Source organism: Dysidea avara, chromosome 4 (genome assembly GCF_963678975.1).
Source record: "Dysidea avara chromosome 4, odDysAvar1.4, whole genome shotgun sequence".
NCBI classification, from domain to species: Eukaryota; Metazoa; Porifera; class Demospongiae; order Dictyoceratida; family Dysideidae; genus Dysidea; species Dysidea avara.
In genome coordinates this window covers 22,291,212-22,363,300 of record NC_089275.1, presented here as the reverse complement: position 1 = coordinate 22,363,300, position 72,089 = coordinate 22,291,212, and the positions used below count along the sequence as shown (strand labels likewise).

At 37.4% G+C, this 72,089-nt stretch overlaps 4 protein-coding genes and 1 long non-coding RNA gene across 5 annotated transcripts; 2 read left to right on the top strand and 3 right to left on the bottom strand.

Moving 5' to 3' along the window:
- Positions 1–9,175: 9,175 nt before the first annotated feature.
- Positions 9,176–11,273, top strand: LOC136254484 (uncharacterized). The gene is made up of 2 exons (XM_066047184.1): positions 9,176–9,277; positions 9,969–11,273. Exon 2 carries the CDS (start codon positions 10,023–10,025, stop codon positions 11,115–11,117), a length of 1,095 nt encoding a protein of 364 aa, XP_065903256.1. The 5' UTR covers positions 9,176–9,277; positions 9,969–10,022; the 3' UTR covers positions 11,118–11,273.
- A 19,460-nt stretch (positions 11,274–30,733) lies between these two features.
- On the bottom strand, positions 30,734–31,466 carry LOC136253143 (NPC intracellular cholesterol transporter 2 homolog a-like). Its single transcript, XM_066045764.1, has 4 exons — positions 31,332–31,466; positions 31,166–31,279; positions 30,948–31,111; positions 30,734–30,894 (listed from the first exon to the last, which is right to left on the bottom strand). The coding sequence occupies exons 1-4, from the start codon at positions 31,405–31,407 to the stop codon at positions 30,811–30,813; spliced, it is 438 nt and encodes a 145-aa protein (XP_065901836.1). The 5' UTR covers positions 31,408–31,466; the 3' UTR covers positions 30,734–30,810.
- A 1,573-nt stretch (positions 31,467–33,039) lies between these two features.
- Positions 33,040–33,776, bottom strand: LOC136253670 (uncharacterized). Its single transcript, XM_066046330.1, has one exon. The coding sequence runs from the start codon at positions 33,712–33,714 to the stop codon at positions 33,040–33,042; it is 675 nt and encodes a 224-aa protein (XP_065902402.1). The 5' UTR covers positions 33,715–33,776.
- Positions 33,777–42,451: 8,675 nt separating this feature from the next.
- Positions 42,452–43,258, bottom strand: LOC136253669 (fibrinogen-like protein A). The gene has a single exon (XM_066046328.1). It carries the CDS (start codon positions 43,256–43,258, stop codon positions 42,515–42,517), a length of 744 nt encoding a protein of 247 aa, XP_065902400.1. The 3' UTR covers positions 42,452–42,514.
- Positions 43,259–52,239: 8,981 nt separating this feature from the next.
- Positions 52,240–53,504, top strand: LOC136253474 (uncharacterized). The gene is made up of 2 exons (XR_010700155.1): positions 52,240–52,481; positions 52,888–53,504. It is a non-coding gene; the product is annotated as an uncharacterized lncRNA (long non-coding RNA).
- The last annotated feature ends 18,585 nt before the right edge of the window (positions 53,505–72,089 follow it).

Here is a 72,089-nt window from a genome sequence, read left to right as displayed (position 1 = left end):
CTTGACCTATAATACCAGCATCTACCTTATGACTTTAGAAGCTCTTCAGGTGCCATGGTGTCTAATGTTGGAACAGCTGGCTCATAATCATTACTCCTATACTGGCCACTGGGGTACAAGACATGCTCTGTAAAAGGATCCAGTTCTGGGTTTGTAGATAGGCACGGAGAAAATGTTGTGCAGCTGCACCTTTTGTGTTTCTGGTTTGATCAGCCCAGCTGCTGCCTTTTGTGTGAACACGTTGTATCAAATGGAGCTAAAGCACTACCTGGTGTATGGTTAAAGTACTGGAAAATTGAAATACTAGTGCTCCTGATCACCGAATCCTTACTAGTTTGTACATCAAGGAAGGTGTCCATGTGTTAATCAATGTTCCCAGCACAAAAGCTGTTGAATAGAGTGGTTTTCCCTTGGATAGAAATGGCAGAAACAGTATCACAATCAGTGAAGACATGACAATAGAATAGGTAGCACTTCTGTCTTTCAGACAGAGATTATTGGATTCTTGGATCCTCCTGAAATCATAACAACCCTTTAATGTGGTAGTAAAGAAGAGTAGATGATTGGTGCATGAGCTATGGTGCATCAGCATTATTAGCACATCAGCATCTTCCGCCTGCACCTGAACATAATAAGAAGTATTGACTAATGTTGGAGAATAACAGCACAGCGACTACCCATGGGGTTTATTGACCTCAATAATTGACCTCAATAGAGCGGTTTCATGCATGTGAAATAACTACATATTGCACCAACTGTCGCCATGTTGGCGCAATACATAATTATCTCACATGCATGAAACTGCTCTATAGGGTCATCCTTACACCCAGTCAGTGTGGCCTTCACAAATTAAGTGTCAACATTATTGTTGCACAGCTCTACAGTGATCATAATATTATGTTTCTGGAATGCTGAAGAGAGGAGATCGATGATTTCTCTTGTTATGAGCGTTGTCCAGGAACTTTGCCCTTGGTGTCAAATGTATCATATTTGGTAAGATCTGGACATCACAGCAGGAGTTCTTTGTATGTCGGATGTGGTCATGTGAGCTGCTGTGTATCATCAAAGTGATATTCTGAGAGTATCTGCCAAGATACTGTATCATGTGTATGTAGCTCAGGCTACTGTAGCAAGTGGGTCAGTCAACACCTTCAGGCTAGTGTTGGAAAAATTGCTTTGCTTGCCCTGTTCATTTTATGATCTTTGTTACTGAACAAGGACAAAGGAAGGGAAGTCAGTTCATAATATAAGCTTGTCTCAACTGTTACATCTCATTAGGCTATAATTATCAGTTGGTTGAAGAACCTAAAGTGAATTTTCTTCTGGTAAGCTTTCTGTGTGATAATATATAGGGCCCATACCTTGAACTTCACTTCCATGCATGGTTGAGGTTATTGACTGCATCCTTCTACATCTCCCTCCCCACTTCAGCCATTCTCTCAGCATTGACTCCATCATCTGCAGTGCTTGTGAATCCTGTTGAGAACCTGCCCATCTCATTCATGATCAGAGAGATCATTCTTCTCAAGCCATGTGTACTAATAATAATAATGCTTAACAGAATAGTAATTCTGAGGGTCTACCAGCAACCTACAGTGATAGCCTAACATACATTAAATAATAACTATACACTAACATCTACATACTTAGTTACAAGTGGTTAAAACTGTTAGATGCAGGATTCTTGGAACAACGGGAACAGGGACAAAGGTAATGGAACAACAAGGAGAATTGTCAAAGTTAGCTAAGAAATGATTCCATAAAAATTTCTTCAATTTCTGTTTTATTACAGCTAGTGATTGTGTATGATCAATTATTGACAGAGAGTTCCATAGTCTAGGTAGGCGAAAAAATAGGAGTTCATAGCGGCATTGGTATGGGCTGTCTTGTGGTGTAGTTTGGTGCCAGAAGATCTAGTAGAACCAGTATTGAAGTCAGGATATCGAAATTATCTGTAGGAGTTTTAAGTGATTTGATGAAAAAAAGGATGTCAGATATTTTGTAAATATACATCAATGGCAACATACCTAGTTGGGTCAATCTAGTCCTGTAGTCTGAAGTGTAATCAGAGAGTATGAATTTAGTAACGCGCCTTTGTACCTTCTCAAATTAATTTTATGTCTTTCAACAAATAAGGTCTCCACAATGTGGAGCAGTATAACAGTTTAAATCTCACTAATGATATGTATAGGGATTTTCTAGCCTGAAGATAATGCAAATCCTTGAATACTCTACGTATGTAACAGTCCAAGTGACTTGTAGGCTTTAGAGGAAATCATTTCATAATGCTTTCTCCATGACAATGAGTTAGTGAAAATAATCCTTAGGTCTTTGCAACTGGGTGATTCATTGATTATGTGGTCATTTACAATGTACTGAGAGTTGAATTTACAATGGAAGATCATGAATACATATTTAGAGAGGTTAAATTACAGATGATTGTTAATAGTCCAATTAAATAAGACGTTAAGGTCTTCTTGAAGCTGCTGTATGTCCAGTATGGAAATGATTTGCCAAAAGCATATGGTATCATCTGCAAATTCAAATAGTTGAGATATGATGGTAGATGGCAGATTATTTATAAAGATCAGGAAAAGCAAGGACCCAGAATGCTTCCCTGGGGAACACCAGAGATTACAGGTAGGCAATCTGACAGGCGGTTTTCACACTGGGATCTGTTACTTAAATAGCTGTTAAACCAATTCCATAGAGTGCCTGTGTTTCCTATGTTCCATAATTTAAGCAAGCACAATTAAGCAGCCTACACATAATTATATTATTAAACTGTCAATATTGCTACCAGATTCAATTTCAAATTCCACAATTTTCTGGAAAATACCCCCCTAGATTTAATTTGCATATAGCAAAAGTTTGGAAACCAGCCACCAAAATTCCTGGGGCCGCCCTTGTGTGTTATGCAAAATAAATTCATGTTATCATATTTGTATAATGTTTTGACTGTAAGTCATGACATCTGTATCAGTGGATTTATGGTTTCTATACCAGTGAGACTACTATCACTTACAGATTACTTTATGTTTCTCTATGTCAGTGTTATGCTGTCTGTTTCTACTAGATAGTACTAGTTTCATCCCAGGGGCACTTATATGCATTATAATTAATGCACTATTGCATAAAATATAGCAATTTGCTGAGTTTTGATTCATTAAAATATTGAAAGTCTCTCAGTGGCTGGGGGCTGCACTCCCAGACGCCTGCTTCTGGTAATATACTGCTGTTCGGGAACCCTCCTTCAAAAAATCCTGGCTATGGCCCTGTCACCTCTAATACAACGATATCTAAGGGGTGGTAAGTTGAAACTACGTAATCTGTCAACATATGGCAAATCTTTCACTACCTTAGTGGCTCTTAGATTCTTTAAACACTGTTGGTTGTAGGTCCCCAAACAGTATTCTGTACTCTAGTACAGGGTGGACAATGATTTGTACAGTTGGAGCAGCATGTTAGTGTTTAAGTACTCAAATAACTTGTTAATTAGAGCTACAGGGTAGTACTCAATTGACTTTAGCAGCTAATGTACTAGTGTTCATATCGAACTTAGAAGTGGAGTCAATAATAATTCCTAAATCTTTGACAGATTCGGTAGGTGTGATTTCACTGCCATCAATGTAATACTTTCAAAGTGTGTGGGACCTAAAATTAATGCAGAAGGTAACACCTTCCCTTGGAATAGGAGGCATGTGTCTCATAACTGTACTGAGCATCTACTCTAAATCAGTTAAATCTGTGTTAAAGTTATTACTCATAAGAATTTTCACGTGTAAAGGTCACCACTTTGGTCACTACTCAGACGTCTGTATTGGAGTGATCATAGTGGTAAGTGGTAATGATTATAGTGTTAGTCTCTCAGATCCTGTAGTTGTGGGAGAAGATAGGTAGCTCTTCATTGCACCTTCTCTATCCTTCTCATATAGCTCATTTAAATAGCCTTTCACAAATCTAGTCTGAGGTGTTTATAGCTATCACGTGTCATGGTCAGTTGATATGCCACCTACAGTATTACATGACCCCAGAACACCCAATACAAGCATTTCTGCGAATTGGGCTTATTCTGGCATCATTGTGGTCACAGAGTTGCTCTACACATATCACACCAGGAAAGTTGCTAAACAGACAAAAGGTAGGCATGAAGCTAATTAATTTCATTTCTACTAATCATACAGCTATAGTTAGCTAGATGAAATGAAATGTTTGTTCTCAGTTTTGCCCTTGGTTTTGCCATTGGACAAAGTATAGTAAATGTCCACAAACTTATGACTAAACAAACTATTTTAACTAGAATGAGTATAGTTGTATAGCAATGGACACACTCAAGATACTGTTACATTAACAATCCCATTATGATATGAACTTTTATATATAAACTGATGTGAACTATTTAGTGCAAATATACATAGCTAAAGAACACTCTTTTCTGCAGCTGCGCATCTACCACCCAATCATTTGATGGGGAGTTAGCATCCTCAAGAGATGGCACAGTCTTCAGGAATACAGACTTAGTGGTAAAGGAAGGATCATATCATAATGGGAAATTTATGTAATGCCAACACTGATGTTCATTTTACACTTGTCTACTAGCCCAGACCAAGTGTAATGCGAACATTGACGTGTACATTGACATATAACTATTACATTAGCTATACAGTTTCAGATTCTCTGGTTATTATGTAATCACTTGACATGTATATGTACTTAAATGTGTAGCAATTTATGCATGAGTCAACTGAGCCATGTTGAATGCATTATAAATTGTGGGCTCTATATTCATACCCTGCTACATGCAGTTAGGGCAGACTTACTTACATATTTATGATTATGTAATGGAGTCATGCATATGTAGTTATTAAAGGTAATAATTATACATTTAATAGTTTAATACAGTTTAGCACTTTCTGTGTAATGTCAGCTCGCTGTAGCTAAACTGCAGTCCATCACAAATTATAGCCATATCACCATCTATATGTTAATCATCATGTAAATTTAACAAATGTGTACTTGTGCATATAAGCTTAGATTTTACGTAACTATGTCAACTTCTTTTGTCGCAATCCTACCAGAACCTCCACCAGCAACAAGTTTCAACACAATTTTACATCATCCAGCAAACAAAGCAACTTCTACTTCAACAGATTACCAAGAACCTACAACAGTCTACTGCAATGGCGGATCCAGGATGGGGCATTTGGGGCAAATGCCCCCCCCTCTCCACCTTGTGGAGGAGCCAGCCATGCTTCTGATTAAAACAGCTAGTAAATTTTATGTCAGGCCAACCGAGATCAGTTTAAAACTTATGAAAATATGCACATTTTACTAGCATTTCTTACAAATTCACCCTGAGACCAAAGCGAACCGAAGTCAAACTAACTGTAAAATAGTCACTCAGCACCTTCGTGCGTAATAAGCGCCTCTAAAAATAATTATCGTGTTGCTGTTATTTAAGACATTCAGAGCCTTTTAAACAGTTTCAGTTAAGACTTCACAACCATCTGAAAAGGCCAAAATGGCAAATATCAACAGTGAGACACCACTAAGAGGTGATTATTTGCTGCTTAAAAAAAGCAGCACTGAACTATAGAGAATATGGTTCTCCCCATGCATGCAACCACCTACAACTTACCCTATTTGTGCCCCTCCCCTAGCCAGCTCCTGGATCCGCCCCTGTACTGGTACTTGACTTAAGTCAACCTTTTTCTGCCATTAAATCACAGTTACTCAAGATCTTCTGGCAGCATTTTACAAATAATTTTGACTCTGACAATCCTCACAGCCTGCACTTTGTTTGCCCTTGTAGTACCTGCTCCAAGTCTCCCCGCACACCAAACTTCAGCAGTAATTAGTAATTTTTTTTTCTCGCTCTCTCTTTTAAAATAAGTACTTATGTAAGTAAGTTTATTATTAAATACTCTTGTATTTGTTTTATTATAGGATTGTTTAAGCACATATCAAACGTAAAATGTATGTAATAACTCTAGCCAGCTAGCTTAACTTTGATTGTAATTTTATACATTCAATTGTAAATGTAAGTTGTACGTATACATTTTCTGGCTGTGGGCATTAGTTGCCCATAGACCTTTAATGCAGGCCTTGTCTACATTAAAAAGCAATTTAAAAATAAATAAATAAAATACGGTGCAATGGACATTCACTCAATATAATAAATATGTTACTACTAATAATTGTATAGTTTCCCACACGTAGTGTAAACTAAACATCATTATTCGTATTACATAATCATCATTATAATATCCAACATGTCTTGATATTATGTAATTTCAGTTCAAATATTTATCAGTATCTGGTGTTTGTATGTGTGGGGCCTACATCTTGTTGATTGTGATGATGTAATTCACAAATATCACACCAAATGAGAGCATATAAGCTTCTATATAAATGTTCTCAGCAATGAAAAATGATAATTTGTAGCCCATATCATTAGTACAGTTTATATAGCACAATTGTTATCAAGTAAAGCAGCACTTGAACATAATAGACATTACCAATTATCAGGGTGTTGATGGAGCCAACCCAAAGCCTTTAAGGAAAACAGAATTATTGGATGATTTGACAGCATTGAATTAAAAGCTGAACTGGCATATACATGCAGTAGTGTGTACATGCAACCAACACACATTATATGCTAGGGTTCTGTAAATATGGTCTGAAACAACCTGGTATCTATAATTCCTACAACTAGCTAGCTATATATAGTTACTACCGTAACAGTGATGATGCATACATAACTATAACACATAAACAAGACTTAGTATGCTATTGCAATTTGAATTTTAAATTTCCTTAATCGCTTTGATCACATAAATGCAAAATGCTGTAGGTATGCAGTATTTGGGTATAAACTTGTGGAGAGTAATTAAGCAATTGAACATGAATTTAATTCTTAATTTCTGTATTATATTCAATTAACTTATGGCTGCATACTTGTACGGTACAGAAGATAATATACACATTGACTATACATGATGAATCCATGAACTTGTTTAACATTTTACACATGATGCAATTAATGCAGGAAATGAAGTTTCATATTACATACTATGTAGTTCTGTGTATTGTGATCTCAATACATATCAAGTTAAGATTGTATAGGTAATTTCTTCTCAGTACAGAGCTAGGTCCACCTATATATAGAAATGCACTTCACTGCTCCACATTCACACTTTCAACATGTTCCTATCCCTGATAACAAGTTTGTTGCTTGGAGTTTGTCTTGCAGCTAATGGATGTCCACTGGATCCTATCAACTGTACAATTCCTTATGATGACATCAATAACAATGCTGCTGTGATAATTGATGCTACACAATATTGCCATGTTGATAACTGTACAGTAAAGATCATAAAGACTGGAGATGAACTGAATATTACATATTATAATGATCAATATCATCTGGACTGTACAACCACTACATTGCAGCTACTGGAGGTCAATGATAACACCAGCAGTTATTGTGAACAAGAATATGACAACACTAAACCAAGTTTGTTTCTCATAGTTGCAAATTATGCACTTCTCACGATAGGGTTTGCTGTAAACATATTGACATTAACTGTGATAATAAAACAGAAGAAGTATTCAACACTTCCATTTCATTTGCTCCTGGTGTCTACAATATTGTGGATGGCAATGCAGTTTGTTTTATTTATCAATACACTCACTGTGTATACGATACAGGCCCCAAATGGAGTATGCATAGCAGTTTTACTAATTCTTAATGGCTTGCTTCAGGGTGCAAACTTTATTGAAACTGAAATTGTCCTTACAATATTCTACACATTTTACCGCTGCTACAAACTGCATTCTGTACTATCTGAGGAAGCTACACGGAAACTATTTTGGAGGTCAATAGGTGTGATGGTTTGTGTCATTATTATTTTCAATACCAGTAGAGTTTTGATTATCATACTTCAGGATGCAAGCTATGTGACTGCAGCTGGATATTGTATAGCACATACTGATATGATGGGGGTTACTCCCTTTACACAATACATTAGTATAGCATTATATACCAGTACAGTTATTGTTCAAGTTATTTTCACGGTTTGTAGTGGTATTTTGCTCCACACTTTATCAAAGAACCACACAAGCTAATAGCAGTCATAAATGTAATTTGTTAAAGATTACCGTAATTTTGTCATCAGTCAGTTTGGCAAGTGGAGTGGTTTACAGTTTAGCAGTAAATTTGCTTGGAGAGTATAGCATTTTACTTGGTACTTTTGCGTGCACTTGCGAAAGAAGTATTATTTTTTGCATGTTGCTAAAGAAAGATGATATGAAAAAATATTGTAAATGTATTTAACATGTATACTTGTACTGTATGGTTACTTATTGAAATATTACAATATAATGTGTAGCAGTAGCTAATTAAAAATATGCAATCTCTGACACCAAAACAATGCTATATATCTAGAAGCAGTGTGACAATGTACAGTTGAAACTTCCATTTTATTTATATTTAGTGTACTGAACAAAACCAGAAATTAGAGGTCATTGGCCTACTGCTGAAAAATGAAATTGACATACAGTGTTGCATTGGAAATACGTCTCAAATAGCGCTATACAATGTCCGCTTTGTAGTGAAGGCAATGAAACATGTATAAATAGAGTCTTAACGACCCATTTGGTAGGATTGACGTCCGTTTCTACATGTTCTACATGTAGCAATACTGACTCAATACCAGATATTTGAGGTCATGGGCCTACTGCTTAAAAATGAAATTGACATACGGTGTTGGATTGGAAATACATCTCAAATAGCGCTATACAATGTCCGCTTTGTAGTGAAGGTAATGAAATATGTATAAATAGAGGACTAACGACCCATTTGGTAGGATTAACGTCCGTTTCTACATGTTCTACGTGTGGCAATACTGACTATGGTTCAGTAGCTAGGCACAAATGTATGGGTTTAACATACAATACACTCACTCACCCTACGAAGTAGGTTGAATCCGTTAGTTTTCAACTCATCATTAAGATGTAGGTTTAAATCAACGCTAAATACAGCCATCTTCTTGTGGTTCTAGGCCGTCTATAAACGTCCAGCGATGCGCCCAATTAGAAAGTGCTTCTCTGACGTATAGACTACGTCATTCATCATTAATAGGCAAATCCAGCACTGACCTTACTTAGAAAGCTCAATACAACTACTTATAGGTGTTCTGTTATCCCCTACAAGTAAACTTCGCCAAAGTAGTAGCTAGCTGAAACTGGTGCCAAATGAGATAGTCTACTTTTCAAGGTATAAATCGAGCTAGAAAAATGCCTGTAATAAAATCAGCAGACTATGATGTGTGTTGTTTAAAACTAAGAGGTTTTGAGCACATACACTGTGCAAAACCTAGAGCATGCGTTAGCATGCTCTCATTTAGGGGAGTCTGGCATGGGGGCATGCCCCCACTGGGTAGGAAATTTTTTGAGAATTCACCCATCTGAGGTTAAATCTGGTGTAAATTTGGAGCAAAAATTGCTTGACTAGTTACACTAGCAATAACAACAAAGAATAACGACTGAAGTATGATGTGATAGATCTGTATATAGACTGGATTAGAGTCACTATAAATGTAACTATATCTACGCATGACTCATCTTGGGCTAGCAACACATTGTTTTTCTTTATTAGTTTAGAACTTAAGAGAACATTGTTAAATATTGCTGTTGTGTTGTTTGTTGCATCTCTGGTTTACAAAATTACTGAGTTGTGTTTAGTTTTAGTTCCATATACAAAGCAAATTCATTTAGCACTGATGCACCTGCTGTGTTAATATTAGCCATGACAGACACTATATATGTATGCATGGTCAGCAAAACCAAAATTTATTTGCTCAATGTCTAAATATGGTATTGTTTCTGCATGTAATAATATTTAATTGTATCATCTAACTGTAAACTAAAATATTGATTACACTATTGCGTATGTCACATGTCAACAGCTGAATTGAAACCTCATAATATCCATATCCCTGATCCACATTCACACTTTCAACATGTTCCTGACAACAAGTTTGTTATTTGGAGCACTCCTTGCAGCTAATGGATGTCCACTGGATTTTATCAACTGTACAATTCCTTATGATGACTTCAATATCAGTACTATTGATGCCACACAATATTGTCATGTTGATAACTGTACAATAAAGATCACAAAGACTGGAGATGAACTGAATATCGCATATCATAATGATCAATATCATCTGGGCTGTACAACCACTACACTGCAGCTACTGGAGGTCAATGATAAATTATGCAGACAAAGAAATGAAACTAAAACAAGAACACTATTGCAAATACTGAATTCTGTTCTTAGGATAGTTGCATTCACCATCCATATTTCAATATTAATTGCTGTTGTTAAGCAAAAGATGTGCTCCTCACTTCCATTTTGTTTACTTTTGGCAGCAACTGTTGTATGGATAATTTTTTGTGCTGTAACAACTATTCACTCCTTCATGAAATACATCTTAAAGGTTCCCAATGCTGTTTGCATCACCACTCTTTTTCTGGCTATAAGTCTTGGTCACTGTGCAATAGTCATTGAATTTCAATTGTTTCTTGCAATGTTGTACACATTTTACAGATGCTATAAACTTAGTCCGCTACTGTCTGAGGAAACCAAAAAGAAGTTTTTCTGGAGATCTGTGACTGCGGCAATTTGTGTAGTTGTAGTTATCAACAGTAGCAGAGTGGTTGTAGTATTTCAGGAGGCAAATTACTTGACTTATGATGGTTATTGTATTGCTGCAATAGGAACTGTCTCTGAAGTGACACCATTCATGCTGTGCATTAATATAATTTTGCCGATCTTTGTGCTTATTGCTGAAATTGTGGTACTGATCTGTATTGGACTTTTACTCCTTGTCCTTATAAGAAATAAGAGTTATACTGAGAGCACAAACAGCCACAAGTATATGAAAGACATGATTAGAATTCTAATAATTTTGGTATCTTCAAGTGTACTGTCCATGATTGTATCCTATGTAGTAGCTGCAGCATTCATTCCAGACTATCACTTTACTATTGGCACTTCTGTTATGATATGTGAAAGATGTGTTATTCTGTTCAGCCTATTAAAATGTGGATAAATGATAAAACATTGTGGGTGCTCATAATGCACCCACGATATATGGTTACTGCAACTAATGGATACACACATTAACCATATTGCATAATTATACATGTTAATATAAGGAACTGCATGTAGATAGTGAAATTCATCTGTGTTTCATCACACCTAATATTATACATAATTATACAGTGGACCCTTGGTTATCTGAATCCCACAATCTACACATTAAAATACTCTAATGAAACTTACTCTGTACTCAAAATACTCTAACAGAACAATCATTTCCAATTGCTGACAAACGAGGGTACAGATAAATGAGGGTTGTATAATTGCATGAGAATATACTGTAGTCTATACCTATTGTTATAATATGGCACATATACATTGTCCTGTTATTTGCATGCATACACTTATAATATGTTCACACTTGATAAATAATTATAACACAGCTAATGAGAAATCAAAGGTGATGCAATGACAGGGGTGAATCCAGGAAACACGTAAGTCACATTACCTTAGAACTAACAGAGTCCATTCAGGCATTCACAGTATTCTATAAAATTACATACAGTGCTATACAGTGCACTAAAATATATATGGTATATACTGTATGTGAGTGTTTTGGCCATGTTATTGTTTTGTGTTTAGCACAGACCACTGCTGTAGTATGGGGGAGGGAGAGCCTGCACTGTCTAACTGCCAGTATGGCCTGGACAAATACACTGCTGCAAGTTCATATGCACACCTCTACCCTGCTTAATGCTTCTAATGATGACTGATAGCTGATGATTGGCATTGATAAGGTCAAGCCTTTCTTCTCAGCCCGAGGTGTTACTTTCAGCTGTGCCTTTGCTTTATGTACTCCAGTTAGACACTTTCCCCTATACAAATATCATGAACTCTTGCTATTACATATTGTTGTTTTGATTACTAGACACCTGGCATGCACTGGCAGGCGAGTCACCCAAATGGCACCTGTGCTTCGCCTACACTCACCCTCAGCCCTGTGGTCCTTGGGCTAGAGCTCATGTGTATACATCCAGCAAAGTACTTGTTCCTTTGGTATAACTGGCATACTATATAATATTTGCTTTGTAGTAAAGCCAAGGATCTGTTGATAACTTACACCAACAGCCATAGGCACAAATTACATTTAAAGTTACAACATACTAACTACTTATAGGAACTCCTTACCACTTCACACACTTTTGCACTGCTTCTCATGAACTGCTGAATAAAATTTTGTCCAATCAGCTTAGGTCATCACATGTTTAAAAAATTGAGTTTAAAGTGGAAATAACTGTACGTCCACAAGATTCTGCAATATATGCCTAAGCAAATAAGCTATGCAAAAATGTCTCGGTAACTTTTGTGCATATAATATATTATACATTCTTTTTACAGTCAAAAGGATTTAGATTCCTACAAGTGTGTGGTAGATGATGCTTTTTCGTTAGCTTTTCTCATAATTGCTTGTAAAACTCATTCTAAAGTAGCAATAAAAATGCTCTGTACTCTTTGCCGCTTTACCATAAGTGAATTAACACTTAAAATGTTGTAAATGTATGATATTCTCCTGTCTTGACATTTTTTTGTTTGTGGAAATCAGTAGATCAGTAACCCCTATACTCAATTTTCAAAATATCTGAAATTGGTTTAGTGTCCAATTGTGTGTGCATATCTTCTACAAATTTCATGGTCATAGTACGTACATTCTATACTGAGTTAACAGAATTTTAAAATTCATGATAAAATTTTGCACTATAGGAATATGCAGTAAGGAATGTTGGAGAATGTGTTAGCTCTATACACCCAGTATACAAATAAAATGGAAATTTCTTATTAACTGTACTTGTATATTCTGTCACATTGCTTCTAGATATATTGATGTCAGAGTTAACATACGTATTTTAACTACTGCTACACATTTATATTTCAATACATGACCATACAGTGATACAAGCATAAAGTACATGTTAAATACATTTACAGAACTTTTTGATATCATCTTTGTTTAGCAACATGCACAGAATAACACTTCTTTCGCAAATTCCCACACAGGTGCCAAGTAAAGTGCTATACTCTCCAAGCAAATATACTGCTAAAGTGTAAACCATTCTACTTGCCAAACTGACTGATGACAAAATCACTGCAATTTTTAGCAAGCATTTATGACTGCTATCAGTTTGTGTGGAGTTGTTGTTCTTTGATAAAATGTGGAGCAAAATACCACTACAAACTGAGAAGACCATCTGAACAATAACTGTATTGGTATATAATGCTATACCAATGTATTGTATGAAAGGAGTGACTCTATACACATCAGAGAGTGTTACACAATTTCCAGCAGGAGACACATAGCTTGCTTCCTGAAGTACGATGATCAAAACTCTGCTGATATTGAAAATGATAATGACACCAACCATCACAGCTATTGATCTCCTAAACAGTTTCCGTGTAGCTTCCTCAGATAGTACAGAATACAATTTATAGCAGCGGTAAAATGTGTAGAATATTGTAAAGACAATTTCAGTTTCAATAATATTTGCACCCTGAAGCAAGCTTGTGAACATTATCAAAATAGTAATGCAAAATCCATTTGGAGCCTGCGTTGTATGCCTTATGAGTATATTGATATATATAATTAGATGCATTGCTATCCACAATATTGTAGACACCAGAAGCAAACGAAATGGAAGTGATGAGTACTTCTTCTGCTTTATTATCACAATTAATATCAATATGTTTAAAACAAACCCTATTGTGAGAAGTGCATAATTTGCAACTATGAGAAACAAACTTAGTTTATTATCGTCATATTCTTGTTCACAATAACTGGTGGTGTTATCATTGACCTCCAGTAGCTGCAGTGTAGTGGTTGTACAGCCCAGATGATATTGATCATTATGATATGCAATATTCAGTTCATCTCCAGTCTTTATGATCTTTACTGTACAGTTATCAACATGACAATATTGTGTAGCATTAAGTATCACAACAGTACTGATATTGAGGTCATCATAAGGAATTGTACAGTTGATAGGATCCAGTGGACATTCATTAGCTGCAATGCAAACTCCAAGCAACAAACTTGTTATCAGGGATAGGAACATGTTGAAAGTGTGAATGTGGAGCAGTGAAGTGCATTTTCTATTTATAGGTGCACCTAGCTCTGTACTAGAAGAAATTACCTTTACAATCTTAACTTGATATGTATTTGAGATCACTATATACACAGAACTACATAGCACGTAATATGAAACTTCATTTCCTGCATTAATTGCATCATGTGTAAAATGTTAAACAGGTTCATGGATTCGTTATGTATAGTCAATGTGCATATTATCTTCTGTACTGTACAAGTATAAATAGATATACAGAAATTAAGAATTAAATTCATGTTCAATTGCTTAGTTACTCTCCACAAGTTTATACCCAAATACTGCATACCTACAGCATTTTGCATTTATGTGATTAAGGCGATTAAGCAAATTTAAAATTCAAATTGAAATATATAGCATACTTGTTTATGTGTTATAGTTATGTATGCATCATCACTGTTACAGTAGTAACTATATAGCTAGCTAGTTGTAGGAATTATAGATACTGGTTTGTTTCACACCATATTTACAGAACCCTATTGTATTAGCATATAATGTGTGTTGGTTGCGTGTACACACTAGTGTAAGTTCCGCTTCAGCTTTTAATTCAATTCTGTCAAATCATCCAATAATCCTGTTTTCCTTAAAGGCTTTGCATTGGCTCCATCAGTGCCCTGGTAATTGGTAATGTCTATTATATTCAAGTGCTGCTTTACTTGATAACAATTGTGCTTTATAAAATGCACTAATGATTAGGCCTGCGCCTATTATGCCGGCATAATCTTGAGAATAATAGGTCACCAATTTTTTTTTTATTTATTAATGCTTTACAGCACAAGTGCTGAAGGTCTGTAGGGCACCTGGTCCTACAGCCAGCTCAAAGACTTTAGCTACATAAGGTGTGTTTGAAAAGTTGGAGAAAGGAGAAAAAATCCATGACTGGACCTAGGTAGCCTCGAACCTGCAGCCATCCGATTTACGCTCGAACGCTTACAGGAGTCTACCAGGTGGTCAGGATGTTTTCTCCTTGTTATTTTCATGTAATTATATCCATAGGAATTCTAGAGAGTAACTCAATATTTCTAAGTTCGTGAGAATAATTCCGGAATAATAGGATGGTTACACGCATAATTTTAGAATAATCGGACGACCACGGGAATGATCAGTGGAATTAGGGGGCGTGTCTCTTCTTGATTACCTAGAAGAAAGAGGTAAGGTACTACAAATGATACAAAGCTGACGGAGTGCTGGCTGAAAGGAGCTGAAAAGCCTCTAAAAGATCGATATACTCTAATAGAACACTCAAATACTCTAATAGAGCAGTCAGATAGTTTCATGTTAACAATCTACAGCCAGCATCATGGATTTAACTGCATGATTATCTGCAATTCTGAAATTGTAAATCTTATACCAGTGTATCTTCTTCAAGTCTTTGAGCATTATTATCTACCTAACTTAGTAGCTATAGAGTAGTTACAGCATATTATTATAATACACTAATAATTAAATACACTTGAATTATTACTGTAGATAGCTATTCTAACCCTGCTGTAACTATTATGGATAGAAAAATGATGTATAAGGTGGAATGCTTCATATATGGCTATTAATAATTCGGACAAAACTACTTATAGCAGCATCTTGAAAACTAAGTGACTAGCCACAGATATATACTGAATGAGAATAATTATGGAATAATAGGCTGGATACAAGAATAGGAGAATTTTTTTGGGAAATTCTGGAAAGAATAATAGGTAAAATTTTGAGCATAATAGGCTCAGGCCTACTAATGATATGTGCTACAAATTATCATTTCTCATTGCTGAGAGCATATAATATGTATATATTGAGAAACTTATATGCTCCCTGATATTTGTGAATCACATCATCACATTCAAGAAATTTTCACAAGCTGTAGGCCCCACACATACGCTGAATTTAAATATTTAAACTGAAATTACATATCAAGACATGTTGGATATTATAATGACGATTATGTAATACGAATAATGATGTTTGGTTTACACTTTGTCTGGGGAACTATACAATTATTAGTAGTAACATATTTATTATATTGAGTGAATGTCCATTGCACCGTATGTCAACCTACATGGCACCTATTGTGTAAAATCTAAGCTTATATGCACAAGTGCACATTTGTTAATTCTACATGGTAAATAATAACATAGAGATGGTAATATTGCTATATCTTGCGATAGACAGCAGTTTAGCTACAGCAAGCTGACATTACACAGTAAGTGTTAAACTGCATTAAACTATTACATGCAATTATTACCTTTAATAACTGCATGACTCCATTACATAATCATAAATATGTAAGTAAGTCTGCCCTAACTGCATGTAGCAGGATATGAATGTAGAGCCCACAATTTATAATGCATTCAACATGGCCCAGTTGACTCATGCATGAATTGCTGCAGATGTTAGTACACATACATGTCAAGTGATTACATAATAACTAGAGAATCAATAATCTGAAACTGTATAGCTAATGTAATAGTTACATGTCAATGTACACGTCAATGTACACGTCAATGTACACGTCAATGTACACGTCAATGTACACGTCAATGTTCACATTACACTTTGTCTGGGCTAGTAGACAAGTGTAAACTGAACATCAGTATTGACATTACATAACAATCCCATTATGATAATAATATTATGATCCTTCCTTTATCCTTCCTCTACCACTAAGCCTGTATTCATGAAGACTGTGCAGTCTCTTGAGGACACTAGCTCCCCATCAAATGATTGGGTGGTATAGATGCACAGCTGCAGAAAAGAGTGTTCCTTAGCTACGTATATTTTCACTAGTGTTTAGTCTAGGGCTGTTCAAAAGTCTTTCTCAAAAACTCAGACTCCCTACTAAAAGTGACAACTACATACATATATGTATTAGGTTAAGCTTAATTGGTAGAAGTGCACAAAACTGTCAAAAATGCTCTCAGGCTTGGTTTAAAAGCTACTTAAAATTTCCCAGTTCAAGCTTGCTTAAAAATTACACAAACAACTTTAAAAACTATCAATATGACCACAAATTCAATTTCAAAAAGTGAAATTTACAAGCCAGTTTGCTTTAAAACAAACTTTTACAATCAACACAAACAACTCTCAGATTTAATCTCAGAATGCCTAATTTTAAAAAGTTCCTTCGCTTTAAAAATTTATTTTATCTTGGAAGACATCTACACAGAACTTTTAAATTGTAGTTAGCTAGTGTCTCATTGTGGTATCATACAAATATGATAATGATGGCTTACACAAATTGATTACTCAACAGACTCAACATAATTATGATATTAATTTGTGTATATGCGGTTGCCATCAAAGTCCTATTACATCATTATATAAGTCATCATTGTAAAACTCATACATCAAGCTCTGCCAACCATAGGACCTAGCTTTACCCAATCAACACTCTGAAGTAAGTCTGAGTAACTAGTCAACTACATATTATGTTTTAGTTGTATGTAGCTACATAGTTATTGTGTAGACTTTCACCCAGTCCCCCAAATTCCTGATCTCCTCTCCCCCCTCTAAAAGAGAAATCACTGATTTGAACCTACATGTATTAGAGGTGGCAACTACGTATATGGTGGCATTAAAGTGGCAGCCACTATAGTAAGGTTTACTATACTAAAAATAGACCAAACTATAGAGGGCATATATATAGGTCCTAATTGAACATTAATGATACTGTCACATTCCTTCAATATAAGGATTAGATATTTTTTACACAGTACTCCTGCCACCATGGGGGCTCTGCACCAGCTATCCTACTACATGACCATGTATGTAAGTCAAGGGACAACAACATCCTTGTAAGTTCCCTAATACTGTGGATACCAGGAGCAAACGAAGTTGAGTATTTCTTTTCCTTTATTATCACAATTACTGTTTCAATGTTGGTTAAAAGTGCCATCATGCCAATTGCATAATTTGCAGCTATGTAAACCAAATGTTGATGTGGTTAATGTGACCGAGTCTGACAGAATCAGCCTTAAAGCTGGAAAATAAAATTAATGTGTTCGCATTATATTGTGGATCTCCATTTCTGTGTAAGCTATAACAATTCTGTAAGTTTCATCCATAAATTTCTACATAAAGTGGTGAAAATTTTAAATAGTTATCATGTCCACAGAAAAAGTTACTGAATTTCAAAATATGGTCAAAATTTGACGGGCTATAAAACTGATTTTGTCAGACCATGCAGGTCACATTTAATTTCATCATCTTCTCGTTCACAATAACTGCTGATGTTATTATTTACCTCTGGTAGCTGCAGTGTAGTTGCATTACTGCATGTTTTAATAACACTTACAAGCTTTGTGCAAACTTTTTGAAACTGAAAAAGTCCTTACGGTATTCTATACATTTAACCACTGCCATAAACTATATTATCTGAGGAAGCTATACAGAAACTTTTTCGGAGCTTGGATATTGTATAGATGTCCCTGACATGCTTGTAGCTAATCCTTTCACACAAATCATTAGTATAATAGAGTATACCAGTGCAGTTGTTGTTCAGATTATTTTCACAATTTGTATTGTTATTTTGCTCTACACTTTATCAAAGAATAGCAACTCCACACAAACTGATAGCAGTCATAAATGTTTACTAAAAAATTGCAGTAATTTTGTCAACTGTCAGTTTGGCAAGTAGAATTCAGCAATATACATGCTCAGAAAGTACTGCATTTTAGTTAGTACTTGTGTGATGCTTTGTGAAAGATAATTATTATTTTGTACATGCTGCTAAACAAAGGCAATTTGAAAACTTTTTGTAAACGTTGTACTTAACATAAATTATTATGATTGTGTCAATGTATTGTTATATACTAAAATACAGAGTGATTGTTTCATTGCAGCTGACTGAAGTTCATTGTGGCCACCCAGAGTTAAATGACGACAGAATGGCAGGTGATCCAGTGATTATTATTATAGTAGAAATATGTGATCTCCAATAGGACATACGTCGACAAGCTTCTATATCCAAACTACAGTAGCTTGTTTTGTATGGGTACACTCATTTTTCTCACAACTTTTTGATTAGATATCATTTGTACTGTGTTACGTGCCTTAACTGCACTATGGGTCTCTAAGCCACACACACACACACACACACACACACACACACACACACACACACACACACACACACACACACACACACACACACACACACACACACACACACACACACACACACACACACACACACACACACACACACACACACACACACACACACACACACACACACACACACACACACACACACACACACACACACATACACACACACACACACACACACACACACACACACACACACAAATGCACACACGCACACAAATGCACACACACACGCACAAATGCACACACATACACGCACACACACACAATGTAACAAGTACAGCGAATCAGCTCTAACTTCCTAGTGCATGTGTACTGTAATCTAAAGTATAATTCATCCATAATGGTAACATGTGCCATTGTAGATACCATTATTATCATTTTAATGCATAATTAATGCTACTGCATACTTGTGACAAGTGCAAGGAAACATCGATCTATTTTATTTTACAGGCTAGGGATCACTACGATCAAGAGTACTGTAACATATACTCTTAAAAGTGCTTAAACAAAGAGGATCATTACCTTAAGTGCAAATTTAATAACCCTACTACAGTATATGAGCTTGGCTAAAGAAGATAGGGCTTTAGGAGCCAGTGGCACTTTTTATTGCAATGATCCTTGTACTTGTAAATTCTGTTAGTTAACCCAAATAACTAAAGTATTTTTTAAAAAAGGATTAAGTGCTCACTCTATGTCATACACAACTATAGCTGTATCAATAACAGGTAATTTATAATAATAGTACAAAGTGAGTATACATCTAAACATTGTTCAAGCATATAGTTTAAAAGTATCACAAATAAATAGGATCTTAAGTAGAATCTCTCAAGTAAGTAGAATCTTCTGTCAATCTCTCAAATAGGTAGTAAAAAAATCTCTCCAGTAGTTGAAAATCCCTCAAGTGAAAACGTCTCGAGTAGTCTAAAATATCTTGAGTAACTAATAGTAGAGCGGAATAGTGCAATAGTTGTGCAATTTTTGACAACATCGACTTTTGTTATTCTGACATAGTGATATATAACTAAAAGTATAAGGAAAAATTAAGAATTTTAGGGATCACAGAAATAAAAGTAGTGAAACAAGGGAGGTTGCATTCCTACACCTGAAGATATATCAGTGAATACGTACACATGTCAAAATTCAATAATTATATTGTGCTTTGCTACTGTTACTACTGCCCCTCTGCTTCAGTTTCAGCAATATTAATATTCCACCCATTAATGGCCATTATACAGCATTTCAAATGAAGAACAGTATGAGAAGTATCTCTGCAATGAATCAGTCACACTATGGAAAATAAAGCACTGAAGCCATGACACATTACTGTTAATCAACACCTACGTGGTAGTGGAGAAAGACATGAGACACGAAGGAGGACCAAGGTAAGTTTATGATGCATGAGCTACTGCATGGGATTGGCAAAAAGGCAAGTCTGCAATTGAGCCAAAGCGACGTTGAGTAGTGAAGAAATCAAGCCTGTAGCCTTGAGTATTGCTTGGCTGAAGGCGTCAGTTAGTTAGTAAGTCAGTTAGCTAGTCAATATTAAATAAATTTTACAAGTTGAAGAAACTTTTTGGAAGGGTTTGGGTAGCATTTTGATATACCTAACCATGCAGTACTGCCAAGGTGAAGCTGTCAAAAAGGAAAAGCGAGACTGCAGGTTTTTCGTCATATAGAATCCAGATTTAAACATGGAATTTCAATACACTAAGCTGTCTTGTGTTGCTCTGTTTTGTTGTCCTAGCAGTTTATATCAGCTTCTATCACATTGTACTGTTGTCAGTGAATGACAAGAGTTTTGTCTATGACTTTAGTCTGTATATGCTAGGCTGTTATTCTTGGCATGAAATGATCGGGTAAACTTCCATGATCCTAGTTTTAGAAAATTTTCTCTATGTATCTCCTGGCCAAAGTAGAAGAAACTTATCTTTACTTATGCATAGTGTAATAGTCATGGTCCATGGTTTCTCTGACACTTTACATTTGAAAAGGGGTTTCACTTGAAGCAATCATGGTTACTATCCATGAGTAAAATAACCCTATTAAATCATTTCACTGTTGAATCTTACCATTCCTGGACTTAAAGCCAGTGCAGAGTTAAAAATTGAAATAACAATTATTTTTAGAGGTGCCTGGAAGAGAAAAATTTACAACAAAAGAAAGTAATTTACTTATGGCATTTGCATGGTCACTGAAAGTTGTACAATTGGTAATATCTTCAACAGTTAGACTTTTGGAGTACTGTACAACAGGAAATTTGATGGAAGGAAATCTAATCAAAAACAGCCAAGCTGTAAAAAAAGGTGCGGCCCCTAAAAAGGCCATGGTGAAAAAAGATGTGAAATCCAAGGTGGCGGCCAAGAAATGGCTGTGATGGTAGGTTAATGGTAAAAATTTTAATAACGACAATCCAGGTGAATTTGATGCCAAGACCAAGTGGCATAAAATTCACCTGAATTGTCGTTATTAAAATTTTTACCATTAACCTACCATCACAGCCATTTCTTGGCCGCCACCTTGGATTTCACATCTTTTTTCACCATGGCCTTTTTGGGGGCCGCACCTTTTTTTACAGCTTGGCTGTTTTTGATTAGATATCACTTCTTTTTGTATTTGTATACTGCAAAACCAGCCTATGGCTGGCTTTGGGGCTTTTTTAACCCATGTGTTTTTGTATTTACCACAGGAAGAAGAAAAGAACTTATAGAAGATTTTTAATACTTCAATTATTTTTGATTTTATTAGTAATTATACAAATTATATACATATATTTATTACATGCCCATTATTCCCCACAGGATATTTTTTAGCAGCTGATCTCTCTACTGGGTGACTTTAAAATATAGCTGAACTATATACAGGATGGTTTCTTTGTAGCTGAACTCTCTACAAGGTGACCTCTTCTAGCTGATTTCTCTACAGGGTGATTTGTTTCTAGCTGAACTCTCTACAGGTGATTTGTTTGCAGCTAAACTCTCTACATCCATGGTGGTTTCTTTGTAGCTGAACTCTCTACATGATGGTTTCTTTGTAGCTGAACTCTCTACAAGGTGACTTCTTCTAGTTGAACTCTCTACAGGATGATTTCTTTGTAGCTGAACTCTCCACATGATGGTTTCTTTGTAGCTGAACTCTCTACAAGGTGACCTCTTCTAGCTGATCTCTCTACAGGGTGATTTGTTTCTAGCTGATCTCTCTACAGGGTGATTTGTTTGTAGCTGATCTCTCTGCAGGTTGATTTGTTTGTAGCTGAAGTCTCTACAGGGTGATTTGTTTCTAGCTGATCTCTCTACAGGGTGATTTTTTTGTAGCTGATCTCTCTGCAAGTTGATTTGTTTGTAGTCGATCTCTCTACAGGGTAATCTGTTTGTAGCTGAACTGTCTATAAGGTGATTTGATTGTAGCTGATCTCTCTGCAGGTTGATTTGTTTTAGCTGAACCCTCTACAGGGTGATTTGTTTGTAGCTGATCTCTCTGCAGGTTGATTTGTTTCTAGCTGAAGTCTCTACAGGGTGATTTATTTCTAGCTGATCTCTCTACAGGGTGATTTTTTGTAGCTGACCTCTCTTCAGGGTGATTTGTTTCTAGCTGATCGCTCTACAGGTTGATTTGTTTCTAGCTGAAATCTCAACAGGGTGTATTAATTGCTTGTAGCTGAACTCCTTACATTGTGTCTAGTTTCTAGATGATATCTCTACAGGGTGATTTGTTTGTAGTTGATCTCTCTGCACATTGATTTGTTTGTAGCTGAACTCTCTACAGGGTGATTTGTTTCTAGCTGATCTCTCTACAAGTTGATTTGTGTGTAGCTGATCTCTCTGCAAGTTGATTTGTTTGTAGTCGATCTCTCTACAGGGTAATTTGTTTGTGGCTGAACTGTCTATAAGGTGATTTGTTTGTAGCTGATCTCTCTGCAGGTTGATTTGTTTTAGCTGAACTCTCTACAGGGTGATTTGTTTCTAGCTTATCTCTCTACAGGTTGATTTGTGTGTAACTGATCTCTCTACACGCTGATTTGTTTGTAGCTGATCTTTCTGCAGGTTGATTTGTTTCTAGATGATCTCTCTACAAGTTGATTTGCTTGTTGCTGATCACTCTAAAGATTGATTTGTTTGTAGCTGAACTCTCTGCAAAGTGTTTTGTTTGTAGCTGATCTCTCTACAGGGTAATTTGTTTGTAGCTGAACTCTCTGCACAGTGACTTGTGTGTAGCTGAATTCTCTAGAGAGTGATTTAATTGCAGGTGAACTCTCTACAGGGTGCATGACTTGTTTATAGCTGAACTCTCTTTAGTGTGACTTGTAATGTTCTGAATCTCTACAGTGATATAATTGTAGCTTAACTCTCCACAGGGTGACTTGCTTCTTGCTGAACTGTCTATAAGATTAACTGTTTGCAGCTGAAGTCCCTACAGAATAACTTGTAATATAATAGAATTCTATAATGGAGTAAATAAATTAGCTGAATGCTCTATTAGGGTGACTGTTCTATTAGAGTATCTCGATCTCGCATTTGCTACACGGAGTTGGCTTTCGAATCATAACTCAGTGGTTTGTAATCCAATTCTTCTATACTACTGCAAGGACTTTCTATGAAGATTATTCCAGCTATACGCCGATTTTCAGCTCATTGCTCTTAGCGGTTTACCTAGTAGGCGTAAAAACTAATACCTTTTTATTACTAAAAATCGATCGCGTAATTGTGACACAGGTTGGGTTTTGTATCATATCTCCGTGGTCTTAATCTCGATTCTTTTCAAACCACCAAAAGGCACTCCTACGATGGTTACTCCATCTGCATAGCAATTTTCAACTCATTCCATGAAGCGGTTTACCCTGTGGGCGTGACAACAAATCGATCTTGTTTTACGCGAATAATTGGTCATAACTCCTGAACCATTCATCGGATTTGCACCAAATTTGATGCTAGGATGCGCCTTTGGACTCCCTTTCTGTGTGCCAAATTTCAAGGTGATCGGAGTACGCGTTTTCATTTTATATCAATTTTTGCAAGTGTGCGAAAAGACGAAGAAGAAAAAAAACGAAGAAAAAAAAACGAAACTTTGGCTGCTCATATCTCGGAAATGGCTTGAGTGATTTCCTTCAAATTTGGAATGTAGACTCCCCTAGACTGGCGGACAACTCTGCAGCAAATTTGATTTCAATCAGATAAGCTATCACCGAGATACAAAAGTGTGAAAATGACGTTTTCTTTCTTCCTGTAAATATACTCACGGTGTGGCGCGCCGGCTTCTTGGGCCGCACGACACACTACCGTGTGTCTTGATGATGATGAACCATCAGCTTTTACAAAAATTAATTGAAAATCAAGAAATCATATAGATCTAAACTCAGATTTAAACATATACTTTTATTATTTTTTCATTTAAGAGGGAGACTGCTTCAGTATAAAATTTACTGCTTTTCAGCTACGCACATCCATGCAATACATCAAGACACATGATAGTGTGTCATGCGGCACAAGAAGCCGGCGCGCCACACCGTGGTTGACGTGACAGGAAGAAAGGAAATGTAATTTTCACACCTTTGTATCTCTGTGATACCTTATCGTATTGGAACCAAATTTGCTGCAGCGTTGCCCGCCAGCTAGGGGAGTTCACATTCCAAATTTGAAGAAAATCGCTCAAGCCATTTTCCGAAATACGAACAGCCAAAGTTTCGTTTTTTATTATTATTATTATTATTCTTCGTGTTTTCGCACACTTGCAAAAATTGTTATAAACCGCAACGCGTACTCCGATCTCCTTGGAATTTGGCACACAGAAAGGGAGTCCAAAGGTGAATCCTATAGTATCAAATTTGGTGTAAATCGGATGAACGGTTAAGGATTTATGACCAATTATTCGCGTAAAACAAGATCGATTTGTTGTCACGCCTACAGAGTAAACCGCTTCATGGAATGAGTTGAAAATTGCTATGTAGATGGAGTAACCATCGTAGGAGTGCCTTTTAGTGGTTTGAAAGGAGCCAAGATAAAGACCATGGAGACAGAGGCGTAGCTAAGGGGGGGCAAGGGGGGGCATTTGCCCCCCCCCCCATCACTAGCTAAATGATTTTTTTTTAACCTTCGTCACAAGTTTACCAGTATTAAACTGACACGCAAATGACTGTAAATTATGTACACTACTACGCGGTATCACCAGGGGTTGCTAGTGAATGCGCACACACAACATTCAATTCGCTGTTGAATCCATCGAACGAAAATATTAGAGACATACTTCTATATTTAGCCTAGATAACTCGCGTGATAGAACATTTTTGAATCTAAAAAGAGTGACCCGCTTCTCCGCGGCAGGAGTCACAACTCACAAGTGACAAAGGAGACCAGATGACGCTACGAACCTACTGCCTACGAGGTGATAAAGTGTTAGCTAAATAAATGTAGCCACCAAGTTTATTTTATCGAGTCAATCACACTGGACCTTTGTACGTACGGCAGTGCAGTCTGTTTTTACTTTGTCAGTCAGTCAGGTGGATCAGTCAAGCTTACAAGTTCTGATAGCAAGACAGGTGGGATTTCGTGCAATACATGGCTTTTGAATTTCGCCGAGTGAAGTGAGTGAATACGTCATCCTGTCAGCGGAGTTCTAGGACTGCAGCACAGGCTGTGGCTAACGTAAAGTAACTTGTATTTGCACTGAAGTATTAACTCTACCGGACTGTGGATGAATTTGTTGGAGTACAGTTGTGGCACGTGCGATGATGCTCGACGAATATAGCTACCTCGATTGGAAGCAGTCAGTGCTGAAGTAGTTACGTAGCTAGTTATTTAGGTTGTAATAATACAACACCGTATGTTGGCTAGCCCACCATTGGGTCATTAGCCGTTTTTGCAATCATGAATGATTTTGAGTGTTTTGTGGGGGCATGCCTGCCCCTCCATCACCTTCTGGCTAGCTACGCCCCTGCATGGAAATATAACACAAAGCCCAACCTGTGTCAAAATTACGCGATCGATTTTTATGAATAAAAAAGTATTAGTTTTTATGCCTACTAGGCAAACCGCTTAAAGCAATAAGCTGAAAATCGATGTATAGCTGGAATAATCTTCATAGAAAGTCCTTGCAGCAGTACAGAGGTGACCGGCTAGTATCAATCGCTTGAAATGTTTACAACATCGAGCTGTTCGACTTTGTTTGGGCCTTCGGAGGTGCGACCACGTCACACATCAATTCCATTCTTTACAGTGGTTACCACCATGTAGTGAGATTCAGTATTGCTCACTCTGTGCTATGCACCATCAGTATTTTCAGCCGCAACGTGTTCCACTCGGTTCCACCTATTATAATAAGTTTGGACGCCAACATCAATATGTCACTAGAACTACTCAGCTATATATTTGCTCAGCCACCTAGATGTCATCTTTCTTTTACTCTGCGTTTTTTTTGATTTAAAGCAATTCACTGGTGGAATACAGTACCTTATGATATTTTGACTTCACCAACCTTCAAAGACGATTTATTTATATATATGTGTTAATTTTGATTTACATAGTAATTTGTGTGTGTAATAGTTTGTGTGCTTATGTTGTAATTGTTTGGTTGTACATGTGTTAATGTATGTATTCTGTTGTATTATGTATGTACCTATGTTGTGTCTTTGCTCCTCTGCCAGGGAAGAATGGTATTGCTGACTGGTTTGAGGTAAAATTCAAAATCAATCAATCAATCTACAGAAGAATCGGATTACAAACCACTGAGTTATGATTCGAAAGCCAACTCCGTGTAGCAAATGCGAGATCGAGATATTCTAATAGAACAGTCACCCTAATAGAGCATTCAGCTAATTTATTTACTCCATTATATAATTCTATTACACTGCAAGTTATTCTGTAGGGAGTTCAACTGCAAACAGTTAATCTTATAGACAGTTCAGCAAGAAGCAAGTCACCCTATAGACAAATATGTCGCTGTAGTGATTCAGAACACTACAAGTCACACTGAAGAGAGTTCAGCTATAAACAAGTCATGCACCCTGTAGAGAGTTCGGCTACACTCTCTAGAGAATTCAGCTACAAACAAGTCACTGTGGAGAGAGTTCAGCTACACAGAAACTACCTGTAGAGAGTTCATCTATACAAACAAGTTACCCTATAGAGACCAGCTGCAAACAAGTAACCCTGTAGAGAGTTCAGCTACAGACAAGTCACCTCATAGTTTATATAATGTTCAGCTACAAGTAAGTCATTCTGAAGAGAATTCAGCTACAAACAAGTCACTCTGTAGAGAAGTTTGCTACAAACAATTCACCGTGTAGAGAGTTCAGCAACCAAAAAACCACCCTGTAAAGAGTTCAGCTATACAAACAAGTTACTCTGTAGAGAGATCAGCTAGAAACAAGAGAGAGCTCAGCTAGAAGAAGTCACCCTGTAGAGATCTCAGCTGCAAAGAAACCCTGTAGAGAGATCAACTACAAACAAATCACCCTGCAGAGCATTCAGCTATAAACAAATTACCCTGTAGAAAGTTCAGGTACAAACAAAAAAAATCATACAAAAAAATCATTCTGTAAAGAATTCAGCTACAAAGAAACTATCCTGTAGAGAGTTCAGCTACAAACAAGTTACCCTACAGTGAAATCAGTTTGAAGTAAGAGATTTCAGCTACAAACAAACAAACACCCTGTAAAGAGTTCAGCTATGAACAGATCACCCAGTAGAGAGTTCAGCTATACAAGTCACCCTGTGGAGAGATCAGCTAGAAGAAGTCACCATCTAGAGAAATCAGCTAGAAGCAAGTCAAGTTGTAGAGAGTTCAGCTACAAAGAAACCATCCTGTAGAGAGTTCAGCTACAAACAAATCACCCTGCATAGAGTTCAGCTGCAAATAAATTACCCTGTAGAGAGTTCAGCTACAAACAAATCACCCTATAGAGAGTTCAGCTACAATCAAATCACCCTGTAGAGAGATCAGCTACAAACAAATCACCTTGTAGTGAGTTCAGCTACAAACAAATTAGTGAAATTACCCTGTAGAGAGATCAGCTACACACAGAACACCTTGTAGAGACTTCAGCTACAAACAAATCAACCTGTAGAGGTTTCAGTTACAAACAAATCACCCACTGTAGAGAGATCAGCTACAACCAAATCACCCTGTAGAGAGATAAGCTACAAACAAATCACCCTGTAGAGAGATCAGCTAGAAACTATACACAATATAGGTACAAAAAAATCATCCTGTAGAGAGATCAGCTAGAAACACATCACTCTGTAGAGAGTTCAGCTACAAACAAATCACCTTGTAGAGCGTTAAGCTACAAACAAATTACCCTGTAGAGAAATCAGCTACAAACAAATCACCTTGTAGAGAGTTCACTTACAAACAAATCTACCTGTAGAGATATCAGTTACAAACAAATCACCCCCTGTAGAGAGATCAGATCACCCTGTGGAGAGTTCAGCTACAAACAAATCACCCTGTAGAAATTTCAGGTATCATCTTGTAGATAGTTTTGATACAAACAAATCACCCTGTAGAGAGCTCAGCAAGATAAAAATCACCCTGCAGAGAGATCAGGTCACCCTATAGAGAGATCAGCTAGAAGAAGTCACCTTGTAGAGAGTTCAGCCACAAAGAACCCACTCTGTAGAGAGTTCAGCTAGAAACAAGTTACCCTACAGAGAGATCAGCTAGAAACAAGTTATCCAGAATTCAGCTACAAACAAATCACCCCGTAGAGATTTCAGCTACAAACAGATCATCCTGTAATAGATACAAGTCACCCTGTAGTAGGAGAAGTCACCTTGTAGAGAGATCAGCTAGAAACAAGTCACCTTGTAGAGACCAGCTACAAAGAAACTATCCTGTAGAGAGTTCAGCTACAAACAAATCACCCTGTAGATAGTTCAGCTACAAGCAAATCACCCTGTAGACAGTTCAACTACAAACAAATCACACTGTAGAGAGATCAGCAGAAACAAATCACCCTGTAGAGAGTTCAGCTACAAACAAATCACCCTGTAAAGAGATCAGCTAGAAACAATTCACCCTCTAGAGAGAATCCTGTGTAGAGTTCAGCTACAAGCAAATCACCCTGTAGAGAGTTCAGCTACATTTCAAGTTGCTTAGTAGAGAGATCAGCTGTGAACAATTTATCCAGTAGGGAATAATAGACATGTAATAAATATATGTATATAATTTGTATAATTACTGATAAAATCAAAAACAGTTGAAGTATTAAAAATCTGCTTTGTCTTTTTATTCTTCCTGTGGTAAAGAAAAAGGATAGGTTAAAAAAGCCCCAAATCCGGCCTATGGCCGCCTTTGGGGTATACAAATACAAAAAGAAGTGATATCTAATCAAAAACACCAAACTGTAAAAAAATGTGCGGCCCCTAAAAGGCCATGGTGAAAAAAGATGTGAAATCCAAGGTGGCAGCCAAGAAATGGCTGTGATGGTAGGTAAAATTACAACAATTCAGGTGAATTTCGTCACGAAACACAAATTCACATGAATTGTCGTTATTAAAATTTTTATCATTAACCTACCATCACAGCCATTTCTTGGCCACCACCTTGAATTTCACATCTTTTTTCACCATGGTCTTTTAGGGGTTGCACCTTTTTTTACAGTTTGGCTGTTTTTGATTAGATAATAGTTACACTACATTAGTCTCGTGTAGCCAACCTCTTTTCTATCTTTCATGTGGGGGCAAGGAAAGTCTAAACTATCTGGAAGCTATGCAATAGAATCCCCACAACCTCCGGATAGGCCAATGATGATGCTATACCATGTTCACCAAACCCTATTTTCCAAATCCCCACACCAAAGAAAGAAAGGGGTCTGGCTACATGAGACTAACACTCATTATACGCCTGACATTTGATGAATTAACAGCTGATGAATATAACTAATTTGTCAAATTCATGAACTGTTTTCTTCCATAAAACTTTCCTGATGTACAGAGCTTTTATTAGAATCTTACAATTTTTCGATCTTTAAAAGCTAACTAGCTGTAATATAGTTTCCAGATCCAGAAAACCCATCTAGAAGAATGCCTGATCCCTAGCATACACTACTACTGCATAGGCAATTCTAAGGTAGGGGGCATGGCCCCCCTGCTGAAAAACAAGTTTTAAAAAATCTTGGGGTAAAGTTGTACTATAGATTGGCATTGAATTTGCATGTTTTTAGCATAAATTTTAGGTTGTTTTCAAGCCTTCAGATTGTAAAAATCCTGCAGCTTCTGTGGGTTGCATTTCCAACCCCCTGAAATTCTGCTTTGTATTACAGCCATACAGCGATAGTCATGCTGTTCCCTACTTCGTCCCCCTGTAGGTCAGGTCTAGAATTGCCACTGCCGTACTGTATGATTGGTATCGGTTTACAATGTCATGATAGCTACAACCAAGTAATAATACAAGAAATGACTGAACTCTTCCTATATACAACACTGCAAAAAAATCACACTCCATTCATTTGTCCTACACAATTTTCACTTGTATTTCAAAGCAGGTACAAACAGCTCCACTGTCGTCAGTCATGTTAGACTTAGCTACCACAGAAATCTGTAATTATACCACACTATCACTATAGGATGCCATTCACTAAGTTAACTTACTTCAGGGTATAGCTTGCTTATAGTGAGGCTAAAAATGTACGTTGCATCTGTGGGAACAGGACATGCCGGGGTGGTGTTGGAACAAGCATCTTCCATTTTAAATTGAACCCAAGTTCCACCAACTAATCCTTCAACACTGTTCTTCAAATCTTTCATTTCACTACCTGTAAATCAGACAAAGGAGAGGCTAGCTCCGGATGGTTTTGACTGCCACTCACTTGTGGTGAATTTCAGTGTCATATTGACTGTTTGCCCTTTGACCACGTCACAGGTTTGAGCATTTTCTGCACAACCTCTTACGTCCACAGAGTTTATCTTACAAGAAACAGAACCTGTAAAACACCGTAGATTAGCTATTGAGCTACTCAGTTACGTATACTTTACCGCAGTCCTTGAACATGACTGCCTGAGTCACAAAGACCGCGGAAAACAACAACGCTACAGCGTAGAAGAGCTTCATCTTTCTTAGACAGTCTGCTTAGCTTGTAGCTAAGATTAATTGCCTGTGACCCTTATAGCTAGACCATATGAAATAATGCTGCGATTTGATTGGTTGTACTAGTCGGGCGATATCCACGTGTTTTCGATGAGGCCATCAATCATACGATTGTTGCGCAACTTCAAGTAGCTACATAATAAGTGCATGCACGAGATAATTAACATTCTTGGTATTGGTTTCCGATAATTGCATCTGTTGTTCGAACAAACGTTTTCCCCACCAATACATGAAGGTTAACTAGTAAGACTTGACAATACTGTCAAAGTGGGCAGATAAATGGCAAATGGCTTTTAACATCAGCAAATGTAAGATAATGCAAATTTCTAATCACCATAGCAAAAGTTTATTTTCGTATGTAATGAATGGCACCTCACTGGCAGTTACAGAACAACATTTGTATCTTGGAGTAAAGTTACATCACAGACTTTCATGGAAGCCACATATAGATTACATCTGCAATAAGGCAAACAGAGCTGTTGGTTTTCTGCGACGAAATCTTCAGCATTGTCCTAGCCATCTACGTGAGCTAGCATATAAACAATTTGTCTTGCCTATTTTAGAGTATTGTTCCCCAATATGGGATCCATATCACCAAACCAACATAAATCAAGTAGAGATGGTCCAATATAGAGCTGCTCGTTTTGTCACAGGTCAACCATGGAGACGAAATAATAGAGACAGCATCACTAACATCCTTGAAAACTTGCAATGGCCTACACTACAAGAACGTCGCAAATCAGCTAGACTAGTTTTACTATATAAAGTACTACATGATTTATTAATTATACCGAACTGTTATCTCCCATTTAAATCTACTGTATTACGGACCCGACACTCACACAACTTTAAACTAGTACCTTACCAACCAAGAATTGATGTATATAAATATTCCTTCCTCCCAAGAACTGTACCAGAATGGAATAGATTAGATGATGAGATTATTGAGACTGACTGTGTTGAAGAATTTAAGCAAAAATTAGCCCCTTCTATGTATCTAGTTAAGTAACTTATCGTAATTGTATATATTTTTATAGTTTATTATTGTAATTGTACATATGTATATAATTAAGTAACTTGTCGTCGTAATTGTACATACTTATATAGTTAAGTAACTAATGGAAATTGTACACATGTAATTGCACATCAGCATTATACCCCTGGAGGGTCCTGCTGATTAACAATAAATAAATAATAAATAAATAGTTAAACAAGGTTAATAAGTACGGAGGGCGCGCGGCTACAGGAGAGGGCGTTTATTGAAATGTGCTTGCTAGAAGTGCACAGACGAAATTGTGGGGACCACATGGCAAGGTGAAAAAAGCTGTTGTGCTACTTTGAATAGGCAGGGAGAAGCGAACAACTTAAGTGGAGAAGACGGAACGATAGAGTTTTCTCAGAGTGGCAGTAGTCGATGGGTTGGCGCCAAAAAACCAAGGTCGAGTTGAGACGACTCCGTTTTGAAACTTGAAAAAAATTTTTATCCTCCGGCCCTAATGGCACTCCCTTCCTCCCACACATCTCTATAGAATGCTAACAAAATATTTGAAAAATTAATTATAACCTACAGAAAAGAACCTACAGCATGCCCAGGGTTCAATAGGCAGGCAGGTGCCCCTCAGCGACAGCAAGATCAACTGCTGGAGGCACACACGGACACTTGGATCTTGAGCGTGATCCTCTGATGCACATAACTGAAGAACGGAGCAAGGAAAACCCCAAACTACAACGGAGCCAGCCCATCACCACAGAATATGGGGAATTCCACTTCTCGCTCAGCAGGCGGGCAAGATGTTTATAAGTGGTGGTGGCAGCCCTTCCCATGCCACCTGAAGTCGAAAAAACAAGGGGGGTAAAACTCCCATGCTCCACCTCCCGAATCCGTTCCTCATAGGCACGACGTTTCTCTAGTTCATGTTTTCGAAAAGCAGTAGATAGCGTAGAGGAACGATTAGAAGCTGCAAAACAGTTAAAAACCCTCACATCAAAGAAGGTATGGTGGCGTAGGCACCTCCAAAAGTCGGAAGCCCTGATGTCTACCCTTGCGTCATCATCTTGAATGGCAGAGCGATAATGTAAGGTCTCACCAGACAAAGGGTGCAGCTGTGGTTCAATCTGGACATTATGGCAGACTTCAGACATCAAACTAGCTGTCAGATTCCTAATTTCATTATGCCGAATAATTGGAAAGGCACCATGTGGGCAGCTAAGGGCATGGGATAGGCTAAAATCCTTGCCACACACACAGTGAGATGGAAGTCGTGATGGCATGTAGCCATACCTTAAACAAATGGCATCAATGAACTCACCCTTGTGAAGTGCAAAGCCATACTGTTCTAGAGGAAGAGCAGTAAGCCAAGAAGAAGAACCTTTCTCGGTGCAGCATTCAACAGCCCAGCGCAAAGGTGGAGGGCAGCTGGAAAGTGTGGACTGTAATTGGTTAGATAAGGATCGCTCTTTGACAGAAGAAAGATGACGAAAAATCTCATGCTGATGATGAACTACATCTTCAGACAAAGCAGGGTTTTGATGGTAAATCATATCTATTAAGCCATGCAGCAGCTCCCTTGAAAAAGTGTACTGCTCATCAGATGTCAAGGTGGGATTACTGATGCCCAGACCTCCAAAACGTACAGGAAGGTCAAACAATTCTCGCTCAACGTCACCAACAGGATACAGTACCAACTTAGGAAGAAAATGGCTGCGAACAGCAGATTCAAGAGGTGAAAGCCGGTTGGAAATATTTGGAGTGGTACGAAAATAATAATTCCACTTAGAAAGGTAACCATGGGCAAAAGCGGCATAAGATGCATGAGGCTGTGTCTCAGCAAAAGAAGATAGGCGAGAGACTCCTTGAATCCATTCATCAACACGCTGTTCAGTAAACGAGTCAATGAAGGTAGTGGAACCCAATGCTGCACCCAAGTATGGACGACCAGAAGAGGTGACCTGAACGCCAGTTCCCATGAAAACATGATTAGCCCTCTGCAACAAACCTTCCTTGACAACTAACCAGCATTTGACTGCGTTAACAAACTGCACTTAACTGCGTTTTGAAACTTGAAAGTCGACTGCGTGAGTTAACAAACTGCACTTGACTGCGTTTGACTGCACTTGACTGCACTTGCACTGCACTTGACTGCGTTAACTGCACTTGACTGCGTTAACAAACTGCACTTAACTGCGTTTTGAAACTTGAAAGTCGCGTGAGGACCATGCGGCAGTAAAGAAACGAAGGAAGGAGGCCATGCATCATTTTACATCCGAACAACTGTTAATTCGTCAAGCTGCCCTGCTAGCCACTGACGCCTCGTCGTGTTGGTAATAATGGTAGCTAAGCCTTTGTTCAATCAATTACAAGCCTTACCCCGTATGGGGTTACGAGCCTTAATTAGTGCTCACCAATGAATTTAACTTCCCCACAAATTTAACCAGGCTGATTTCGCAACCCAGCTACATGTGGGGTGGACAAGCGTCCTAGTGAGGAATTTAATGTGCTATCTTATCTAAAGCAGCAATGGACCAGCGTCCGCAGTGACGTTGACTAGCTGTAAAAAAACTTTTTTTTTTAAATGTGTTAAGCCACATAATTAATTAGGAGCTAAGAGCAATAATGGACCAGTGTCCAACCTCAGGATTGAGTATCTCATGCAATAACTGAGAATTAATTGCCTAAGAGCGAGAACGGACCAGCGTCCATGAAATATGTTGAGTAAAAAGCTCAGAATGGACCTCAGGATTGGAAGCTGAGAGTAAGAATGGGCCAGCATCCCGCTTCAGGATTAAGTGTTTCGTGCTATTAAAGTGTTAAGCCACGGACTTAGTTGCTAAGAACAACATCCAGCTTCAAGATTTGTATGTAAAAGCAATACTGGACCAGCGTCCAGTCAGTCACTGCGGTAACTTAGTGTTCAGCCACAGAATTAGTGGCTCAGTGAAATAATGGATCAGCATCCAGCTACCACAGGATCTTTCAATTATGCTTTATAGTATATACTCATATGCAATAATGTACCAGCATGTAGCCGCAAAAAAGAAGAAAAAATGGGCTTCCAGTCATAGGTATCACTGTGGGATCTAGGAGCAGTAATGGACTGGCATTCATAGTTATCCCTGCTCTACAAAGCTAACAATAACCTTATTGCACTTCAAGTACTACCAAACACGTCCTACTCAAACAAGACTTCATCACCAATCTTCCTTTATACATCCATTTACCAGAACATCTTCATGTATGAACAGTTTCTTCCCCAGGAATGGAACACATTACCTCCAACCACTGTAGCATCCAATTCATTAACTATATTTCAATCTAGCATCTAATTAACTAATCTAATTGTAAATTATTTCTTTTTTTCCTGGGTGTATCAGCAGTGCTGCCTACCCAGTTTGATAATAAATAAATACGTTATGCACGCAGTCCACTTCAACTAGAGCTGACAATATACCAGGATACCACGGTATTATCACCAAGCTGGTTATTCGCTGTCAAATTTACTGTACTATTGGCATGAATGTCATTTGTGTCTGGCATATAATTAAGTTATATGTGGATGGTTTGGTGGAAACCACAAGTCCTGCCTAACAGTAAACTGAGGTTTCAGGTTACATAGTTCATGAGCTGGAGGGGTCAGCCAGTACCATCTGAGCTTATTGTCACAGTCCTGCAGTCTACACATTTCTGTACAGTTGAGCCCATTAATCATACAAATGCACCTTGGAAGTTCACACTATTGCAAGCTAGAAGATCTAAATTAGCTTGGGGTACTGGTTGACCAGTCATCCAGTGTACCACTAGTTCAGTGTCTGATCCTTCTATTTCAACCTTCCATCCCTTGCCTTCAGGACTTGGAATACTATGGTTCTGTTCCAAACATCTTCACCATATGGCAGCCTGAAAATTTGATTGAAGAGCATGCTGAACTAGGCAATCTTTACAAGGTGGAAGCAGATGGCTTTTAAGGGTGCTCTTTACAGTCTGCTTATATGGCTTCCCATGAAAATTAATTTGTTCTATAACTTACAAATGGTTTTAACAAATGTTCTGTACTTTTTTACTGGATATAAGCTAACACTAGTACACAGTTTAGTCCAAACCCAACTGCTAAATTTGCTTTAGAACATGAGTTACAGTTTTTCCCTTTATACTAGAACTAGTCCCACGGTTTACTCACAAGAGCCTTGATACTTTTATGATACACTATGCTAAACAGCACAAACCATTGTGCGTTTTTATTTTTGTCTTTTAGCTTCTCAATCATCTCATATTTATCTTTCGGGTTGACACTCCCAGAAATCCTTTTCTTTACTTCCACTTTATTCATCATCTGAACTTGCTATTTAAAAATGGAAAACGCTCTTCTTTGGCAAAATTACTAAAGTAGCTTGTGTGAAAATTTCATGCCTACTGGATTAAAAGTGACAGAGTAGTTCTAATTTAAGTGATAGGTGTAGAATAGCAAGATGCGTGCACTTGTTGCTATGGGATACCTAATTTACAGGTACTTAAATGCGTCAACATGTCACAGACTAATTAAGTGACCATAATATTTATTTTAGTGCAAAACAGACTATGTCTTGGGAAGCCTTGTACTAACTGTACAGAGCACCCTTAACCTCACCCTTCTTGGCACAGAACAGATGATACTTAGGCTCGTTGACTTTAGTACAAGATGTCTTGGGAGCATAGAGGTGGCATGTGCTTGTTCATTAACTTTAATGACACATCCAACTTTCAACCCAATTCCATAAGAATATTTTGGTAATCCTTGCTGTGAGTCTGCATTATTCAGAGCTTTACCTATACCAGCAAATGCACTGACAGTGTCACACCCAGTATATGCGTGTATACCAATTAGGGCTTGGCACACAGATATTCCCATACCAGAACCAACTTTTTTTGATGTCTATAACTCTTTTCCTAATTTTTGTGCCGCACTTCTGAAATAGGGGTACTAAAATGGCATCATGGAAAGCTAACAACACGATGAAAACATCTGTATCTTCTGAGCAGATAACTACAGCCTGATATCCATCTTTCGCTGCATGTAGCAAAAGGCGTCCATCAGTGGGCCTTGATTACACTGTAGACAAAGGTACTTGCACGCATTCCTCTGATGTAATTTTGAAATAAACCTTACTAACGGTAGCATACAAAACTTTCTCGCCCAGTTGTTCTCTATGCTGTGTACACTTATTAAAAAGGCAATTAAGCTGGTTTTGTTAGTGGTTCTTGACAAGAAATTCCTCCATTGCTTTACGATCTGTGCACTAGCAATGCTCTGAAACTGATGACCAGTCTCTTCCCCTCGCAACAACCTCTCACTGTTTTTGATTGAATTTTCTTTGTATGTGTCAAAACAACATCAATTCTGTTGCTATCTTTTCCTTCTCTCAGCACCATTTGCAACACTGCAGTAGCAACATCACCAAATGTAGTTTGCTCACCTTTGACCTTTTGCACTAAGCTCATTCCATCTATGATCAATGCAAAATTATCTGGTAACTACTCAACTGGTGCTACATTGCTTTGAAGAGATGTCAGCTTTATTGGTTTTTCTAAACAATCCATCTGGTGTGGACAAAGCCCAAGAAGATGGAATAGCTTCCGTCTTGAGGTTGTGCCCTTGAGCCATCACAATAATTCTCCCAAAAAGAGATCTGTCCCCCTTCAATATAACCACTCTGCCACTAGATTTCACTTGCTTCCTTTTACACAGACTGGAGGATCTTTTTCTAGACGCTAAACTTTAAAATCCAAATAACATTGCTGACCAATATCATGTGCCTTCATCAGATGAGAAGCAACTTCTCTAGGGGGTTTCCTAGCTGTTGATATACTCAGTAGATTCTGGTTCTCAGCAAATGGATTAATCTAACCTTGAACTAGTTCACACACTGTTGCAACTGCTTCTGCATGTTTCTGAATTCTTAAATCAGGATGCTGTGTTTCCATCAACAATGTTTCTTATCTGTGCCAAGAAGGCGCTTCAACACTCTGCTGTCATGTAAAACCACTGAACAACACCTGGCTTCAAACTAAATCCAGTGGTACCTCCTGGAGTCTGAGTATCTTTGTTCACAGTCACCTCAGTAGCTTGCATTCGTCCAAAAGGGTTGAGACAAGACAATTGAACTGAAAACTGTTCAGCATTAAATCCTTGATTAACTTCAGGCTTACTCTTTGGGAGAGCTAACATTTCAGCACAATGCACAGTGAAGTATCTGGAATAATTCCTCAGCAGCAAGCCCATGGCCAGCTTCAATGCAAATGTCTTTTGAAGAGTAAGTATCCAGTCACTGCATGGGTGTGGCTCACTAAACACACTGACCAGATTGATAATCAAATCAATAAATTTATATATCAATAAATCTATATGTCAGGCTAGAGCTACTAGCTATATGGTTCTTTGAAGAGTCACTATCCAGTCATTACAATAAGCTGAAAGAATATGGTCTTATTTATGATACGTGATTTAGGTATCTAGATAATCTTTTTATCTACCAGTCCTAATAGAATTATGATGTCTAATAGTGTTAGGTGACCAATATATTGCTTGCCTCTGTAGCAATGGTGTATGTATGGGCAGAGATTTTTTGAATGTGAAATTGAGATACTCACAATGGAACAGTCAAATTCGCTACTATAACAATGCCATACATTAGTGACTTGTATGTATAGTTTTGTAAAAGTCTACAGTTCATGACCCCTGTTCCCTATGCTATGTTTTGTGATTGTTCCAGATTGATTGGTTGATTGATAGCTAAATATTTTACCTCTCAAATGATTAGCAGAGCCGCTCTTCCTCTTTGGAGGGACACATACATACGAACATAGTAGATACTGTATCAACGAATGAAAGCCATATCAGAAAATCTTTAGTAGTTCTTCAGTTTTTGCTAATATAATTGACTATATGCACTGCCATATACATTCTAAAAACACGTGATATTTTAATACGTCACGACGGTGAACGAATGGGATCTAAGGCCACTCCAAGTCATACCTTAGTTTCTGGTCACTCCCAAGCCTACAAATGGATGCGGGCGGGCGGATGATCAGGACTTCAGGACTATAGACTCTACCGTGACAATATACTGTATGGTATTATTATTTACTCAATTTAGCAAATTCATGTTGATTTTGTTTTTAGTCAAACTTAACCAACAACATAAGTAGTTGTGCTTCGGCAAAAAATGCACTAGGAAAGTTGTTGATGGATCATGGCTAGCTATACACTGATGTATAGCATTTAAGTATATTTATTTATTTATTTAGAATATACTATAGGAAATGTTTTGCTCATGTAGCTACTTATGCTTTCCAAGTGAAATAAATGTCTCATTAGCTATGTCAGGAAAGTATTACTATGACTTATAGCTAAGTTGTTCAAATGATCATGATCCAAAATGAAATTTAACTTCTATTTTCACATCAGAAATTCTTCATTCAAATGTGAAGTCTTAACCCATTAGCTATGTGTTTCCAGCCTTCTATTCAGTAACCTTGAGAAAAGTAACTGTCAAAGTTTTGAGTCATTGAGTGCTCCAGACTAGTGTTTTTTAGTGATCATCTGGGAATGTTTAAACTATAAGGGTTTCTACTTGCCAATCTAATTTTAGTTATGGAAAAGTTTAAGTTTAAGCTCACCGAATGCTGCCGGCTTTCCATACCCCTGCAGTGTTCAGTGATAAGGAATTTGAAGTTACTAGACTAATCATTAGAGGACTACATTTGAATTATAAAGTTAAAGCTATGGCCCATCTGCATGGGCTAGTAGTTAATGCTACTGAAATTACTTTGGTTATAGAAGCATTAGTAACAGTTATAATCTGAACAGCTATATAATCAAGGACAAAACTAGCTATAGTTAGAAACATTTTATTAGTGTGGCATATATACCTAATATTAGAGTTAAGAGTAGTGTGACTGCTCTATTGGAATCCCTGACTGCTCTATTAGAGTATCTCGATCTTTTGCAGTAAAAAATAAGTGTCTTGCTGGGTCACATGCACTTAAGCACCTGTAATATTAATAATAGTCCTCATAAACTAGGGTTCCAGGTTTACCATGCGGGCGGGTGACCAGAAACTAAGGTTTGACTTGGTGTGGCCTAATGTACATAGAAAAATGCAAAATTCGCAAAATCTCAGGAAATACTGAGACCACTTACCAGTACTTCTTACAGATCGATAAATTCTTCTGCCTGTATAGCAGAACAACTGAAAAGAGGAGCTGTGTCCGTAGTATCAGTGGTGGGTTATAACTCGAGCAGAGTCGAGCTGCACTGTACCCGCACTTTTGTATGGGATTTACGATAGTTGTTCACCATCAAAAATTCTCGGGTGCGCTGCTGAACAGCACTAATTGATCATATTTTGATTAGTAAATAGACCACTCATATAGTCTATTAGGGATGTCCAATGGATTTTAAAAGTGTCATAAATGCATGTTTTAGCCACAGCATCTTGTAGAGCTCGAAAAAATGCTGCAAACTAAGTCTAAGTCCTTGAAATTAGGTTAGGTAATCCTAAGGCTGCAGCACATGTTGCTGTCAGGCCTTCAGTGCTGGTCACTGTAAAGCACTAATACAATACAATACAATACAAAATGATAGTATGGGGTTGCCACATTTGCTTTTTTAGTAGCCAGTAATTATTGTTAAATATACAAACTAGGCGGTTCTCCAGACTTCTCTATTGATCACCATTGGTAGCTAGCCATGGCACAAAACAAAAACAAGTGACATATGGGTGATTATGTCACTTTGTATTATCAATTGCACAGTATTGTATTATCAATTGCACAGTATTGCCAGGAAACTAATACAGGCGTTCAAGTTGCATCTTACACTAACTGAAAACCAACCTATCGATTAACTGGAATGTTGTTGTGCATGGCGATCGACAAAACATCTTCCATACATTTTCTAGGCAGGGATCTAACATTGGGGTTTACACATGCACCTAGCTATTCTAATCACGAGGAAACTCACCAGAAGAGTACTACCTTGACCAGATCATCATTATGAAACGAAAAAATCTAGTGGATAAACTGTCTACAAGACTCACAATTCATTGTGCCACTTTTTAATGAACTTTACGGGAGAAGAAATTTCGTAATTTTTGAGGGGTTTGACATCCTTAATATAATAAAAGTTTTGTTTGATGTTTTTATATGTTTTTAGCATCATGATCTTTCATTATTAGGGACCCGCCGATTATGCTGGCATAATTATGAGCATAATAGGTGCCTGAAAGCATTGAGCATAATGCTAGCATAATAGGTAGAATATTTTGTAAGGCAGTATGAATTCTTGCTTATAAAAATAGCTATCACAGAAAGATCGATATGCTCTAATAGAACAGTCAGTAACTCTAATATAGCTGACTGTTCTATTAGAGTATATCGGTCTTTTCTGTAATATGCATTTTGACAAGTAAGTTTGTGCTTCAGCCACTTATTATTTATCCATAAACTGGAAATTATTAGCAGAGCATGAGAACTGAGGCATAAATAATTGGGCATAATTTGAGCATATTAGGTAAGTATTGAGCATAAATTTAAGCATAATAGGTAAATTTTTGAGCAATGCAGCACAGCATAATAGGTAAAATTATGAGCATAATCGGCGGGTCCCTATTCATTATACGTGGCAATTATATGGCAGTCTTTGCTAGAGCTATAATAGTACACATGTTCATGTTGCATCAAATGATTAAAAGCAATTATGTGGCAATCTTGTTTGTTGTTACAAAACTAAACTAGTTCATGTACTGTAGCAGTGATACTTATATATGCTGAAAAGTTTTAATTTTCTATGATTGCAAATTTGTGGAGACCCCACTAAATTGGTGCTATGTTTGGTATTCTTAAGCTTGTGTCCTACTAAATTATGCAGATGGTCCAGATATGCCACCATAACCCTGTAGTGTTGAACTACATGAATTTCAACTATTCATTATTAACACCTGCAGTCGAATATTCTAATCCAAAAATAATGCATGTAATAAAGATTTACAATATCAGTATAATGACATAATAAGCATTCCCTATGTACTGTAAGTTCTGTCATGCCTCCTGAAAGATCTGCACATTACAATTCCTGGGACGGATCTTCATCTCCACAAATGATGCAACTTGTTGGACACGTGGTAGTGGAGAATTAAGAGCTACTACACCACAACTGCTATACCACCATCCACTGCTTCTAGTCCTTGCACAGTTTGAGTTGTCATTGTCTACTGTGCTAAACCTCCGACCAGTATTAGTACTAAGGAAGTTAGTTCCTATCCCAGTAAATGCAGTAGCAATGAGTTGATATCCTGTAGCAGCAGTGTTCACACTGAATGTGTTGTAATGAAGAAATGATGTAGTTCCTGTAGCAAGTTGATAATCTATCCTCATCTCCCATGCAACTCTTTGAGTGAGACAGTGCAATGCTTCAAGCCCATACCAAAAGTCTCCCAATAGATTTCCAAATCCTTGTTCATATTCTGTGTAATTCCTGTTGAAATTAGTGGTGCTGTTGATCCTATTTCTTTGTATGACCATCCATCCTCCATCAGTAGTGTTCATGTCACAGTAGGCATCAGCAGTATCAAATGGTGTCTTTCTTATCCTGTACACACCAGATGGAGCTACTGAAAGTTGGAATGGTTGTAGGTCACAGCAGCTGTTGAGTACAATACTGCTCACACTACATTCTGATCTGAATCTAGTGTACTGGTCAACATAATTCCTGCAAAATTCATCAGCATTGACAGATGATAGAAATACCACCAGAGCTACAATTTGTATGTAGATGATCTTCATTATTATATAGAACCACGCTGACTTTCTTGCTGTACAAGGAGTTGATAATTTTTCTTATTGGATCAGCTTTGCTGTAGGCAATTTATACACATTTTGTTTTGTGATTTTGAAGGTGTTCTTCCTCACCTACTAACATGCTAAGCTTCAGTTGATGCTGCTATTAACTTCGTTAGAACACTAGTAGGACTGCTGTACTTGTGTGTGATCAGTTATGTTTTACAAGTGACATTCCATTATGCCACAATAGTGGCTATGTAGCTATCCACTAAGGCTGGTCTGGCAAACAAATGAAAATGTATTTGCACACTAACAGCAGCTCTGTGTTTGATACTGCAGGTCCTTAAGCTTTATGCATGGTTCACAGTTTCTAGGAACTGTACATGTGCATTTTTACACATGCATGCTAGACTTGTAGGCTTGAGTCCATTATACTGGGCCTTTATTGGCATAAAATTTCTGGTATAGTATAGGATGGCAAAAGTGCCTGCAAGCATAAATTTGGCAGAAGCTAGCTCCTAGACCTCTACAAATGTGAAGTTGCAATAAAATTACCAACTTGAGCCATACATAGAACATATCATCACTGACACTGCAAATGAAAATTAAGTTTTGATCCCAGCCTGACTTATCAGCTGATGTAACATTTATTCATGATTCAGTAGCAAATATTGCTATGTTCAGAATAAGATCATGTGATACAGTGTTTTAAATTAAAAATAGCATAGCAGACTGGCAATACCAAAATTAAGGCATATAGTAACTTTATTGCATAAACTGTATAGACCAGTACCTTCATTACATTACATAATGGATTAGTTGATTGCTTTGATTCTACTTATTGTCAAATTTTAACTTTTGCTGAGGTGTTTCTTAAACTGATTTAACATAACTAGCTAGTAAAAGGTACTACTATAAAATTCTCAGTATACTACTAGCTACTCTGTTCTATTACTGCTTTTCTCTATTGAACCCCACACAGGTGCTTCAACTGATCTCAACTATTTTGAGTGGATGGTCTGAACTAGTAATTATAGCAATACAGTCACTATACAGGCTGTAACAGGTGTTTGTGTGCCTGGAACAATGTGTGAATAGCTTGGAATGCAGTAACTATAGGTATGAATACCTTGAACTTTAAAATTCAATTGCCACTTGGAGGAGCTATCAGAGAGTATTACTACCCAAGTGGGTCACTATCATCATTTCCCCTCATTTTACTATCACTGGGGAAACTATGTACCACCACTACCCACTTCCTCCTGATGTACAAGTGATACAGTTGTTAACATTATTATGTGACTGTGTGTGTATTACATGCACAAATCTCACTATATATTGTTGTGGCTAACTGCATTATCTATAAATGTGAATACACCACATGTCAAAGCTACAGTGTGTGGTTGAATACTGCATGTATAAAATGTATGGTCATTAATATCAATGAATCATTACAGAACAGTTACAGTATCACTGTACTAGCTGTACAAGGTACAGGAAATACAAGTACACCATCAAAGGATAGCAATAACCCCTCACAATAACTTGTGTCACACACAGAAAATGAAAGCTTAACAATGTTAATACTAATAAGGTACATAGGTACAACTGCATGGTGTCCATTTTTGCTTGAGAAAATAGCATAGGAGATTAGGAGTGTAGTATGCATCTCTTTACTCATGCAGTGTAAAGGAAGTCAGCTAGTAACTCTGTATAGCTACAGGATGAATTGTTTGCATCTGAACTCTCCATACACATTGTGACTTCTACATATTACTTAATTATATATAAGTAACATCCCTTGTAACTAGTTACAACTGTCCAAAAGTAACTATATTAGTTACACCAGTAACTAGGTACAATTGTTATAAAAGTAATGTAAATTGCACATATCTATACAAGTCCTAGGATTTAGCTGAGACTGAATGAAACGGCAAAAATATATTTCTAGTAATATATTTCTGGTGCAATTTAATATGTTCTATCACTTACACATACTTTCAGATTGCATCATAAGAGTAGCTACTAGCTTAGCTAGACAAACACTCTGCTGTATTATGTATATATCAGTTATAACTTCTTACATATCATTGAGCTGCACACACATGCATGTTATAAGAATACAATAACAGCTAGGGTAAAAATTATTGATCACATCAAAGGTCTGTCAGTGCTGTCATAAGATGGTATAACCATGCTAACAATGTTACGTATTTTATATGTTGATGATTAAAATTAGTTCAGGTGGTCTTCTGAGGTGACTTGAAGAACATAATGTAATGATCAACTTGGGATGATTTATGCTGAATGCAAGGCTATAGTCTTAAGTTTCAGCCAGAATCCTTTAAGTAAACTCAAAAACATACCCTGCTGCATAGCCAATACTTCTTTATTGAAGTGCATGCATGCATCCTGTCAGAAGTGTGGAGTTGTAAAGCTGTCTATTGTGACTTCACTGATCTGTGCAAGTGGAGAAGACATACCTTGCAACATTTAATTGTCTATTGAAATAGAAACAACTCACATATGGTATACTCTTAAGGATATCATTACTACACACTCTAAAAAATGAAGTGTGGTTTGCACACAAAAGTGGTGTTATGAAGCACACTTTGGACCAAAAAGTGTGGACCATGACACTGTTTTGGTGCAAAGCACACTTCATTTTTTAAGTCTGGACCTTGGGGACACTGACCACATATATAACATGAGCAAAGTAGACTATAATAATTATATGTTTTATTAAAGCTTTACAGCACAAGTGCTGAAGGTCTATAGGACACCTGGTCCTACAGCCTGCTCAAAGACATTAGATACAAAGACATTAGTTACATAAGGTGTGTTTGAAAAGTTGCAGGAAGGAGAAAAAATGTTAATGACTATAGCTGCTACATAGTTAACCATTTACCAAAGTGTAGTATCTATTGGTTGCAAAATGGTGAAGTGCATGGGGGGAGGGGGGTGGGGGGCTTTGAATATTACATCAACCAGTGAATTCTGTCCATGCCATCTAAATATCTTAAAGTGGGTTCCACATCAGTATCACCGGATTAGTGAAGAGCTGTTGGATCACCTGTGTAATTATGAAATTGTACGATATGACAGGAAATTTTGATGAAAGAAAAAATTGACACATTTGATGAATAAGTATTCATCATGCAAATGTCCATAAGTGTTTTTGTTATCAACATTTAATTCATCAAGGTTGTTAAGTGTGGATTTGTCAATTAATTTTCCTTTAGTCAAAATTTCCTGTCATATGCAGTATAAAATATAGTACATTGAATTATATGGGTATACTCAATGTTATTAATTTCAAAATTTGCAGGTATTACAGCTATTTCCTTTCATTATAAAGCTCTTATAAAGTTTAAAGCTTCAATTGCTAAAAATTTGATTTAGTGAAATATATGGATAGTTACCACTATTAGAAAATCAATTTCAAGTCTATATTATTTGAGTACAGAAGTATCAGGCTGTTTTCAATACAAAACTGTTGATTAATTAGTGAATTACAACTTGTTTGGACTAGAAGAGATTCTGGATTAGCTATAGGTGTTAGATTAAACAGGTTTGGGCATGTATTCAGATACAGGTACATAGTTTATAGCACACTGACATTAAAAATAAGTCCTCGATTGTTGATCTCAGATAATAAAACAATCCACTCTGGGATGTGAATTGAATTTAATTGTACCTATATAATAGATCACTATCTTACTATTTCCTCAACAAGTTTCAAAACCTAGTTTTGACTAGAGAAAACAGTTTAAAAATAAGTGTTTTTTCTTAAGGGAAGTAACATTTTATGACACAAAGGGTATGAAGAACAGACATGGTAATTTGGTTTGATCACAAGTCCATCCATACTAGATTGTATTATGGCTTCCTCGTGACAAAAACTTTGATGGTTTGTAAATGATATTTGAATGAAAATGGGTTATGTACTGTAATAGTACTACAAATTTCAAGATCCTGTGTAATTCCATCCATATAAGTTGTTAAATGTTTTTGAGAATTAGCTCAATGTAAATGTAGTCCAGTAGCTAGTGTCTCAAATGACTTATGTGCATATGCCATCTGTGGAAATGGTTATAAGCCTACATTTAAGAAGATGGAGGGGATTGTTCACAGCTTAAGTTAAAACCATAGCTATATGTTTGCCAGACAATTAGTTTTAAACAAGATCATTTACAACTCTGTTACTCGTTCATAGAGTTTAGTGGATACAAGCATATCACATGGTTTTGAGTTTTGCAACATTTACATCCTAAATAAATAATTATGCTCGCACTAAGAATACTACCACTTTACAAGCTTGTTAATGATCTCAGTCCCTCTACTCATGATCAATATACACCCTTCTATGAGAACATTCTTTTTATCACAGTAACAGACTCTATAAGTGTTCTCAAGTTTCCTTATCCAGAGTCATTCCAGACCAGTGTTAAAATTCAATTTCCTCAAATGCATATAGCCGTGATGCTTGTAACTATACACCTCTTTCTGGCACTGGATTCTGTTGTGTCAATTACAATTCACACCTATATAAAGTGTGGCTTTGGTAACTTTCACTTTATTGAAAGATGCCAAAGTCACACTACGTAGGTGATAGGAAGTATGTACGTACGTAGCTAGGACAGCAAAGTTTGTCATGGGAAACGAAACCTTAAGATCTGTCATTATAGTGATTGGCCGCATGGGAAAGCTACATACTGTAAAATTCTTCTACAATTCAAAAAGAGGAATATAGCTAGCAAAGTGCTTACAATTCTACAGTTATCCATTGTAGAAATAGCAATGTATAATTATACCAAATGCATCTGTCAATGTATTGCTTTAGCTGCATGTGACTAAGTCAAGCTACTTAATATGTTAAGACAGATGCATAGCTGCTGCAAACTTGTCTTTACAAAGCTTTACTGCAGAGACTTACATAAGTATAATTAAAGTTCCATGTATATTTACATTCAGGGAGAGAGCTGACAATGTTAATGTTATCATCTATAGTTTGTACAGTGAAGCACACATGGCTCTTGTGCACATATTATAGAGCTATGCATGTATTTTGTAATCCCATGCAGTAAAGGGTGATCATGAGTTAACACACCAGTGGTTAAAACAACTAAACCACATGTAGTACATTAAACACCTGTACACATACTACACATTCCTCTGTTGTATGTGATATGTAGGAGATGATAGCTTAGGTTTGCTCTATTGAATAACTAAAATACTACAAATCACATGCCCCACAGGAAGAAACATTATACCTTAAAGGTATTTTTTCACTACAGTAGAATCTGGGATCAGGGGTGATTTGAAAAGTCCGTATTTCTGTAACTGTGTATAAATAATCTTAAAATAGCATGAAGAATTTTTTTTTTTAATATCAGTATTTTTATCTACCCTATAACACTTACTACTCTAATAGAGCAGTCATTTCCGTAGTTTTGTTAACCGAGAATCCAGGTCCGGATAACTGAGGTTCCACTGTACTTGCTATTAAATAGCCAACTTTACTAATTCTGATGCAGTTGCATTATGCCTCACTCCTCAGCTCTATAGGGTGACTTGCTACATGACAATTATAAAAGAATAATAGTATAACATTATTGTAAAAGTAAAACTAACCTGGATCAAATTTTCCTTTAAGAACACCACTGCATGCCTGCATGGTGGTAGAGTAGCTAATACTACCCATTAACTTAGATAAATTCATTAATGCATGTATATATAATGCTACCAGCTTCTATAAGGTGATAGACTGGGAAGCATTGGAATCTGATTGGCATGCAGTGCAGGGATTTAGTTCACATTGACATAATACGCAAATAATAATAGTAATTATTTATCATATTAACAAAAGAGTGTTATATAATTAGTATAGAATCATTTTACTGGCTGCAAGGCCATGCATGGTGGGTGGCTAGCCACCCCATCCACAATCCACCCTGGATCAGTCCCTGGCCATTAATGGATTTCAAGAAGTCAAGATGCTATTACAGCATTTGAATTCCCTTCCAAATATCCAGCACCATTGAGGCTATGGGGCAGAGAACAGTACTCAAAAGTGGGGAAAATTTTGAGATTTGAATGCTTTGAGATTAAATCTGAGAGTGGTACTTTTGTACTCAAATATAATCAAGACACACGGTAGTGTCGTGCCGCCCAAGAAGCCGGCGCACCACGCTGTGAGTATATTAACAGGAAGAAAGAAAACACGATTTTCACACCTTTGTAGCTCCATGATCCCTTATCTGATTGAAACCAAATTTGCTACAGAATGCCGGCTAGGTAGGGGAGTTCACATTCCAAATTTGAAGAAAATCGCCCCAGTCATTTCCGAGATACAAGTGGCCAAAGTTTGGGTTTTTTCTCTTCGTTTTTCTTCTACTTCTGTTCGCATACTTTACAACATCAGCCATAAAATGCAAACGCGTACTCTGATCAAGCTGAAGTTTGGTCCATACTTAAAGGGCTCATTAAGGCAAATCTCAGTACCACGTTTGGTAGGAATCTGATGAACATTCACGGAGTTATGACCGATTATTTGTGTAAAATAAGGCCGAAGGTCTGTCACGCCCATAGGGTAAACCTCTAGAAAGAATGAGCTGAAAATTGAAATTGCTATGTAGATGGAGTAACTATCGTAGGAGTGCCTTTTTGTGGTTTGAAAGGAATACAGATAAAGGCCATCGAGATATGACACAAAACCCAACCTGTGTCATAATTACGCGATCGATTTTTATGAATAAAATCTATCTAATCAAAAACAGCCAAGCTGTAAAAAAAGGTACGGCCCCCAAAAACGCCATGGTGAAAAAAGATGTGAAATCCAAGGTGGCGGCAAAGAAATGGCTGTGATGGTAGGTTAATGGTAAAAATTTTAATAACGACAATTCAGGTGAATTTTGTGCCACTTGGTCTTGGCACAAAATTCACCTGAATTGTCACTATTAAAATTTTTACCATTAACCTACCATCACAGCCATTTCTTTGCCACCACCTTGGATTTCACACCATGGTTTTTTGGGGGCCACACCTTTTTTCACAGTTTGGTTGTTTTTGATTAGATATCACTTCTTTTTGTATTTGTATACTGCAAATCCGGCCTATGACTGGCTTTAGGGCTTTTTAAACTCATCTGTTTTTTTCTTTACCACATGCAGGAAGAAGAAAAGGATTTTTAATACTTCAACTATTTTTGATTTTATTCAAATTATATACACACGGTAGTGTGTCGTGCGGCCCAAGAAGCCGGCGGGGATTCGCTAAGTTCACTCGATTGGATTCCCCGGTATGTAAAGGGGCTACTGGTAGCTAGCGCATGTGCTAGACTTTAAAGACGTGGAACCTTTCACACGCCCTCATCACGGTTAAATCACGTGATGGTCTAACACAACGCCGCTCTAGCCTAATAGGCCCTTTATAAAAAGTTAGATGGTCCTTCTCATTCTTATATAAACGGACTTGCGATAATCGATTATGGTGTTTGGTGGACGACCTACTGACGTTCAGGAGTTATGGTTTTGAAGATGATTGTGGTAGCAAGTTTAGTGACAATTTTTTCGAAGGCATTAACAGCTCTGCTGAATACTCAGGGCCGGAGGAGGGAAAATTGGGTTGGTCAGGCCATTGACTATAATGTTGAAATTGCTACTGTATACATGCCAATGAGAGAGGAGCTGTTGCACAGTGTGTAAAGCACACTCTGCGAAGTGCGAAGCATGAGCATTCTAAGGGGGTCTGGGGGCATGCCCCCACAGGAAATTTTTGAAAATTAGACACTCAGATATGCAATTTTAGTGATATTTCACTGCTAGTTAGCTATATAAATATGCTCAGGTCTATCTGTTGTTCTTCAGACTTTCTATACTATGTATAATTGTAGACCTGACATAGCTACAGCAGGGGACACAGCATGAAACTTGCTGTATGGTTCATTTAGTTATAGCTAGTAATTAGAAGTTCAAGGGGGGTCTGGGGGTGCAACCCCCAGGAGCTGCAGAATTTTTGCAATTTAAAGGTTTGAAAATGCCTTAAAATTTAAAATTGATGCTAAATTTTAAAGTAAAACTAGCTAGCAAATTGCAACTTTCCCCCCAAATTTCACAGGGAACCCATGCAGCATGGCCCCCTTTAGCTAGGATATAATTACTATACAGTGAATTCACACAGCTACAATAAAATGCTACACAGTTGTATACTACGTATACTATACTGGTTTGTATGAAGTGAACGGATCATCACGTAAATATACTGGTGGACAGTCACGAGACCAATCAGCATTCGAAAATGGCGCGATGTGGGTGAGACTGAGAGTTTGCTCGGTATCTCGACAGGACGAGTGGGTAGTTGAAGAGGAGTGATTTCTACTCAACATCTCATCCAGATGGCCACCATGTAATGTATGAGTGTGCAGCTTCTTGCCGAGGAATGAGTCATCTGGTTTGTCACTGCCAGCCCTTCGCCCAGTAAAGGAAGCCAAGAGAGACAAGCCAAGGAATGCTAATGATTATTTTATGAAGATTGAATTGTGATATAAGTGTGTTGGTTTAGAATCAAAGAAGATACCTGCCTTACACGTGATAAATGCCAACTGTCAGCACACGTGATACTGTACGTAGAACCCACAATCATTTCTGTACAAAACGATACGAATGCAATGTTGTACTGTAAGGTAATTGGAGGTACTATACGTGTAGTTCTGTGCTTTAGTTAGGCTGAGAAACTAGGTAACTACTCGTGTCATGCATTTTCAATAACATCTGTAAAATGTACGTAGCTACATGTAGATATGATCGTCCAAAGATTGCATGAGAGTAATGTAGTTCGAGCTGGTCAGCTAGTTGGTTCAACTCCAGATTATTGGTCCGGCTCAGGCCTGACCAACCGGACCGTGCGAATTTTTTTTTTGGGCACACTTTGGACTTAGAAATTTTCACGCATTATTTTTTTCCGGATAGTCGGTGTTGCGCATGTTATACCGGATACTAATCTGCTCTTGTACACACATTGCCAGGGCACGTTGCTCTAAGCTGTGTTTCCTGCCAGGCTGACAGTACAAAGGGAGGGTGAAAATCACTTTAGGGGGAGACGCCTCTTTCTCCCGTTCTGCCGTTTTTCAGCACCAGAATGTTTTCTCACATCGTGATTGGCAACCTCAGTGCCAGTCTGGCGTTAGACAATCATGGCACAGAACTACTCACAGCCATTGTTGAAAGTGAGTATGGAGCATTCTGTGTTTTAATTCTTGTTAGTATTAACCAACACCAGTTTGACGGATGTGTCACAGTGTTATCACTGAAGTGTTAACAGTAGAGGCTGGAGTATTACCAACTCTTTTTATTAATGTATTTATTATCAACTCTTGGTGTTATGAACACCATGGTAGTTAACTGAACAAGCCATTTAGTGTCGATTTTGTTTCTGAGCAGATAGCAATTGCCAAGATGCATTTTTGATTGTGTATTACTGAACAATGTGGATGTTCCTTTCCCTATGGATGGCAGTGCTGACTTCTGTATATTTACATAATTTTTTATCACTGATTCATGATGTGGTCATGATTATGTGTGATGATCTGTGATCACATGTATTGAGTACAATATTCTTAATTTATTTTCTAGATGAAATTCTGAGCAAGTTATTATAACCAAAGAACCCCAATCTATGGAACATTTTCTTGGTGATTGCATACAGCCGAGATGAGTTTGATGATTTAATACTTCCACAATAGGAACAAAGATAGGAAATTCAATATGGTATACCTGTATGGGAGAATTTCTTTTCAACTTAGAGAAAAATTTATTCATTGTTTTTTTCCAGATAATGTTGCACATGTTGTACGGGATACTAACTTGCTACAGACATGCACATTGGTCACAATGTCGTGTTCCCTGCCAGGCTGACAGCACAAAAGGAGGGAGAGGATGACTTTAAGGGGAGACCAATTAAGAGGCCTAATTAAGAGCCCTTTTTTCTCATGCCATTTTTTAGCAGCAGAACGTTTTCACACATTGTGATTGACAGCCTCCACTGATTTTTCAGTACAGAGCTCCTCACAGTCATTGCTGAAACTGAGTGTGTGAGTATGATGGAGCTTGTGTTTGTTAAGCAACTGAAACAGCCAACTACCAGTTTGACAGTGCGTGTTAAAACATGAGTGAGTATGAATAGACTGAAAAGGCAGTAATGCATTTGGTTATGCGTGTCATGTTATTGTTCAGTCAGACAGCTATCGAGATGTATGGTGTGTATGTGTAGTTGAGGGTACACAGGACCGCCCAGAGAAATTAAGGGGCCCAGGGCAAAGAGTTAAAGTGGGGCCTTGACCCAAGTTGTAAGGTGAAGACCAAAAAAAAAAAAAAAAAAGGTCACAACCTGCTGGCAATGATAATAACTACCCATCACCAACCATATCTCCTTATCTATAAGCTTGCTACACTGCTCCTCTGAAGAATACTGTGACTGCTCTATTAGAGTATTTAGATCTGACTGCTCTATTAGAGTATATCAATCTTCTAACAGGTATTCAAGGGGCCCTTCGTGAGGCCTCCTGGGGCCCCTTTAAGGCTGGGGCCCAGGGCAAAATGCCCCAGTTGCCCCCCCCCCCCCTGTGGGCGGCCCTGAGGGTACATCTAAAGAGTACTAAGGGATTTCTGTTGACAGTGAAGCTGTTGTTTCTGAGTGTTGGCTTCCTCTCTTTGTTACGATCTATGTCCTTGTACAGTATAAACTGATACATGTGTGGTTAATCTATTGTAGCAAGTTCTTACTGGCTGATATGTAACCAGATCATGACCTAGTGCACTTGTATACAGTAGAACTACCATATAATGGACACTTTGAGACCAATTAAATGAAATAGTACTGACAAAAAAGGAAAAATTGTGTTTGAGCAGAATTCCTTATATTATTATATAGGGAAATCCATTCAACAATGTCTGCAGGAATAAAATTTAGGGTTGTAAGTGGGTTAGTACTGCTGAACCGATTGACCCCAGTTCGATCACAATAAAGACAAGTGTCAAGCACTGGGTTTAGTAAAAGAAATAGTAATCGGCATAGATTTGGCATAATATCCATTATCCTAAAGTTCCACTAGTTAATCCTACATTTATTATACAGATCATTACACTATAGGAAGGATCATCTGCAAGGAGACAAGTAGCTGTACCAAAGAGTATTTTAACACTCATAATCAATTAATTAGGTATGACAGCTGCAGCAACCTGCAATTCCCATATGTGGATATGGCCCCGTTGCTTAAAGTCAGACTAGTTGCCTACAAGTAACAACCTTCAATCCTAATATTATATGGGCATAATACCAAAGATGCATGCCAATAGACAGTAGCATACAGTCCCGATAAGTGGGTGCTGCTCCACATATCCCTAAAGACACATTCTCGAATATAAGTTTCTTGAGTACATACAACTGCATTTCCATCAATACTTTTTTAATTTATCTCACATCTCAACTGGAAAGCATATAAGACCCATTTGATCCAGACAAAATACGACCCAAATGATGAAGATAATCTGGATGACCCAACCCAATTATAACATTGATGCAAGTAATAAAAAATAGGTAAACTTCAAGTTCACAGCCTAATGAAAAATAGGTGTGCTTTAAAATGTTTATCTTAAAGCTATAAAATGAGGCATTGATTCCACTGCAACTTGATGACAAGTGCTCAGTTGTGATGTATCCAAGAACTGATATCAATGGTGTTTGGCATAACTTTGTTACCAGTTGTTTTAATCAAGTCTGACGATACGCTATCACAAAATTGGCCAAACATATACTTAATAGGTGTGAATCTGTAACTTCTTTATAGCCATTAGCTAGGCATACTTAAATCAGTGAAGGACAAGTACATTTTAAAGTACAAGTAGCAATTAAAGTACTTCTACGTGTACAAGTGCATTTAAAATGTCAACTGCTTACTTATTACAACTAACTTGCACTACTACACTAACACTACTGCAGCCCTTTGGTAGGTGTGTATACATTCAGTTCCTGTGCTAGCAAAAGTGTATACACAACATGATTAACAACTCATGTACTACTTGATAAATGCAAGTGCACTGATAATCAGATGAGATGTAGGGGGTATGGAATACTCTGTATCGGCCTTCTTTAGGATTAGATTGAAATCATATAATATGGTCTTGTGATAAACGAGTATTTAGATACACACACACATACAGTACTGTAGACATAGGCTTGCAGAAACATGGGTGGAACAGCCAACGTAGTGAGCATACATACTCTATGCAATACATCAAAAATACAACTGGTAGAATAAGGGACACTGGCTGCACTTGAGTTTACTTTCTTAGTTTAACAAGGATAGGCCATAACCCTCATCAATTAGTTTTGCAAGGGTGCTTCCAACTTTAAATATGTCTTCCTGTAGCCTCCACCCTCAAATGCACGTTCACAGTCCAGCAATGCCAGATTGTTGAATTTCCTATCTTTTCCTGTATTACATCATCAAACTCATTTCGGCTGTATTCAAGCACTGTGAGAAATAGGCTTGTTCCACACCTCATTCAGACCGGAGTTCTTTGGTTACAATCACTCGCTCAGAATCTCAATGTGAATCCATCTAGCAATAACAAATATCGTACTCAATACACACGTGATCACAGATCATCGCACATAATCATGACCACGTCATCACATGACACAGTGATAAAAACATTATGTAAAATATACACAAAGTCAGCACTGCCATCTTTGTAGGGCAAGAAACATCTGAGTTGGAAACGTTACTTCCTACGAGCCTTATCCACAATTACGTCACAATGCAAAAATAACGCAAAAATTGCGAAAAGTGTGGGGGCCAAGTGGGATACTTTGTATGGAAGGGATAACGTTTCGAGATGTTCCACGTGAAGAAAGCATGAGAAAACTCTGGTGAGGCTATTAACTATCTTACTATGTAGGGGCACGCATTTTCGTACTTCTCGAGTAGTCCTACGGTCTGCTTTTGGTTTCTTCCCAATGGCTCTCTGTACAAAAGGCCCCCACACTTTTCGCCATTTTTGCGTTGTGACGTAATTGCGGATAAGGCTCATTGTGATGGCTATACAATTGTTATAAATAAATAGCTGCCTGTCACAACTTGCACATACCATGTCTTCGTATTGGAAGTAAAAGGATTCACATTGTTCTGTAATAGGATGGCACCATGACACAATCAAAAATGCTTCTTGGCAATTGCCGTCTGCTCAGAACCAAAACTGACACTAAAGGGCTTGTTCAGTTAACTACAGTATTCATAATACCAAGAGTTGGTAATGCACCTATCAATGTTAAGCCCCACTACCCCCCTCCCGGGATTACTAGGGGATTAGTGGGGGATTTTGGCCTGATTTGATTTGAAATTCTGCCCCACTAGTGAGGTATTTGATCGTTCGAAATTTTTGGAATTTGTTAAACCGCAAGCTACATAAGAATTAAACTGTTTCCTAAAGTGTATTGCAGTCATACTACGTGGGGATTTGACCACTAGTCGTGCCCCCATGGGTGGAGTATTTGATTTTTCAAAAATTCAAATCCCCACCCATTTCCCCTTTATGCCCGGGAGGGGGGAGGTGGGGGATAATATCGATAGGTGCATAATACTCCAGCCTCTACTGTTAACACTTCAGTGCATTGTGACACATCCATCAAACTGGTGTTGGTTACTAAAAAGAATTAAAACACAAAATGCTTCATACTCACTTTCAACAATGGCTGTGAGTAGTTCTGTGATGTGATCTAATGCCAGACTGGCACTGAGGTTGCCAATCACGATGTGAGAAAACATTCTGGTGCTGAAAAAACGGGAGGAAGAGGCGTCTCCTCCTAAGGTGATTTTCGCCCTCCCTTTGTACTGTCAGCCTGGCAGGAAACACAGCTTAGACACCCTGTTAGAGCAACGTGCCCTGGCAACGTGAGTACCAGAGCAGGTTAGTATCCGGTATAACATGTGCAACATTATCCGGAAAAAAATAATGCGTGAAAATTTCTAAGTCCAAAGTGTGCCCAAAAAAAAATTCGCCCGGACCGTCTCCTCCGGCCTTGAATTACTTGTGGATTGCACACCAACATATAAACAGTTTACAGCATATAGCTACACGCGAAGGATTGGTGAAGAATTTCTCTGACGTACTGTGACTAGTTGGAGCTAAGAAAGTAACAAGCGAGGTAACGAGTTACGAGTAATTGAACTTGATTATTAGACTGGAGCTCGAGATTTGTGAACATCAATGTTTAGTATGTTGAACTTATTATTGCTTTGTACATATGTAAAACTGATATGAACTGTTGACAGAAGTTAATTCAAGTATCACAAACCATTCAATTGAGGTGTAACTAGAGGCACCACACTAGTCTCTGTGGACACAATCACATCACATCGTAAATGGAAAATGCTGGGTTAATTTTTGAACAAGCAAAGTTGGTAGCTGAATGGTTTCAAGGGTAAATAATTTCCCGATCTTCAGTGTCATTTGCATACAATAAAGTACTGGCATCTGAAAGAGTATAGCTGTCCCCTTGATGTAATGTGGGCATCAAATCAAGTGAACTTATTAAACCGCTAGCTGGGAGGGTGTGTGGCATAGTCTTCAGTATAGCTTCTAATGACCTCACTGACAGACTCTGTGGCTGTACTAATAAAGTGCAGCATAGTGCAAAGCAGTGATGCACCATTCGAAAAGTGTAAGTAGTAAATGTAGTAAATGGTGTTGTCTTTAGTTGACAAACAACTGCACCACCGAATCTCAAATGCAGTGTCAAGCATCCAGTCAGCTGGTTGAGCTAGTGCCCCCCCCCTACATATACATATATAGTTGTCAGGTAAAATGAGACACACACAATAAAATTATTACATTTTGCATATTGTTGGTTACACTAGTCAAGCATTACATACTCCTCCATACCAATTAATTTGGGAGTGACTACAGACACTTTACCAGTTTCGCTGGATATAACTGCATCATAGTGCAAGTTACGAGTATAAAATAGTTCAAAGTGATTAATCTTTGACACAGCTTCAACAAATTCTGATGGAAGCTGAATGTTTCTGAGTTTGAGGGGATAAATTACCTCCCACTGGTAATTCTCTGTAGTGCCATTTAGAATGCAGTAGTACACTGGCACCTGAAATAATGTAGCTGTTGCCTTTATCTCCAATTCAGTCGCCCATGTGCTAGATTTGGACATGGTCTGTAAGTGATCTTCAATAGTTGCAGCAGTGCCTTGAGGCATATGATAGGCAGTAAATAGTGGTTGGTTGAAAGAAATATGTTTCACAACAATATCACGAATGGTCATGTGTGAATCTTAGGTACCCAGTAATTCAAATGCAATACATCTGAAAACGCAGTTCCCATCTCTACAAATTGGAAAAACTTCACGTTGAAGACCATTCAAATATTCTACCAGAAGTGTATCATCAATATGAGCCTTCTTGGAGTCAGGTGGCACACTGTCTCTTGCTAAATAAACAAAAGAGCATTATGGTACTCACACAAATTAGCTACTTACCAACTGCAAAGCATTTTCTTTGTGAACAACATTGTTTTAATTTTCCTTCACCTCCATACTTCTTCATATCCAGACAGTTCGTGCACTTCTTACAATCTTCAGACAAACAACCACTGCATTCAAAACACCTTTTCCTTTTTCCCCCTATAGAGTGCAACACATGCAAAGCAATGTTTACTACAAAGGACACAAGTTACACTGTCTTACATACCTGATGCACTGGAGGTACATTGCTTGGCTGCTGTATCTGGCTTACTAACTGTACTCTTACGGTCACAACCATTACAACTCTGTGGGAGACATATTAACAAGGCTATGGCTTTTGTGAAGATATTACCTCTCGAACTCTGTCTGCTTTAATACCAACACGTGACATCACTGATTTAGAAGATCTCTTTGGCTTGGTTTTAGGCATTGCAGAGCATTTTAGTAGCACCTTTCTACGATGCTCTCTTCTCCAAATATTTTGCAGTGTGACTTGTAGACGAGGACGTATTACCAAGCCATCTTTGTTTGGTAAATGTTTGTAGAATTTCGTATAGAGCTCTTCTAATTGTTTGGCTAGGTCTTGTGCATCCTTGCGGTTGCATTCTTGGAAGTTGTATGTAAGAGTTTCCAAGTTATTTATAGCAACTCTTGCTTTTGTAATGGATTTCTTCAGTATAGGATTCTGTAAGAATAAACGTATAAAATTGCCTAACAACAATTTACATGTGTTTTATATATTTTAGTGGAAGGGTCACCAATATTTATCTACCTGCAGGTATATTGTATGCTATCATATTTTGCAAGTCAAGAGAGTTGTCATAGTAAATTCATTCTTAAACAATCTAGTATAATTGATATTATATGGACTTAATCACTTTCATTGTAGTTAAAAACTGTCTTTTAATCCCCAAATAAATCTTCTCAATCAAGTCTAGCACAATACAGAATCTGTACTGAAATATTATGTGGTTAGACTCAGTGATTGTATAATCAAATACACATGCACTAAATGCAATTTTTGGTTACAAGCAGACACACCTTTTGGAAATGAGCAGACATACGATCTTCTGTAGTTTCATTCACTGGCATAATTTCACTGGATGATGATGGTGTCCCACTTGGCAGGTCATCACTATCTATTATAGGGCTGGTCTCCACTGAGAGTGACTGCATGCCATCTTGTCCACTGCTACTGCCAAAGTATGACTCTAGTGCACCCTCGTCCCTGGAAAGATATGCACTTTCCAGGTAACATTTAGGAAGTGTAGACCAATCCCAATTATCAGGGTAAAAATTAAACACGCAGAAAAAGTGCTTGCAAGGTATATGATGTCGCTTCCAGTCCTTGCAAGTACAGCTTGGTGAACCACTGTCACTACAGAAAGTAACCGTGTGACTTCCACCTTTGGGCTTTGTAACTTGAAAAACACCATCATCGACTTTAGTGACATCTTCTGTAGTGTACTTGTTAGCCTTAGCTTTCCTGTGTAGGCAGTGGGTAATGACGGAGTGTGGGCGTCCATGTAAATATGAAGGTACACTTGGACTGTAAGCTCGATACTCTCCAGACAATTTGTAATTTTGAAAAATATACTTTTGGTACATGTCCAGAAGATAATTTTTTACCAACAGTGTTGCTATTCCCGATAAAGTGAGTGAGTTCTTCTTAGGTAGATAACCATATTTCAAAACTTTGTTTAAAGCTTCTACGCCATTATTTGTGTCCACAGCTCCATAATACCTGCTGTCACGATACGCATGTGCCCATTTCTGTAAATGCAATAACATAGTAAATTCATCTACAAAGTATTACTAAATAAACCTTGCGTGCATGTGCCACTAAAATGTTAAATTACATTTCAAACATGATACATCAATGACAAATGTGACTGGCTCTGGGAAAACTGGTCTTATCACTCATTTAAAAGTATCAAGAAACGTTGGTTTTAAATATTCAGTGTTGTAGCTGGCCAGTGGTGGTAGCTACGCATACCAAATTTTCACACGTTTCACAGCAATTTCTTACCTCCAGATCATCCACTGATGAAGCAGCTAACAGCCAAGTTTCCCACCATTTTAGATAGTTTTTAAACCAAGGTTGTCTGTATCAGGCAAGCTCCAGAAGGGTGGGAGGCCCTGGAAGGCAGGTAAGATGGTGTTCAAAAAACTGAAAAGGAACGTGTTGAGATAAATTAGGACAAATTATGGGCCATTCAGGGCTCAGAACAGGCTAAAATGAAAGGAAATTTACAGCACAAGTCATTGTCCAACACCACGGAGCTGTACAGCCGCACACAGCCATCTCCTGGTTGACCAGGGCTCCATCAAGACTCCAGACCACTCGTACGGCTCGCCGTGCTTGAAAAAAGCGAGACCACTTTACTCTGGTCGACTGCATGTGACAATGAAATTTGATAGTACATTCATTAAGCTTTGATTGTGTAAAAAAAAATCTAACTTCTTGTCTTGGGTGATAGGAACGGTTTTCGCAGATTCAGTCACAAATAATTTTTGTTTAATTAGTTGATGAATAACTTCAATATGAAGTGTGTAGATAAATATGTTTGCAGCTGTGTAGCTACTTCACACAGTGTAATGCATCATGTAATACACCGTGTAAAGTAGCTATTTAAACAATTAGAGGCCTTATACAGAACAAGTGATATAATTAATTTTGAGCTGTCACTTACAGTGGTCATGCAAATTTGCATACTGTATGCTATAATGGAAGCAAGAGCACACACTTCTGGCATGTACCATTAAGGCTCAGATTAAACACAGGTTACCTCAATGATTTGTCTTTCAAATATAGTTACAGTGTAACTCCTCTTAAAAGATACCCCTGAATTGTGAACAGCTCCTATACAAAGGGATACATGTCTAGGTCCCAAATCAATAGCACCAGTGCTATATAATATGAACTGAATCGATGTTAAATCTTGTGAATAATTAGAACTGCTAATTTGTTTATTGTTAGTTGTACATGATGATATAACCTTGGCCTTAGTGTGGGACTGTATTAATAAGCTGGAGCTGGCTACCAGCTTTCTCTTCTTCAGTTGTTGAGTTATATTGATCATAAAGCTATTACAGTTGATGTTAGTTACACGTGTACAGCTGTATTTTCTGTCGTTTGAATGTAATGAATTAGACAGAAAATAAACTCCCGCATGAATACTATTGGGGTCACGTGAGCCTTTCTCACGTGACAGGGTTTATATAATGTTAAGTGAGGTGTGGTAATTCATTCTATGCCACGTGTTTCGTACAAGTGGGCTACCCACCCACCCACCCTTCCAGTAATATGGTTTACATGATTTTCCTTAATTCTCTGTAGGTAGTGTTGCCAGATCAAGAGAATGACAGGACATAGACAATTTTAATTGTATTTTTAGGCGTTAAGATAAGCACAAAATGAGTGGAGCTACTTTACGGTTTTTCCTGATAGGCAAAAAAAGCCTATCAGGTTTTTACCAGGCTGGACAACCCAAACTATGTTTTCCTTTATTATTATTTTATTTATTTTGGCAAAGCCCCCACTCACCCATGTTGTAATTTTTTGGCTGATTATGTGCAAATTGCTTGTATGTTTGTTGTGTAGTGTATGTTGGAAATCAATAACAATAGCCCACACTTGGTAGTGCACAACACAATGTATACGTATGTGTGTTGTGGGTGGTAAAGGTAGTGATAGTATGGTATGGGAGATATAAACTCCTGATATAAAGGACACCTCTATGTCAAGGACAAAAATAAATCTCCCAACAGTATCCTCTTAGAGGGGTCCCACTGTACCACAATACAATAAAAAAGGTACCTATAGGTATTAAAATTGAAGTCCGTTTAGATTCAAAACATTTAGTATGTCTGGAGTGGAAGTGTCAATAGCGGATACTCACACATGTAATGTACACTTAACACTTATGATTACATTAATGTATCTACACATTGTAAACATACTGTACCTTGAGCACAACCAAGCACGAACTTTTTGATGCTTTTTGAACACTTTAGAAGCCTTTAACTTGTTTTCTACTTTCTTATAATTCAGATTGACAGATTCAAGAATGTGCTCTTTAGTTTCTGTTTGAACTACAAATTCTGCAACAGTTTGGTAGCCAACATTTGTTCTTACACACAAGAAAAACAGTGGCACATCATAACGAGTAGTCTTGTATGTGGCATCCATTAGCATGATCACATTGCCGTACTTGGCTAATAGGTCTTGCTGCCAACTTTCCTGATGCACCCACAGCAGTGTTTGCTCAGACTCTGCATTATTGTTGAAAGGCCTAAAATGATGTTTAGAATTTTTGCTTCTTGACCATTCTTTAATTTTTAGCTCTAAATTCTCTTGATCAAGCTTGGAGTATTGTAATCCTTGTTTGGCCAGGTATATGTGATTACGTACATCTTCCACAGTTGGAAAGTAGGAACGATTTGACATATCTGGACAATTCTCTTTAAACTCTATTTTGACATATTCACGTAATACTTTCCGTACTTCTTGAGGGTTTGTCAAGCCCTCCTGTACAATCTGAAATATCTTCTGTTTAAGCATTGGATGCACTCTTTGTGCCATTCCAGCAACTTCACCAACTGGATGACGACAATGAGCTTCATTGCAAGGTAGTGATACATGGTATACAGTGTCAACTTCAACTATGTGTTTCTCTTGCAGAGCTTTCCTAAGCTCTTGTAAATGGCATTCTTTCAGTTGTCTTAATCCTTTTTGTGACAATTCAATCTTTTCTTCATTCAGGATTTTAAATGATTTGAAGACTTGATATTCTCTGATGACTACTACAGCTGAGCAGTTTAGCTTTCTTGTACTCTGAACCAAGATCCTGTCTGTTTTGTGATCCTTACCCTTGTAGTACTGTGGCCCATGCTGACAATGAAGTTTTCGAATTTTGGATGGACGGAATGGTGTATCACAGAACGACAAGCCATCTTTCGACCAATATAACTTGCAATCCTATAAGTTCATTACTAGGTTAAAAATATTCCAAGTATTCAGCTATAAAATCTCACCATAACTTCCTTGGAGGTTGCTGTCGAAGTTCTAGTGCCCCAACTTGTAACTGTCTGCTGCTGAAACCTGTCTAACAAAGTGTCGACATCTTCCACTATCCCTTCATAACACAGTCCTTTCATCACCAATCCATTCATCCAAGAATCATCTGTAGCCTTCTTGTGCAGTTTAGAATCATCCATGGGCAGTCTACTATACTAACTCGAGCAATGCGACGTGACAAAAAATCTAACCCAACTAGAGCATTGCAACTTGACAAAAAATTCGCGCCAAAATTCAAATCTACATGTGCTTGTATGTATTATAGCGCTGGTGCTTTTATCCCAGTACAGTGATGTAATGTGGCATCATAGATAATAGACAGGTGGCATGGAATCGAGTGAACTTAGTAAACCCCGTTTAGTCCATCATTCCGTTCCGTTCCGTTCCGTAGAATAGACCCCACCTCATCTGAACACCGGCTAACACTACGTACGTTGCACATGACTTTATAAAGGGGAAACATATTACCCGGGGAAACACATATCACTGTGACTTGTAGGTCGCTAGCGAGTTAGTGATTGATATGTGTGCGGGAAACACGTCACCCGGGGAAACATATATCACTGTGACACCGGCACCACGCCCTTGTTTAATTACAGATTGCTCGAACGAGAAGATTAGTAAACGTCCGCGGAGAGGCCAGACGCCACTTTACTGGTAAGTAACAACATTACAAGTATGTTTAAATGTTTGTAACTGTGTATTTTGTGTGCAGGATATGCGCTCCAGGCGTCATGCAGTGAACGACCAGGTGATGACCAGTTGGGATACCAGCTGATGCGCTCATAAACAACCAGCTGGAACAGCAAGGTAATGAGTAATGTAATACTTGTACCGGTAGTTGTATTATAGGTCTACATCTTCATCCTTCATCTGGCTTGCTAGCGGCTGGAATTATTTTCATTATACCGGCACCGCCTTCATCTGGCTTGCTGGCGGCTGGAATTATTTTCCACTCGGCTTAACTACTAGTCTACTGTGAGTCTGTAATAGCTAAACAAGAAGCCGATGCAGTGCTGCATATACAACAATGTGTAACTATCTCCTGTATGTTGTGCATGGCTATATGCATAATGTGATCACTGTGCCAATGCCACACCGCTGATATACACTCAGCACTCAGGTACATCACCAGTGGCCTCTAGTTACAACAGAGTCTGTTGTGCCACATTGGCTTGATTGGGATCAATTGCTAATTGTGCCTTCACCATATCCCTTATTCTGCATAGCCTCACTTCACTGCTGAGTCATCTTCAGAGACACGTCACACCTACAATATATAGTTACTTTCAATATAGCTAACTTAACTTGGTTTTTTGTGTAGGTTGTGTTTTAGTATTGTGGTTTTCTGATGCCAGTTAAACTCCCTTGCCTGTGTACTATGCATATGTATCATTTCCACAGGTACACGCACACTGCTCTGAGTGTTTCCTATGGCACTGTTTATACTTGCCCAATGGGTAGGTTGCAACGTTGGTGTATGTACTTGGTTGTATGTGACACGGTCCTAGTAATAATAATATTAATAATACGAACAATTTGTGTAAAATTTGCAATTTTTGAATGTTTCTAAATTTCGTCTAGACCATTTTTACTGCTATATCACCATTTGTCTGAGTTCAGTGTTTGATAATAAGCCATCTGAGTGTTGTTTTGTGCTCAAGTCTGCTTTCTAAGGCTGGTTTTAGGTGACTGCTCTATTAGGATTTTCAAAAATTCCACTGCGATCCCTATTGCTATTATGAACCCACTATCGTGGTTCATGGTATGAACAAACAGGCATATTTCAGTTTTGTCTGAAATACACATACTGTTTCCTTTTCACTTGATACTTACTAGTGGACCTATACTCATTGCAAAGAACCACCAGAGGGTTGTTTTGAGTTGGAGGATACTTTCCAAGGTGGTTTTTAGACATGCGTTCTATTAGAGTTTTTGCAAAAAACATGGGCGATTGCTATTATGAACCCACTATCGTGGTTTATGATATAGCATTGTTTTGGTGTCAGAGTTTGCATATTTTAGCTACTGCTACTGCTACACATTATATTGTAATATTTCAATAAGTAACCATACAGTATAAGTACACATGTTAAATACATTTACAATATTTTTTCATATCATCTTTCTTTAGCAACATGCAAAAAATAATACTTCTTTCGCAAGTGGACACAAAAATACCAAGTAAAATGCTATACTCTCCAAGAAAATTTACTGCTAAACTGTAAACCACTCCACTTGCCAAACTGACTGATGACAAAATTACTGTAATCTTTAGCAAATTACATTTATGACTGCTATTAGCTTGTGTGGAGTTATTGTTCTTTGATAAAATGTGGAGCAAAATGCCACTACAAACTGTGAAAATAACTTGAACAATAAATGTACTGATATATAATGCTATACTAATGTATTGTGTAAAGGGAGTAACCCCCATCATATCAGGAAGTGCTATAAAATATCCAGCTGCAGTCACATAGCTTGCTTCCTGAAGTATGATGATCAAAAGTCTGCTGGTATTGAAAATAATAATGACACAAACCATCACACCTATTGACCTCCAAAACAGTTTCTGTATTGCTTCCTCAGATAGTACAAAATGCAGTTTATAGCAGCGGTAAAATGTGTAGAATATTGTAAGGACAATTTCAGTTTCAATAAAGTTTGCACCCTGAAGCAAGCCATTAAAAATCAGTAAAACTGTAATGCATACTCCATTTGGAGCTTGCATTGTATACTCAGTGAGTATATTGATAAATAAAACAAGCTGCGTTGCCATCCACAATACTGTAGACACCAGGAGCAAACGAAATGGAAGTGTTGAATACCTCTTCTGTTTTATTATCACTGTTAATATCAATATGTTTACAGCAAACCCTATCGTAAGAAGTGCGTAATTCACAACTATGAGAAACAAACTTGGTTTAATGTTGTCATATTCTTGATCACAATAACTGCTGGTGTTATCATTGACCTCCAGTAGCTGCAGTGTAGTAGTGATTATACAGCCCAGATGATATTGATCATTAAAATATGTAATATTCAGTTCATCTCCAGTATTTGTGATCTTTACTGTACAGTTATCAACATGACAATATTGTGTAGCATCAATTATCACAACAGCACTGTTATTGATGTCATCATAAGGAATTGTACAGTTGATAGGATCCAGTGGACATCCATTAGCTGCAAGACAAACTCCAAGCAACAAACTTGTTATCAGGGATAGGAACATGTTGAAAGTGTGAACGTGGAGCAGTGAAGTGCATTTTCTATTTATAGGTGGACCTAGCTCTGTACTGAGAAGAGATTACCTATACAATCTTAACTTGATATGTATTGAGATCACACTACACAGAACTACATAGCATGTAATGTGAAACTTCATTTCCTGCATTAATTGTATCATGTGTAAAATGTTAAACAGGTTCATGTATTCATCATGTATAGTCAATGTGCATATTATCTTCTGTGCTGTACAAGTATATATAGATATACAGAAATTAAGAATTAAATTCATGTTCAATTGCTTAATTATTCTCCACAAGTTTATACCCAAATACTGCATACCTACAGCATTTTGCGATTAAGCAAATTTAAAATTCAAATTGCAATAAATAGCATACTTGTTTATGTGTTATAGTTATGTATGCATCATACCCAATGACCTCATCACCTGTTCAAGTTTAGACCAATTTAAAGCAAGGCTAGCTGAACATCAATTAACCACATAATTAATTTTGCTGATTTATTATCTGTGCTTGTATATACTCTTTGTAAGAGGTTTTGCACAGTAAACAATAATAATAATAATAATAATCACTGTTACTGTAGTAACTATATAGCTAGCTAGTTGTAGGAATTATAGATACCAGGTTGTTTCAGACCATATTTACAGAACCCTATTGTATTAACATATATAGTATTATCATAATATGTGTCGGTTGCATGTACACTAGTGTTAGTGCCAGTTTAGCTTTTAATTCAATACTGTCAAATCATCCAATAATCCTGTTTTCCTTAAAGGCTTTGGATTGGCTCCATCAGCACCCTGATAATTGGTAATGTCTATTATGTTCAAGTGCTGCATTACTTGATAACAATTGTGCTATATAAACTGTACTAAATAATGATATGGGTTACAAATTATCATTTTTCATTGCTGAGAACATTTATATACTGAGAAGCTTATATGGTCCCATTTGGTGTGATATTTGTGAATTACATCATCACATTCAACAAGCTGTAGACCCCCACACATACAAACACCAGACACTGAATTTTAATATTTAAACTGAAATTACACATCAAGACATGTTGGATATTATAATGATGATTATGTAATACGAATAATGATGTTTAGTTTACACTTTGTGTTGGGAAACCATACAATTATTAGTAGTAACATTTATTATATTCAGTGAATGTCTATTGCACCGTATTTTATTTATTTATTTTTAAATTGCTTTTTAATGCAGGCAAGGACTGCATTAAAGGTCTGTGGGCAACTAGTGCCCACAGCCATAAAATATATACATACAAACTTACATTTACAATTGAATGTATAAAATTACAATCAAATTTTGAGCTAGCTAGCTAAAGTTATTACATACATTTTACGTTTGATATGTACTTAAACAATCCTATAATAAAAAAATACAAGAGTATTTAATAATAAACTTACTTACATAAGTACTTATTTTAAAAGAGAGTGCTGGTGGAGGTTCTGGTGGGATTGCAACTAAAGTTGACATAGTTACGTAAAATCTAAGCTTATATGCACAAGTACACATTTGTTAAATCTACATGATAAATAATAACATAATAGATGGTGATATGGCTATATCTTGTGATAAACTGCAGTTTAGCTATATACAGCTAGCTGACATCACACAGTAAGTGTTAAACTGCATTAAACTATTACATGCAATTATTACCTTTAACAGCTGCATGACTCCATTACATAATTATAAATATATGTAAGTAAGTCTTCCCTAACTGCATATAGCAGGGTATGAATATAGAGCCCACGATTTATAATGCATTCAACATGCATATGGCTTAGTTGGCTCATACATAAATTGCTGCAGATTTTAGTACACATACATGTCAAGTGATTACATAATAACCAGAGAATCTGAAACTGTATAGCTAATGTAATAGTTATATGTCAATGTACACGTCAATGTTTGCATTACACTTGGTCTGGATAGTAGACAAGTGTAAACTGAACATCAGTGTTGACATTACATAAATTTCCCATTATGATATGATCCTTCCTTTATCCTTCCTTTACCACTAAGCCGTATACGTATTCATGAAGACTGTGCCATCTCTTGAGGATGCTAGTTCCCCATCGAATGATTGGGTGGTAGATGCACAGCTGCAGAAAAGAGTGTTCCTTAGCTACGTATATTTGCACTATAGTTCATATCAGTTTATATATAAAAGTTCATATCAATGGGATTGTTATGTAATGTCAATATTGATAGCTTTTGAAGTTACATATGTGTATTTGTGTAATTTTAAGCAAGCTTGAACTGGGAAATTTTAAGCAGCTTTTAAACCATCTGAGGTTAAGCCTGAGATGCATATATTTAGTTGTCATCTTTAGTTGGGGCTACCAGGCTAGTGCCTCCTTGTGGTATCATACATATATGACTATGATGGCTCACACAAATTGATTACTCAACATAATTATGATAATAAATTATGTATATGTGGTTGCCATGGATGTTCTATTAAATCATAAGTCACCATTGCAAAACTCATACATCAAGCTCTACCAACCATAGGACCTAACTTTACCCAATCACAGCCCCGACACAAGTCTGAGTAACTAGTCAACTACATATTATGTAGTTGTATGGTTGTGAGCTTGTATATAGCTATGTAGCTATTGTATAGACTTTCATCCAGTCACTCCCCCCTCAATTCCTGATCGCCTCTCCCCACTCTAAAGGAGAAATCACCTACATAATCATATTAGAGGTGGAAACTACATATATGGTGGCATTATTAAAGAGGCAGCCACTATAGTAAGGTTTACTATACTAAAATAGACCACCCTAGAGAGGGCATATACATTCCTAATTGAGCGTTGATGATACTGTCACATTCCTTCAATATAAGGATTAGATAATTTTCACATAGCACTTCTATCATCACTGAGGGGCTCTGCACCAGCCATCCTACTACATGACCATGTATGTAACACTGAAACACACTATGTAAGGGCTCTACACTGACCTCCTTCAACTACTTGGTGCTTTCTCATCACAATGTAGGAGAGGACACAAGATAATACCTTTTAGACATTTCAAAAACTCCTTATCTTACTGTATAGTAAAAGGAACTATTTCTTTCAAGTTGCACTTAGTGTGGAATCATAATGTCTTGTCATTGCCACATGCACATCTTATATACTTCATACTTTATTGTGTACACTGCACAAGCTATCATAATGAGTGCACATTGCTTAATTTTATTATGTACATCAACACTCAATGAACCACATATTTCTATACAAATTACCCATAAAACACAGAGACCCAGTAATATAATCAGTGACTATAATGGAAGTATAAACTAGTTTATACGTCATCATACATCTGGCTCCTTCTGGACAGTGTTGAGGAAATTACTTTTTAAAAGTAACTCATCACATATTACTATTACTTGCAATTTAGTTATAGCTACATACTAAAAAATAAATTAAAGTAACTATATTAATATTACATATTATATTACTTGTGTCCACAGCCTTAAGCTGTCATATGTGCAACTATCACCTTATCACGTGACATCTGATTGCATTGTTGGAATCATAAATTGTAAGAAATTGTATTCAAGAGAAAGAAACTGGTCAATAAACTTCATTCATTAATTCGAGGGAGGTGGGCTTCGTTACTTCATTGTGGCTAAGCAGGGGTGGATCTAGGATTTCTAACTAAAGGTTTCCAGATGCTGGGGGCTGTGCCCCAAGATGCAGGCAAGGTTTTAATTTTATAATGCTTGAAATCTTCATGGTTTAACACTACTGTACGCATTAGTTTTGGTATACTGATCCTCACTAATATCATCTCATGCCATCACTTTCTGAGTGTTTATTGGAACTTCTGCAGTGCAGAAATACAACTATTGCTTATCAATTTTACCAGAATCTTATAAAGGGTACAATACTTACAGTACTTACACTCTATCTAGCTACGTAAGTATGTAATCTATTCACACTCATTAAACCATGTTCAGTTGAAAGATCAATGTCTTTCACCCTTCCACTGATATTCTATATAGCTAATCTTTTAGGAAACTTATGAAGCACTAGGTAAAATACAATGGGAATTTATTTAGTGATTAAATCTTCCTTTCATCTGCATGAGTTAAACCTCCTTCCAATAAGATCACTGATGGAGTCATTTGCTGCCCTTGTAGCTACTCTCTGAACCTACAAAATTAAATTGCAGCCAGGCTACTGTAGCTACTGACCTATAGTACGTATATTAGTAGATTATGGATAGGTCAATCTATCTACTGAATTCTTACTATAATATAGTTAGCTTATTTAGTTAGCTTTATGCTAGCTAAAGCTCACTAGGCTAGCAACATTTTTATCAGTGAATGCTCTATTAGAGTATTTCATTGCAAAGTGACTGTTCTATTACAGACTAATAATGCACAAACTATTAATGATTAACGATGGACATTAATTAGGATTTTAAAACTTGGGTGTGATCCTTTGCTGTAAGGAAATAATAACATCAGTTGGCTGGTGAATATTAGTGAGTATGATTCATGCGTTATGCCCTATGGAATAGTTTGGTTGCAGCTAGTTAAGGAAATTGGACAGCTGTTTTGAAGTAGGCCAAACCCCCAAGGGGTTTCTTGGAAACCTCGGAAACTCCCTAAAACTGCCCCTGTACTAGGTGTTATAACTACATTCCGGACTGTAGTAATAAAATTATCTAATGATTCGTTACAGTAACATCATTACTTATGTAACGTGTTACATTTGTAAGTAAAGTAACTTCAGTTATATTACTAGTTTTGTAGCATGCTTAGTAGGTAATATTATGTAATTCATTGCGTTACCCCAACAGATTCTGAAGTTCTGGTTATATGCCATTGCTAAACTGCCAACAAAATGTCACTATAAAGTGTGTTAGCTATGTAGTAGAGATTCCATGCTGGGTTCCAGAGGTTCCTAAGGTTCCATGGTTC

Coding starts and splice junctions, on each gene's coding strand:
- LOC136254484 (XM_066047184.1), top strand. CDS start 10,023: ATGTTCCTGACAACAAGTTTGTTATTTGGAGCACTCCTTGCAGCTAAT.
- LOC136253143 (XM_066045764.1), bottom strand. CDS start 31,407: ATGAAGCTCTTCTACGCTGTAGCGTTGTTGTTTTCCGCGGTCTTTGTG. Junction 31,280..31,331: donor AGTCATGTTCAAGGACTGCG/GTAAAGTATACG, acceptor GGTGTTTTACAG/GTTCTGTTTCTTGTAAGATA. Junction 31,112..31,165: donor GACACTGAAATTCACCACAA/GTGAGTGGCAGT, acceptor TCTGATTTACAG/GTAGTGAAATGAAAGATTTG.
- LOC136253670 (XM_066046330.1), bottom strand. CDS start 33,714: ATGCCATCACGACTTCCATCTCACTGTGTGTGTGGCAAGGATTTTAGC.
- LOC136253669 (XM_066046328.1), bottom strand. CDS start 43,258: ATGAAGATCATCTACATACAAATTGTAGCTCTGGTGGTATTTCTATCA.